The sequence below is a fragment of the Bacillus rossius genome, chromosome 1 (genome assembly GCF_032445375.1).
Source record: "Bacillus rossius redtenbacheri isolate Brsri chromosome 1, Brsri_v3, whole genome shotgun sequence".
In the NCBI taxonomy this organism is placed as follows: Eukaryota; Metazoa; Arthropoda; class Insecta; order Phasmatodea; family Bacillidae; genus Bacillus; species Bacillus rossius.
In genome coordinates, this window is record NC_086330.1 from 53,872,891 (window position 1) to 53,944,979 (window position 72,089).

A 72,089-nucleotide genomic window follows, 5' to 3' on the forward strand; every position below is an offset into this window, starting at 1 on the left:
ACAATTAAAAAAAAAATTCTTACAAATATAAATGTATTACATTTAGTTTCTTGATTCATTCCAGAAGAGAGTTTTGTTGTTACCGAACAAATTTTAACATATAATTCACAGTATGTTGTTATAATACAAACATAATGATTAATTTCTTCCTGTCCTATTATACTTATTTTCAGTTTAGTGAGAAGTATATAGTTCATCAGTTACTGTTTTGATGGTTAAATGTAAACATCATTTTCGTCCGGCGCGGCGATTAAAGGCTATCTACTGTACTATCTACTGCCGTACCAACTACATTCCGACCTTTGTAATCAAAATACGGTTTTGAAGTGAATTTTATGCGTAAAAATAAGAAAACTATTTTCTTTAATAAATTATACTTGCACTAGGTATAGTGTTTCAAGAAATTATAAACTTATTGTGTTTCTTGATGGACGGGTATATTTTCTTGTATGCGGAAAGATGAGGTAAAATTATATTTACGGCGTTCTTAAAAAATGGTGTTTATGAGTTGTAATGGAATGCACAAGTTATGAAAAAGTAAATTTTCAGGGAACTGCAGACCTGCATTCTACACTTATGTTTGCAATATGGTTATATTTTTCTTTTCTAACACTGTCCAAAACTAAGACGGTGTGGGTTTTTACACTATTTAAATTAGTTCTGATGGTTAATTTAAAGATAATACACACAACAGTGAAATAAAAAAGTACATTGTAAGAACACAATATATATGGATTACTGTACACGAAGATAACCAGATAAATAATGGTTTTTATTATAGTTTACGCTAAATCTATAAAAATAAACATTTTTTTTAAAAATTAACTCAACTTGTAGGAATTTTATGGTTTAAATTTTGGGCACGAGGAATATTTTGCAGCCATAGTTATTTTACCATCTTGGTTTTTAGTAATCCCGAATACCTGAACTCTTGGTGCGTAATCATAATTTCCGTTACACCCCGTGACGGAACAGCGACAGGCGTGTTCAGTAAGGAATCACGACAAAAGCTGACGTCTGGCAAGATACAGAAGGAAAGAAACACGTGTGCGCTTAGCACGACCATTGCCGGCCGGGGGAGGTTGGGAACACTCCTGCTGACGTCACACGCCTCCCTCCGTGTAGAAATCAGGCCTTGTTTGTCCAGAGGGTGTGGTGTTGACACCTTCTTTAACACCACAATCAAAATACAGGAAACACAAGTCAAGAAAAAAAAAATGTGTGTTGCTCATTTGGAAGAAAGTAGTCTACCGGAAAAATATTATTATTATTTATTTTTTTAAATATTACTGTGTTAATAATTGATGAGGTGACGATGGTAAAATATCGGCTACAGCATGCGGAGTTGTCCACTACTAGCTCCTGGAAACCACTTAAGGTCGTCTAGCTTTGAGGTTATGTTCGTCCAGGTTTGGCCCGTCGAAATCTATGGCCACTCTACTTGCCGCGTTGCAAACCCAATATCGTATCAGCGAGCCGATTATTATATATGTTGAGAAGTAACGCAAGACTTTTATCTCCAAGGAAAATATTTAAATAGTTAACGCAGGCAGACGATACGGACATTTCTTTACAGTTACACATTATATTTTTACTGTAGTCGACAGTTTGGATTGCTGAAGGTAATAATGCTTGATTGTCAATAAAATAAGAAATTACTCACGCTCGGTTACAATGAAAAAAAATCTCTTTCAGCCCAAACTATGTGCTGCTAAACTCACACCACATTAATAGTCTTGCCCATGGCCCGAATATGGCACAAAAACAGTATGCGCGTGTCATAAATTTTCCACTATAGCTAATCAAGCGGTACTCGTTGAAGTTCCTGGGTTGCCAGTAGATAGCTCTTCACATTTATAGATATTTTTACAGATTATTTTGGCGTGTTTTGGGGAAAGTATCAGTGGCGAGATAAACTCGAGTTTGAAGTTTTGGAGCATTTTAAACCTGCCCGGTGGAACTAAGATCTGGCAGAATTTTGAAATTGAAGTATAATATTCTTTAGACAATTTACCTGTTGGGTATAATGTGCATGTACGTATGTACATAATTTAAACTGGTTTATAGTCACACACTTCGCGCCCCGCCGTCGTTTCCAATGATTCGAACAAAGTGACGGGGTCATAATATTTATATTGGCAACCACATAGCGAGTTATGGGAACATAATAGTTCCTGGTATCGCTGTCACACGCTCCCGGCCGAGCATATGAGGAAACTGCTATTTCTCCTGCGTCTGTAGGCTGCACTAAAAGTGATAATTAATTTTTTTACGTTCTGCATACCGTGTGTGTGCCAAGGTAGAATGCGTCACTCTCAGTAGTGTTTTTTGTCTCGAAGTTGGTAGACATTGTTTTTGTCTTGGCCGTGTGAGGGGAGTCACAGGAAGATCGCGGGAGCCCTAGCTCACTCAGGCGGCCGTCTCCCGAGAGCGAGAGAGATGGAGATGGACTTATGTTCCTGCGGGCTGTGACAGATGGCGCCCGGAGCGCATGGCGGATGGAAGACGTGTGCGAGGGAGGGATGCTCAGCGCGCTGAAAGGACCAGAACAGACTGCGGAAGCGAGCGGAACTACGACACGAGGGGCCGTGATGGTTTACACCGGAAGGGAAAGGGGGCGGTTGTGTGTTTGCGGTGCTGACGTGTGCACAGTGGAGAGGGGGCGGGGGTAAGCTTTATCGAGGCTCCGGCTGCTAGCATCCGATTTGATGGATCGACGTGGGCAGGGCTCAGCCAGGGCGGCTCTGAATAACGCATGGCGCAGCGCAGGGCGTCTGTGCGTGCCGGGATCCGCCGTGGACATGGGATACGACTCCCTGGCTGTCCTGCCCTTGCGTGCCGGAAGGAATCAGCTCTAAAACTGATAGCCAGTACACGGCATGGTCTATGGTGAAATGAACATATATTTACATCAAAATCTAGTCGCCTCCATCATAATAATTGTCAAAAATAGGAACCACCTGAAGCTGACAAGATCGAAGACTATGATGAGAAATATAAGGCTTAACACGATCAAAGACTGTGATGAAGCGCTGAGACCTAAATGATGGAAACGTCACATTAAAATAAATGATTATGAAGATTGTGATGATCACTGGGCCGATGAGTATAGTGACCTTGAGGCTGTGAGTTAAAAAATGAAAACTTCAGGTATCTCTCATATATATATATATATATATAATAAACACGCAAGGAAGATGGCAGCAGCAGAATAAATTGATTGCGCGTCATGGGAAGATCCTAATATTTTTGTCAATTGTCTGAGACTACTGATAGTATCGATTAGTGCAGGAAACTATTCGCACATTAACGAAGTAGCCTTCACACTCAAAGAACTGAGGGAAACTGGCTACATACAATAATGACTTGTTTTACTTGCATGTTTATAAAATTATAAAAAAAATTGTAATTTGGATTTAAAAATTAATTATTTTATTTCTCGAAATCTGATTTCTAACTAAGACTGAGTTCTATTAATAAAACTTCTAACTGAAACAGATAAAAAATCATTAAAAATCTAACAAAATGAAGAGCAATAAAGTAATTCCAGCAACCGGCACAAGTTTCATCAAAATACAATTAAAATAATTTGGTGCAATTGGAAATTTAGATCACTTGGATTGGATCTCTAGAGCACTTGGCGCATTTAAAGCTTTGGAGCTTTGGATCAATAGAATATTTGGAGCGTTTTTTTTTTTTTAGTTTTGGAGCATTTGTAACATATTTAACTTTGGAACAGTTGTAGCTTCAGAGCTTTGGAACACTTTTAGCTGTTGGAGAATTGGGAGCTTTAGAACACTTGGAACTGTTGGAGCATTGAAGCACTTGGAGCATTGGAGCAATTGGGCAGTAGGCAAACTTGGAGCATTGGAGCATTGAATCTGTTGGAGCACGTCCGTCTTTTTCGTTGATTGTGCATCGTCATGTCTGTAGTTAGGTCATGTTTGGCCTCGTGGTTCGAAGACGTCTTGTTTATACGTTTGGCAACTTATATGACCTGTTTACATTGATGGTCGGGTATTGATGAAAAATACCTTTTGGTTCGCATGACTATGTACATGAACTGTTAAAAATCTTTGCCGAATATCGACGAAAATACCTCTTGGCTACCGACTGGATGGTGTTGACTACCCAATGGTCGTGTACGCCTGACCAAGCGGTTTGTCGGCTGGTCGGGTCTGGTCATCTAACTGGAAGTGCATTGTTGCTGACTGGACGTTCCTGGTTAATCGATTGTCATTTATAACTGCTTTGAAAACACATGCAAATGACTCGCTTTGCCTTTTAAGAAGACTATAGCAATCGAGACACACTAGTACCTAGTTTTCTATTTATTTAACTTGTGTATGTTACGTAATACATTTTTATTTGCAAAAAAATTGAGGTTTATATTTCTTGAACTTATCACTGTTCATACATATTAACTTGATGCGAACAAAGTAATTAATTAATCTTTTTTTTTTGCATCAGTCAAGGATCGAAACAAGAACGAAAATCTGTCAAGTAAATTTTATATTAATAGACGATTTTTTGATGATTTAGAAATTTTTCCGAATTTATAGGACAATAATTACTGCTTTTAAATATGGTGGCCGAGACGGCCTACAAGAAGGCTGGTGCCACGGTAATAAAAAAAATTACCGCAACTCTAGCAGGTAAAAATTAAACTAATATAGCGACAACACTCTCTAGCAGACGAAAAGGATATGTCAAATCCAAAATGGCAATAGGGCTCTGTAGCCGATGAAAACAAGATGGCCGCAATGACGTTAAACTGGCTGACGTAATATCCGCAATGGCATTGGTGTGGGTGGCTTCCGTGGAGGAAGGAGACATCGCCATTTTTAATCGAATGACCTCAACTTGTACGTTTTTATTAAAATTTTATTAAACGATTTTTATTAATTTTATAATTTTACCCATTTCCTCCCTATATGACTATGCAATTATTGACATTTTCATTGACGTAGACGCTTTAGTGGCCAAATTGGACAATTACAAACTTACTTACACCCATGCCCTAACCAGGACTCGAATCAAGAAACACTCGCACTGAAGGCCAGCTTGCGTCCGACTGTGTACGGAGGTTGGCCCAATATAAGTATTTTGGAGAATACTGGTGTATTAAAATTGTAATGCTAGGATTATATCGTATTTTAAAACAGTAAATTATTTATTTTTGTGACTGTTAAAGTGAAGGTATAAAGTGTATTCCAAAATAGTTTTGCTAACAGAAAGATTTATGTCACACCGATAATCTTCGTACGTCCCCCCATGTTCACGAAAGCGAATATACACAGGTTAATGCCGCCACATGCAGATGGTTGCATGGAGGAGTTCTGCTCGTGGGTATAGCAGAAACGCGCATGCGCACTAGACTTCGACCTTGGTGCGCGCACACGTCCTCGCATTTCCATTGCATATTACAATTTCACCCTGAAAGCGCCTTAAGAGGTATAGCTTCAAAAATTCTGTTCACATCTTCCTGTCTCGTATTGTTTTAAAAAATTGTATACATTAAAAAAAACACAGCTTTGCAAAACCTCGGTAGATTCTCGTTTTTTGAAGACTTTGCGTGACTGGAAAAAAAATTTATTTAGTAACAATGGTTTTATTTGTTTAACTTTATTGAACCATAAAATTAGCATAATAAACGATAGAGTGTTAATCGTTAAAACTGTTGAATAACTAGCGAAAAAAAATTATAAAGAATGTTTTATTTATAAATTTAAAAAATTAAATTAACTACGATGAGTGACCGAACGATAATGATTGATTTTGATGTAGTTCAGTTTTTTGCCGTATTATTATAGGAATAAACTTCTGCAAGGTATGGCTTTTCGATATAAATATCTGTTATTTTTTTCGAACCACCGTAGCTTGACTTGATGTAAGCTTTTGGACATACGCCATTGCTAAGCACATGTATGTCTGTAGAAGAAAACTACAAAAAACCCAAAAGACAAAAACACAAATTAAGCAACAAATTGCTGTTGTCAACAACACGTCGCTTGTTTCTGTTTTGGAAAACTATTGTGTTTGTTTCGTCTTTTCGTTTTGTCGTGTTTTTGTCTCGTTTCAACGGTTGTGTTTTTTATGGGTTCAATATTTTTGTGCTGTCATAATTTGTGGTTTTTTTTTGTTCTGTTAGTCCATTTTTCTTTGTTTTTCTTTGTTTGTTGACCATATTACTGTTATGGATTATTATGTGGTGTTTATATCCTGTTGACAACAGCAATATGTTGCTTAATTTGTGTTTTTGTCTTTTGGTTTTTTTTTGGTAGTTTTCTTCTACAGAAAAAGTGCTTAGCAATGGCGTATGTCCAAAAGCTTACATCAAGTCATGCACTCCCATTGCCCAAATCTTTCAAAGATAATACTGTAGCTTGTTTGCACGGGAGGGCCCGCGCTGTGCCTGGGAGAGGGCCGGGAACTCTCGGCAGCACACGTCAGCACGGGACCGAGACGGGAACTGCGAAACACCCGAGTTGCGGATTGTTAATGGGTCGCGCTGGCCACTTGCCCTAGAAAAACAAAACAAAAAAAAAACACGGAAGCGCGACACAGTTGGAAACACTTGCATTTCTTAGCGCAAATCGAGACAAACGAGGGCACGTCGGACAGAGGAATTTATCTCTCCGCGAAAGAAAGCTCGCCCCCCTTAATTTTTTTATTTCGAAACGTTTTATCTTCAGTCATGATTTCGTTCTTGCTCTCCGAAACTTTCATAATCGTGTTGCATGACTGAATCCAAGCGAGCGTAATGCACAAGTGTTCATTCACATATAGCTTCGTGCCTTTCAACTTTTATTACTAGCTGTGGTCCTACTTTGTCGTAGGCGCCTTCGGTTTCCGTTTCGTCGCTGTATCACTCATAATTTATGTATGTGGCTAAGAAATCAACTTATACATATAGTAGTAGACAAAATACATTACATTTATCTATTTTTATTGACATGTTTAAAATGATGATAGTGCCAAATAAATTTTATTTTCGTTAAACATGGAGAGTAGGTTTTAATCGTTATTGTTGCCTATGTTACAGGGCATTTATCTTTGTAAATATATTTGAATGGCTATTCCCTAAGGAACTGTGCTTTAAACTGTATGAAAAATATACTTTTTTTTAAAGAAAATCATAAAAGGGCTTCATGTGCTCCTAAAATAATAAAAATCGTTTCATTGGTAAATACTGCATTCATTTATGATCATTTAGACAAAAAAAATTCACACTATAGTAAAATTACTCAACGTAAGCCAATAAAACAGTTTTTTATCTGGTTTGAAGTTACCTTAAACTTTTCGGAAAGATTTAAGTTATTTAAAGGTTAAAACTTACCATCGACGTTTGGGAATAATTTGGCTTGAAAACAGAAATATTTGAGTTTACTGCTTTCAAATTAAACTAACTCACTGTTTTTATAATATAAGTGTTTATATACGCTAGTTACATTTCTGGAACGTAATTTACAAAATATAGTTTTTTCCTATTTAGTTCAGATCTAGAAAAAAATAATTATAATTCACTAACAGGATTTATATACTTAAAACAATCCTCTTTAAAACCTACTTACAAAAAGAAAGACTTATGGGCTTAACTATTTACATGTATTATTTGCGTGTCTTCGAGTGCATGTTCGACTTACGCTTTCATAATAAACATGCTTTCACTCAACAGGTTTTGATGTTATTTCATTTTAAAAGTATTTTAGTATCCGGTTTATATTTTTATATATGTTGTCACTTCAGCCCGGAATTGCATAATTTGTTCACATTATTAAAGCATGTATATCATGGAAAAATTTCAGTAAGTTAAAGGTTGATATCCGCAAACCTCTAAAAGATTTAAACCGTAGGCTACAACTATATTTTATTAAATATTTTGTTTAATTTTGCATAACTGGTTTCCTGGGTTAGAGTTTTTATTCCACTTTTCTGTATTTAAAAATATAAACTTAATAATAGGTACTATCTCTTTACTTAACGGATAAATTAAAAAAGATCATTATATTTTCACAATCTTTTAACGGTTAGGGGCTACGTTTATTTTCTAACCAGACTGGTATTAATAAATATTTTAAATTTATTTAGCATTTTGATTTTTTGAAAACTTGGTGTGTGAGGATTGGTAGTCCGGAGAATTATAAATATTTATTTCTCTATTGAGAATATTAATGGTTGGCAATGGTCAAATCTATGTAATTACCTCACAAGTTATATCAGAGTGAATTATAATTCGACCAACTAACTTCTGTTGTATATTAAAAACGAAAAAAAAAAACTTCACAATCTATTATAAAACTTGTGGTATGAGTCCTTCCCAATACTGGTACACGCTTTTGAAGTTACGGCTGAAATTTTTTTCAATGCAAATGAAATCCAAATTTCAGTTGGAACACCGAACTTCTGGATAAGGTTTAATTGAACAAAGTCAAACAACAACTGCGAAACTTGACGCTGTCTTAAACGATTTCTTTGAAATAATCTTGAAATAATTTTAAGACTGTGACAAATTTTATAGAGGTCGAGTAACTCTCCGTTCTTTGAATGATTCTTGCAGTGGGGAATATTCATTTGAAACATTTTTTTTTTTAACGGACATACGCCACTGCTGGTTTTCACTGTATGCCATATAGTACCCGCAAGAATGGACAAGAAAAAAAGCCAAAATCTGCCGATGTCAAATGTTCTTTGTTCTTAAAAATATTTCTGTTTTATTTTACAGTAAACCCGTATTAAGTATCATATTTTTGTGATGAACCTGCCGTCGAGGTTCGCGACATCCACCAGAAGGCCAGTCGAGGGGAGGTAGCGTCCAAGCGGGTTGCTGCGTTGTTAGAAGGCGGCAGGTCTAGTGGCGGACCTGGAGAGTTGTGGCGTCAGGGGAAGCCAGCGGAGATGATAGCGAGAAGCGTAATTGCGGGCCGGGGCCGTTTGCGTCTTTTTTATTGTCCGGCGCCGCGCGCGCGCTGCAATAAGCCTTTACGCGAGCGCGCGCGCAATCGGATATCGCCGTTTGCGAGCGCACCGCACCCCCCCCCCCCCCCCAACGCCCCTCTCGACAACCCATAACCGTCGCCCCGCAGGGAGGCTGGGCGTTACTCACGGTTTGCGCGCGGAACAGTTGCTGGCGCCCGGCCGCCAGGGAGGTCCCGTGCGCTAACGATGAGATAGAACACGGCTGCAGAAAACAGAAAAAGGAATTGCTTCAACACTGAACGGGCTATTCGTCAGTGTAACTGCCAAAAACGCGTCCCGTTGTGGACGAAGTCTCGCATCACTTTTTTTCGCCTTAGTTTCGACGTTGTGTGTGATTAAGTTTTTGTGAATTTTCTTTAAATACGTACTAAGAAAAAAAATCTATAAGCGTTGGGCAGTTGTAACAAATACGGTATTGGAGTATCTACTATTTGTAACTAAAAGAACGTGTCTATTTTTTATCGACCGAGCGAAGCGAGTCTCTTTAACCATAGAAAAAGGAGGGGGGGGGGGGATAGAAGTACGACTCTTACAGTGAAAACTGAAACTATGGTTTACGTTACCTGTGGTGCTATCTGTTTGGTAAGCCCATAATTACAGAGCAAAAATTCACGAACGGTGAGGTAAAAATCAAAAGTGTTAGCTTTAAAATGCTAATTTAACTACTTGACAACTAATTGCTTAGTCGAAGCCAATTACCGAGCAAAAAAAACTATTTAACGCCGCGCTGGTTTGTAATAAAAAAGCTTTTTGTATACAAATAAGTAGGAGATGTATTTCTGGTATGCCACATCACAAAATATGTGGCTACCAAAATTAAACTAATTTTCACTGGTTTGTTTTCACGATCATAGCTGATGCATTATTTCTTCCAATACATGTATCTATGTTGGTGATATATTATGCTATATACTATTTAGCGGATGGGCCCAAAACTACTTCATAAACTAGGACTCCATCTTAGCAATTAGAGTTTCACCCCATGCCCCTAACAACTGGAGCGATTGACTTTTGTTTGTATATATGTGTGTATGTGTACTCGCCAGGCGACTCGTCCACCCCGCTGAGCGGACTAACAGACTCGTCCACTCGCTGGGATGTTCTGGTCGTCATCCCGACCAGTACTCGCTGGGCGAGTGCGGACTCGTCGCCCGAGCTGCCAGGTGTTCCGTCACTCGCCTCTGGGACATCCTGACATACCACATTCTTGGCACGTGGCGCCGCCGGTGTCAACCACAAACTTGTGTTATTCGAGCGTGCCGCTAACACGCTGACTCGCCGAGATAGAGGCATTCGCTGGTAGTGGACTCCAACCCGCGACCCACCGCAGCCTCTCGTTGCTGAGATCTCCGGCGACTCATCCGCCAGTTGCCTCTACATGTCATGCTTCTTGCACGTCGCCGACTCTCTGGGCTCCAACCGAGAGGTTCCTCCTACTTGCTCCGATCGGTTAAGGCTTGGGTCTGCAAGGTCGATTGTTGTACTGTGTTCTCTCTTCCGACTCCATTCCGGGGTCTTATATAACCCACAGGCGCCATCTTTCATTTTGTTGTGGAATGTATTATACACTTCCACTAGTTACGAGGCGTTTTTCCCCGAGTTCTCTGCCCCCCAGATTGAATTTAATGTGGTCACCCGTTCACTCTCGCTTGTTTCTGGTCTGATCACCCAGTTTAAAAGGCGCGGAATGAATTCGTAACTGAAGTACGCCCCGTCACCCACTGGTCCGCCATACTCAAGTCCACCGTGCCGCTGATCTAATCCCCGCACACGAAGCCCGTCACTCGTCATCCACTATCGCTCGCCAACGGGTCACTCACCATTTTAACTTCACTCCCAGCCCGAAATTCGGGCTCCTTTTTAATACTTACCTATTATTCATGCCCTGGAAAAGTTTCGTAAATCACCAAAGTGTCGCGTCATCAAAATCCCCCGACTCAACACTCGAAGCTCCGAGAACAATGGCGATCTAGTTGCACCACTTCGCGCAACGGGGCTCTGAGAACTTGCCAAACCCTCTAGAGAAACATAGAACCACCCGGTCTCCATTGGAAGGCGCTGGGTGATGTAGGAGGAGGAAGGGGGATTGTGAAAGATCCCGAAGTTGCTGGGCCTCGTCTCTGGCAACTTTGTATTATTTATATTCTCTGATTTTTGCAGTTTTGTTTGCACGTTAGACTTTCAATGTTAGGGGCACTCACAGAATACCATTGAATACACATTGTATATAATCAATGCTTATACTCAGCATAATATTCAACACAAATGTTAAACATTTAACCAAATATTTTGTGTTAATTATTTATTCATACTAGATAGACAATCATAAAGCATATATATTTTTTTAACTACACACATTAAAGTAATGCAGGTTTTCGTCCTAATATACATAATCCCTTGAGATATTAGCCATTTACTGGCAAAGGGTGGAGTAGAAACAGTAGTAAATTATATTAGGAAAAGTGGCAGACTGTCGGAAAAGAAACAGTTGTCTTTTGATTGCGAATGTTGTTTGTTCTCCGACTGTCAAATGCTCTGAGGTGTATATATATATATATAAAACAAATTTGTAGAAGTAATACTTCTTTAGGTGCGTTAGGAAAAAATGAGAGAGAAATTTTACGATGCGCGTGCAGCATACAATGAAAATTGGTAGGATGAGAAAAGGCTACATAAAATTAAATAACAACAAATTGGGTGCTCTTAATTCATATACTTCAGTAAAATACCTCCATAAACTAAGAATCAAAATTTGTTGGCTAAATCTCTTCCCGAGCAGCAAATAATTTGAATAAAGTTTGGTCACATTTCACCTACATTTAAAATTCGCCAGCTTTAGCGAAGCCATCAACCATTGCAGCATAAGTAGCGAGTTTAGTTTCGGAGGCGCGTGTAAATTTTCGTTTCATCTTTACTAGAAAACTGGAGTATGTGTATGTTACAAAAGTTTTCATAACAGAAAAATATAATTTTTCAGTGGTTCTAAGTTTGTAAAGCGGTTAGTAGAATGTAAAATGGTACACATGTAAAATATGCTTTATCGTATTGCTCAAAACTTATATCTGCAAACCTGCGGTATTTTTAACTTCCGCAGATGTTATAGGCATAAAAAAAAGTTATTAGCAGGTAACTATAGTATTCCAGAATTTTATTGTGTGGTGGACAATAAATGGCTGCCTCAGATGTTGTCAAATATAGTTTCCCAAATTAAGCTTAAAGGAATTAAAATATATATTTATTTTTTTTTAGGGAAAAAGGGCGACTGTTGGGATTATTAGTAGTTTGATTATTAATTACGTCTCAATGTTCTTGTATCAGAGTATCGTTTGTGTTTGCATGCAATACACACACACACACACAAATTCTGTTACGAGAGAGTAATAAAAACAGGAAAATTAAATATACATTTTTTTTGCCTCAGCAACACAATTGCAAACAGCCGGATCGTAAGAATGTAGAGATATTCACTGCTCCATGAGTGGGCCGAATGCTAATTAACTTACCATTAACGCATGTTCACCTGTTATATGATACGTGACGTCATTCAACCGGGAGAGGTGCGCAGCTATTCGGACTCGCCACCAATGAATTGTGGGAATTGTGAGGGGGGGGGGGGGGCGGCGAGTTTGCCGGTGAAAGAGAAATGAGGGGGGAGTTGTGTGTGTAAGTTTACCGGGGTTCGGTAGCGGGTAGGGGAGGTTTAACGCTAACAACCAGGGAGTGTAACAGCTACCGCCCCGTGCTCCCGCGCGGGCTAATTAAAACTCGCCGGGCTGGGAAAGGCTGCGATAATCTAATAAGCTCGGGGCGAGTGTTTTCCGACCGGCGTGACCGACAATCACACCGGAAGAAGAAGAAGGAGTGGAGGGGGGTGAGGAGGGGAGGCACCTGGCCACGCAATCGACTGCCGAGTGCGATTCAATGACTGCTCGCGGGTGGCTGGACGGAGCTACAGAATGCCGCGCGCACGCGCGCGTGTTTGCGGCCCACCTCTGACGGCGTGCCGCTAGCGAGGGCGGTACAATCACTCGCCGCCCGTCGATCGCGCGGCGGACCAGACCACAGACTTCGGCGTGACGGCGGGCTGTGCCCACAGACGGATTTTTGTTTGTTTTTGAAGTTATACTTCTTTAGGCGCGTCATGAGATAAAAAAAATTACGAGATTGAATTTTTACGATGCGCACGCATCATGAAACCAAATTCGACAGAAAGAAAAAAAAAAGTCTACACACAAATGCAAATTATATGTACTGTATGTGCTTTTAAATCATGTACTTAAGTGATTTATTTTTATCACTGGTCCATATAATTGAAAAACATTTATTTAGCGTAAATACTAGTGATATAAATTGTGTTTATAAACTTTTTCAATAACCTTTTATGTAAGGAAGGTCATGTTCCCGTATATATAAGAAAATGTCAAGTTGCTTGGTAGCTTCCAATGTCGCTGGCAGGGAGTGGCTGGGGAAAGTTTAATTGTCTCTTAGTTGTTTTCATGGGAGTGTTTGTTAGGTTTAGTTCACGTATGTATGATTTATTTGCATTATAATTTATTACTTTAATCATTTAATAAATAATTAACATTTATACCAATTATTTTTAAAATTAAATAATTAATTTTATACACATGTTTATATTAACATTTAATTCTGAGTAGGCCTATTTATTGCATTTTTTAAAAATTGATTGATTTTTTACTTTACCGACCGTATTTATAATATCACTTTAATATTTTTATTTTATTTCTATTAATTATTTGCATTCCAAATTAGAGTTGGTTTTTTTTATTACGCTAAGTAAGTATAACTTCTAACGTGCGTACATAATTACACGCACCCATTTTTGTTTTGTTTTGTTTTGTTTGTGTGTGTGGCAGGCGTGCTTGGACGGGTGAGACGAAGGACAATACCTCGTCAAAGTGTGTGCCGCGAATTAGTATTGTCATCATTGCGTCAGTGCACAGAGAAAAAAAAAATTGGTTTGTATAAATCAAAACAAATATTTTTTTATACATGGTGAAAAACTACTTATTAACTTGCTGTAACATAAGATTTTGTTGTCATAGCCAAATTTGGTGAATAAAAAATATTGATTGGGTTCATCTAACAAAATATACAGTTATGAAGAAAAAATAATTTATTGGGTAAAAAAAGAATATTTATTTCGCCATATATAAAACAAGTATTTTGTTGAAGTAAACATACTTTTCTCTCAGTCTAGGCCCCCCGAATGAAAGACCTTTCCAAAAACTAATTCTTGGTCTGGCCTGAGGCCCAATTGCCGTTGAAGATGAATGCAACAAGGGTTGCCGAAACGTTAGAAAAAAAAATTGTTTTCACGGTCACTGCTTCAACCCAGAAGCCAACGAATAGTTACACGGTAATTTTTTTTGTAAATGAAATATAAATATTCATGTAAAATAACAGACATTTGCGAATTTGTTCACTAACATGAAGCAACTGCATCGCTACAAAATAGTGTTCGCAGTAATACTGGGTTCAGATTCTTACCCGGGAATTTATGCTTTGTGTTGTTTCAGTACCTACAATAGTTAAAGTTACTTGTAAACCGTTCCATGAATAGCTTTACAGTATTAAGTGGACAAATTAATCAGAACACCTAATAAAAATAACTTAAGTCCAATTATTGAATATTCGATTATATTTACCATGAAATTATATATATATATATATATATATATATTCTTGCATGAAACTTAAATAAAAAAGTTTAATTATGCGCCAACTTTCGTCAGAAATACTCAGCATTATTTGGAAAAACGTATTTCATGTATAAAAAAGTACAAAGTGGCGATAAATTTACTTGTAGTATTTCAATCTTTTTCTTGGCGACTGGTTTCTAAATTATCTTATCTTTTAGTTTGGACTTTCAGTTGCGAATTTTTTTTACTGAAAAAGGAGGGCACCAATGTTCTACCTGCAAGCTCGTCATTGGTGAAGTCTGTCACTCCATGGTTCACGATCTCGCTCTACCAGCGCAGCCACGCAGAGGGTGCCTCTGAAAGGCCAGGGAAGTTTGTAATGGGAATGGAGGGAGGGGAAGTCGATAATGACGGGAAACTCGACCCGCACAGTCGATCTCTCGACGGTCCTGCGACCCGGCGGACTCGGGGTATTAATTCCTGGTTTGTTTCGAATGCCACGGGACGCCGAATGCTCACAGCTCCGAGCTTCCCGGAATGAATACCTCCGTCGACGTTTCGGTCCGTGGAAAACTGTCACACGCGCGATGAGATGGGTGCAAGACTCAGTAAAAAAAAAAGGACTTCATCAACCACGAGGAAGAATTCCATCAGCAAGTGCACTGAAAATAAAGTAGTCTGCAGTGACAACCAGACTGGATTTACCACATTCACCCTGTCAGTTTCTATTTTTATGAAAAAGTAGCATTTGGTTATTACGCTTAAAATTGAACGCAAGTTTTTTTAAATTTGTATTTCTTTCATTGTCTTGGAAAGCAGTAACTATTATTCAAAGTCATGATTCTAAGCAAATCTTTTTTTACACGAAAAATCAACATTAAACCCAAACACAAACATATTTTTAAATATTTTTCTAAATAACTAAGTGTATTCTTAACGACGGTAAAATTGTAATATTAAAGTCAAATTATTTTAATTTTGCGCAGGGGAATATAAATATAAGTGTGAAGCTTGACCCTGAGAAATCGGTCATCTCGCAGGATAATGCTTCGAGGTGAACTCACGCATTATAAACACATCTTATCAGCCCAAAATACGCGATAAGTAGAGACTCGGAAATTCCGCGGATTCTTTGTCGCCAGGCTAAGCTACACAGCCCTATGTCTATTCTATATTCTACCCACATTTTATATCCTATTGGCTGAATTAATACTGGAGAACGTCCTCTTCTTTGGAGTGATTCGATGTGGTTCGGCCTCTATACAGCCAGAATCGTAGAGGGGAGTGTCCATACAACTGTGATCCAATCATCAAGACAATAAATGTTTGTAATCTCGCCTTGCGGCCAAAAGAATCCACAAAATTTCTCTCTCTAGTGATAGGGGACAGTGTAAGGGAGAAAAACTATCGGTTATTTAAAAAAATATATTATTAGAAATCTCAGAGTATTTTAGACGTACAAGAGGGTAGCGAAGTTTCCGTTTTAGATTAACAAAACTTTCCTCTACTAGTAATTTTCTGCAAAGAACCAAACCAGTAAACCACCTCTGGAAAAAAATTGCGTCGCTTAAGATATTTGTTTGGACATTGGTTTTGTAAAATAAAAACTTATGGCAGACTTTACAAACAGGGTTTGTTCGTAAAGTAATAAGACTATGTCTGGTAAAAATAATTTATTGATACGATCGGTACATATTGTTAAAATTCTTCAAAAAATAGTCTCCTTGATTCCCACGCTGCAAAGGCTCCGTGGAAGTCAGCTGCCGAAAGCCTCTTTCAGAGACTCAGTGACAGCCCGTTGGATGGCGCGAACATCTTCGAAACTGTGACCTTCATGATTCTCTTGAGCTTTGGTAACAGGGAAAGGGATGTCGAGTTCACATTCGGTGGCTGCGACAAGGTTGCAAACCCTATCCGGGCCAGGTAGGCGCTCACAATGAAGGTGGTGTGGGCTGGAGCGTTGTCATGGTGGAGCTTCCAGCAATCTGCCATTTCCGGGCGTTTCCGTTTGGTGGTTCTGTGCAGGCGCGCAAGGAATTATTTGTAGGAAACGGCATTGACTGTTTGTCCCGGAGGTACAAATTCTTTATGGACCATCCCACGCTTGTCAAAAAAGACCACGAATGTTGTCTTTACCTTGGACTTCGACATTATCACTTTCTTGGGTCGCGGGGAGTTCGAGGTGTGCCACTCCGAACTTTGGCGCTTGGTTTCGGGGTCTTACTGGAACACCCATGATTTATCGCCTGTTGTTATGTTGTCGAGTCCGGTTCAGTTTTTAACTGCTTCAACATCTCACGGGAAATGTTAACTCCTCGTTGTTTTTGTTCATGACTCAACACTTTTGGCACCGATTTCGCACAAACCTTCCGCATGTTCAAATTTTCAGAAATAATTCTGTGAAAATTTTTTTCGCATGTTTAGGTCTTCGGCGATTAATCTTACACTGAAACGAAGATCGAAGTCCAGGAGATTTTTTTACCAAACCACTTGTTGAAGGGCGTCCAGATCGCTCCATGTACTTATTCATTATTGAACTCACTCAACCAATGGAAAACCTGGGCCCCTAACAGGACGTCATCTTTGTAAGCAACCGAGGCAAGCGTCTTGGGAGCGGTTTTGCCCAGGCGAAAGCAAAATTTAATCGCGAAGTGCTGCTCCAGCGAATGCTCCATTTTGGACGTTTTCTGCTGTGACAAAAACTCAAATACAGCTTGTGCGCCACGCGTGATCCTCACGACGTCAGAGCTCGGACGCGACTGCCACCAGGTCCGTGGCTTAGTTGAGACCCCCCACCACAGATCCTTCTGCCGGGGACCGCCCTCCATGCGACTGGAGCTCCGAGAAGCGGCAAGTATCATTAATTTACGGACAAAACGTGTATTTGAAGCTCAAAATGTAAAAACCAAGTGCACAGAATGTTTCTTTAAAAAAATGCTCGAGATCTGCAGTCGAACAAAATTAACCGAAATTTCTTCCTAACTCATCCATGCATTCAATATAGAGTCCACCAATATTATTTAACCTCGTGAATTTGGAAGTGCCATAACCAAAAAAATTAAATCTTAAATGAAAGAGGTGAGGAATGTAACGAACACTTATATACTAAAACAAATTGCTTGCGATAACTGTATGCCAAACGTATATCGGCTTGAAAACTACTAAACACTCGAATTGATTTCAGCCTCATCAAACTTATCTTAAAATGAGTTTTTCCAAGCGTTTTGTAAATATCCGGAGCTCTTTCGTCGCTCACGGCATCCACTTGAGAACATGGATCGAAAAGAGACTGCGTATCTTAAAAAAAAAGTATCTCTGTTAAATTACTTTATCGTAGCTGACCTAACACAACTGGAAATGAAAATCAGCCATAGTTTGTTTTATTTTTATCAATCTAAACTAAAACAAAAATACCACAAGAAATTAATTTATGGAAAAGCAGTGAGGTAACTAAATTTCGGGGATTATGTGAGTGAAAAAAAAGTACATTGTAGCATTTTAAAACTTGATAAAAAAATCTAAGAACTTATTCATCATTTGAAAGGTAACAAACTAGAATTTGGGAACTATTAATTCGCAGACTGTCACAAACACGAGCCACAGTTGAAGCGGGAGTGATGCGCGCCGACACAGCTCTTGTTTGTTCCCCGGGCAGCTGACGCGCTGCAGAGAACGGTAAGGGCGGGTACAGACTAGAACATTTCAACGGACAGAACATTGTTCGCGAACATGTTTGCAACCAATGTGGACGGGAAAACGAACATTTCCCCGTAACAAAAAATGTTCGGTTGTTTGTTCGGTTGCGATCCGATATTTGTCGGTTTTTGCCCGTCACATCAAAGGATGTTCGCCGTGGCTCGGATAACAGTCTGGACGTCGCTGCGAACACTTCCTGCGAACATTCAGTTGTCGACGTGGAGCGGTGTTGTCTTCACGGAGTTAGTAGCGGTGCGTGACTCTTTTGTTATATGAGAATGGAGTGGTCCAAGGAAGATCAAATAAAACTGATAGATTTGTATAAACAACAAACAGTGATATGGGACCCAAACAATGTTAATCATTTCAACAAAATTAGAAAACAAGACGCGTGGGAAGAAATCGGGGCCGAAATGGACAGAGATGTGGACGAATGTAAGAAGAAAATGGAGAGTTTGCTATCAGCATTAAGAAGGGAGAGGAAGAAAATGAAAGACACTGCTGGAACTGGAAAAGGTGGGTTCATTTCAGTTTTATTTTGTAAAGTGGATTCTTTTAAAACATTAGTACATTTTGATTACGTAAACAAAATTTTAAGTCGCACAAATTGTTCTACAAACAGTAATTTGTTACAGGAACTGACGACATGTACAGAAGTTCCTGGTTCGCTTTCGAAAGTCTACGTTTCTTGCTGGACAAAAATAAACCAAGAAAGACAATTTAGACGGTAAGTACAAGTTGCTTGGTACCAAACGTTCATACTAAGCATATTCATCTTGCCACGTTACTTTCCCTTCTCGTGTAAAATACTCCGCCAACTCTTCCCTTACGTCAAGTACCGCATTCTTTGATCTGCGGGGAACCCTTGTAACTGGCAACAACGAACCCATATCTGTACCATCATCCCTCCAACGCCCGTGTATTACGTCTCCCGCTTCTTCATTATCAAATGTTCCCGGGGGTGTGTAAACTGTAGCAGATTCTGGTCTTTTTCTCAAGAAATTGTGAAGCAAGGCAACAGTCATTACAACTCGCTCAGCATTTTGTGGTTCTAAGAGAAGAGGTTTCCTCAGCACGCGAAAAACTGAAGATGCAATGCCGAACACGTTTTCCACAACCCTGCGAGAACTGCACAACCTGTAGTTAAAAATCCGTTCCTTTGTCCCTTTACGATGATAACCAGCATATACCTTCATAAGGTTGCCCGACAAAGGAAATGCTTCATCCCCAATAAAAAAATATGGGATATCTGTGTTTCTGTTCCTCAATGGGGCGGCGGGAGGAAGATGCAATGAGTTCGATGCAATCCTTTTGCCCAGCTCAGAATTTGCAAATACGCCACCATCCGATATTCGGCCTTGGCATCCCACATCTACAAATAAGAAATTGTAATTGGCATCTACCAAAGCAAAAAGTACTATACTGAAAAATCCTTTGTAGTTTATGTACTCGCTTCCACTATTCATAGGTGACTGTAATACAACGTGTTTACCGTCGAGCGCGCCTACACAATGTGGGAAATGCCACTTGCTTTCAAATTCTCTTGCTACTGCCGCCCATTCTTCTTCAGTAGTAGGAATCTGTAACAGATATATTCAGAACCACATGTAACGACCGGTTGTTATAATTCTCCTTTGACATTTATCCCATTTATTTCATTTACATGTTTATGTTTCTGCCTAACTCAGTGGCAACTAGTCCAATGAAGGGGACGCAGAAACATTATTATACACACGTATTTGACTTGAAATTTTGCAAAATGCAAGAATTACTGTTGTGTGGTGTAATAACAATTTAAACGATGTAGCTATAAAACCAGTGAAACATTATTTGGCTCAAACGATAATTTATTTATAATTACTTATTATGACATTTTTCAGATGCGAGTAGAAAGCGAAGAGAGAGACGTAGAATGTGGTGCAGTTGGAGAATCAGCACAGGAAACTGTACCGAAAAAGAAGAAGCAGCGAGTCGAAGATGCACGTCTGGACAAAGCCTTTCATATATTGTCGTCCACCGCGAGTCAGCTTAACGATGAGTGCCAACATTTTGGAAATTTGGTCGCATCTAAGTTGAGACAGTACAACGTTGATACTAGATGTAGAATTGAAAATGACATTATGGGTATTTTCCTTCGCGCTAACAGGGGTTTCTACAATAACACTCAGAATTTTATACAACCACACTATCCATGTCATTTTCCATCGGACAACTCTGTCATGCAGTCAAACACTGTATTGTCCAACCCTACAACCCCGTGTCCTTCAGCAGGATCACCTACCTTGACGTCTGATGATGATGATTTCATTATTCACGATCTCTTATAAAATATTTTTGTTTTAATTACAGTGCTCCTAATGATTTGTAACACAGTGTAAACAACTTTGTCATTTCTTATAAATAAATGTAGAAAATTACGTTAATAAATCTTTCAATTACACAGTACCGTAGAATAAGTCAATACTTACCTTAATGTAATCCTCAAGTCCTTCGATGAGAGCAGAACACACTTCAGGAATAACTGTGCTGATAGTCTGTTTTGAAATTTTAAATACATACTGAAGGCTGGTATACGAATCACCAGTTGCTAAAAAACGTAATGTCAATGCCAGTCTTTCTGTAATTGGAATTGCTTTTCTGAACGACGTATCTCTCTTACCAATTTTCGCTCCTATCAAATTGATCAACCACTCAAAATCTGATGGGTGCATTCTTGTAAAGTTCTTGTAAAGACCACTGACTGACTGAAAACTTAAGTCTGCCAACAAGTTCGAGCCACTATATGTTGTCCTACTTTCATACAGTTTTGTAATCCACCAACGGCGAGATTTCCTTCGCTTTTTAACCGCATAGTGAATGTAAATATATACAGCTGCTGCTACTTGCGCCTGTGTACTCATCGTGCCACTGCTAAGTACGGAATGGGTCACAGGGAACACACCTCGAACAATGTTCGCAAACAATGTTCTTTCGAAATCTGAACACTGTTCGTAAAATGTGTCGAACACTGTTCGCTGTTCTGTTCGCTAAAATGTTCTAGTCTGTACCCGCCTTAACAGAGCCTCGTGGGGGTGCGCGTCATTTGACCTAAAAGTCATATCTCCTAAACGTCACTTGACCTAAAAGTCACTTGGCCTAAAAGTCACTTGGCCTAAAAGTCATTCGACCTAACAGGCATTCAGCCGAAAATCATTTTAGGTCGAATGACTTTTAGGGCAAGTGGAGTGTACTCCCTCGTGGGCCCACCACATCACCTGCAACACTGCGGGGAAGCGAAGCCAAGCGAAGCGTTGGAGCCGCAGCCCTCGCCACGGTGCGTCTCTCTCCCGGGAAGCGAGCTGCAGGCGGTCACGTGATAACAGCTGCACGCGCGCGATGCGTCTGGCGCCGACCTGCGCTGGGCAGTGGACTAGGGCGGTGACCAGTCAGGCGCGAATTGAGGCGCCACGTGACGCACGGGGACGCACACAGATACACGGTGACGCACAATGACGCAATAAGACGTACAGTGACGCAGAATGACGAGGGATGATGCAGGTTGACGCAGTATGACGCACATCGACATTTGATGGCGCACAGTGACGCAAGAAGACGCACAGTGAAACACGGTAACGCAGAGTGACGAAGGATTATGCAGGTTGACGCAGTATGACGCACATCGACATTTGATGGCGCACAGTGACGCAAGAAGACGCACAGTGAAACACGGTAACGCAGAGTGACGAAGGATTATGCAGGTTGACGCACGGTGTAACCCGCCTTCCGTCCAACATGGAAGGGTGGTTGCGTACCCGACACTCTCTGGGTAAATACTATTAAAAATATGGAATACCAAAAAAAAAAAAAATTAAAAGCTCAAAAAAATCAATCCCTCCATTTACCCAAGTGGTAGAGCCAAAAATGTTGGAAATCTTATCAAACAAATTAAAGGCTAGTCTTTGGCTAATAGTAATAAAAATGCAAAGTACAAATATGCAGAGTTTTACTGAATTATACATCATCACGATACTTCAGATGGTAATAATGACAGTTACTGGATTCTAGTATGAGCTTAACTATAAATTACAAAGATAATAAAATTTATACCCTTTTAAACGCCCGTATAAACAACCACACTGAACAATTATAAATCAGTGCTGATTAATATAAAAATACAATAATAACACCTAATGATATAAAACGATAAATTATATAAAATCCCAAAATATACATATATAAAGTTTATGTGTCCTACTGGGGCCGCATTTAATTGTCGCCACACGCAAATACGCGATTTCTCGCCTTCCAGGTATATGACGTGACGAACAGCTGTGTCCCTGACCTTCACCAAAATAACACTGTCCAGTAAAAAGCGCCGTGTGCCGCCACAGTAAATGCAGGGGGCCGAGACAAGAATATTCAGTTCCGTTGACAAACTTATTTCCAAAGACAAAGTTCAAATTTTAAAGATTCTTGACGTAGATTAACTTCGTACGAAATTGCGGGACAGCTTAACTTTTCTCAATGTAATTGTAAAGAGAATAGACACAGTTTTGTTTTGCATACAAAAGGAGTATCTTCTTATTAACACACGCACGTGAACTAAAAGTGCTTCATAGATGGAAGTTCGTTCAAACGTTTTGCACCAAACTTTTACTTATCATGAAAATTAGTTTTGTGCCAAATCCCAATTCTATGTGTCACCTCTTTACCTTATCGAAGTATTCTCTTGCGAGGCACTTCCTTTTGTACCTGCTCAAAGTACTGCCCCATTCATGCCAATCCAGGCACGGACTGCCTTGCGCTGTGTCGAAGCATTATACACCTCTGACCGCGGCGGAGTTCCCCCGCACGTCCGTCGCTGGCGACTCGCATCATCACACCACGAGGCTCACAGCTCACTCCCACACCCACGCTGTGGCGCTGGTGTAGTCAGACTTCAAAGCGACGATACCGCGCCCAGTAGCCAGCCATAGAACCAATATCGATATACAACATTAAAGAAAAAGAATCAAACCAAAAAAATGAATAATTAATAAAAGAACTATTCACAAAAAATTAAATAATTAAAAATACTGCGACTGACTTTTAAAGATTAAAACGGTAATTTAAAATAGAAATTATTCAGAAAAATCAGAATAGCCAAAATAAAATATATAAATGTGGTCTGGTGGCCAAAACGGTGACGCAGGATAATGCACTTCCATTTAAGATGACAAATATCATCACATGGTGACGCACAAGGACGCAAGATGACGCACAGTGACGTACTGTGACGCAGGGTGATGTAGAATGAAGCAGGGCGTTGCTTGTGAGTCAGAAAAGTTTTCGTGAACCACAGGAACGAAGTAGAACTGCACAATTTGAGTCATAGCGTATCTTGAACGTGCGAATTCTCTCAAGAAGTTTTTAACAGGAGTTCCTTGTGACAGATGCGTGGAAAAACAATGAAGAAATCCTTATCGATGGTCTTGCGTTAAAGAATAATACGGGTAGTTCAGACAATGCGAAAAGTAAATTAAAGGCACTGACGAAAACTGACTTTGCGGGGGAAAAAATTATATAATAATACGCGTGAAAGTTAGAATGTTTGCGTGTTTAGGTGTTCTTAATCAATCACGCCTTAAATACTAAACGGAATTGAAAAAAATTAAATTGAAACGCAGCTAGTCCGTGTAATTATTAAATTTCACCTCGAGAGAGTGAAAATGGGGTAAATTCCGATATTTGATAGAAAATAATAGATGGTAAGTCACAGGGAATCAATTTAAAACATACCAGCGGCATTCACGACCATATAGATAGGGTTGGCAACTTCCGTTATTATTCATAAGTTTGGTGAAGCTCGCGGCGGCTGGCGAAATAATGCTTTAGTAGTCCACATACACCTGGGATTAATATTGTTTTTTAATGAAGTTTCGTATACAGTAGAATCTTATTTGCAATTCGTACACGTTTTTAAAACATTGTCTACAGATTAAGATTTTCCATTCATTTAGGAGCTTCATAGGAGGAGTTTAATGCATAACAATGACTTGTAATTTTGACGTATTTGTCAATTAAAATTAAATTGGTGAAAATTTAGGACCCTAACAAACGAGTTTCTGTCATAAGAAAACTTGTACTAAATGTAAAGTGTTATTATAATAAAAAAGTGTACATTTTGATCTTCAAGCAAAGTTAGTCTTTGAAAATATAATATTTTGTGTGATCCAATAAAATTTTTTAATGCATCTAAACAAATGTTCGTTTTTTACAGTAATTACCTAAAAACAGATTTTAATAAATATATATTTTAAAGGGATTCTTTGACATTTGGTAGGGTTATAAGATCATAAAAATTAAAATTTTAAAAACTAAACTTTGCTTAAAGTTTGAAATGTTTAACATATGAACATTCTGGATTAAAATCGGATTTGACACCTAATAGGTACATGCTTCCTTATGGGGATTTTATGTTCGTTTGGGCTCTGCGTTTTCAAATTTAACTGGCATATGCGGTAGAATTACAAGTTGTAGTTATACACTAAACACATAAGAAATCTCCTAAATAAATGAAAAATCATAATATTTCAAATAAGTTTTAGACGTGACAAAACTAATAATAATATTGAATTATGTACGAAACGCCCATCCAACACAATGTTAAGAGTGTGCGTGTCGACTTCTAGGACCATTAGTTCGCTAGCCACCGCGACCTTCACTAAGAGGAAGGGTCTCACCAAGGAGAAGGATAAGAGAAAGTTACCAGACCTTAATATATGACCTGGCCATGTCATATACTATCAAACGAGTAAATTGCAAAATGTAAAAGATCAAATCTCCAGCCAGTTAACCTGATTTCAGATATCCCAAGAAGACAGTGGGCAGCTAGCTCCTTGTTTTTTTTTTCTCCAGGGCCATTTATGAAAACAGCTAACGTAATTTCTACGATAAAAATAATATGACGGAATTATTTACTTGCTCACTTCTGTTAGTCGACATTTCACAGGGATCAACGTCACACCCACAACCCGAACATTTACGAATTTTACTGAAGTAAAAGGTTACGTTAGGTTAGGTTCGGTAAGTGTAATAAATGATAGTTCTTAACTTTTTTTCAGGATCGTATGTAGTGCGAAGTAGTATGTTACTTAAATGCTAGAAGTTAATTTTTCCTATTAAAACACAATAAGAAAATATATGCTATAACAAACCACAATTTTGCACTACTCTCCCAAGACTGTTAATGTATGGGCAACTACATGATTGGCTAGAGGAAATATATAAATGCTTCGTAAACATATGCTGCTGTAAAAAAAATACTTAAATCTTATTCTGTTTAGTGAAAAAAATATTTAGCTATTTATTACTTGGCAAACCTGTATCAGAAATATTTACTTGTAATTTCTCTAATCTTCATATTTTTTCCCCAAAAGTTCATGACCATTTGAAAACCTCTTTGGTTTTGAGAAAATATCAACCACTAGACATTGGTACTTGTCGTTCACGATTAAAGATTCCCATTTCGTCGCAACTCTTTCTGATTCACGTTGCTCCGCGCACATCTCCTTTACTGTGAAATAAACTTACACGCACCGCAATATCGAGGAAAATTATTTAGTTATTTATATGAAACGACCATGGATATAGCGAAAATTCGTATTCGCATCGGCGAATACTCGCATGCTTATTTTCATTCGCATTCGCAAAATGCATGCGAATATTTGACAAAAATGAATATCAGAAAAAAATATTTTTTATACGAAAATAATATTGAATAAGACAAAAAAAATTAAATTCTTAGTATTTTTATTAGAAAAGTTTTATTCTTACTGCTTTTTTAAATTGAATTAAATTTTTTAACTAAGGTTACTTGCTATTAAATCTTTTATCAGTCTTTATTTTAAAATAAGGTAATAGGTAATAAATATCTTTAGACTTAGTATTATTAATTTAAAAAAATTTCATTATTTTAAACAAACAAAAACATATCCATCTCTTAAAATTTTGTGCCAATACTTTAACATTATTGTTACTTTTAGGGTTATAAATAATCAACTTCTTAAAAAAAACTATTTAAACGAACAGAAAATTTTTTCTTTTTCTTATGTTCTTAAATTTTCAACAAGAAGGTGATAATAAAACTGTAGTAGAGGAATATTAAACTTCAAAATTAAAAGCTTTGAACTGTTTTTTTTTCTCCTTTGAATGTATTTTGATGCAGTGTATAAAGAAGCCCAGCACCACTAAACATACGCTCACTGGCAACACTCGTTGGTCGTGTGATTAAATATTGCCTTGCTATAACAATAAAGAAGCCCGTACTTCTGCTTGTTCACTTTCCACCATGTTAGAGATCGATATAATTTGCCACGTGTTTTTCCGTTAAGTATTCTGAAACAGTTTTTGGAATTAAAACCTGAAGAGGATTTTGATACCCAGTTTCAAGATGTCTTTCATCTTCTCCTTCATTGTCACTGTCAAACAATCTATTTATTTCGGATCAGTTCGGAAAATCCCGGAATAAGATTCAAACGGTGATAGATGTGTGGTGGCATCACCGTTGGTAGTACCTACCGGCGAGTGACGCTAGGGCGAGCGTCAGTCGTACGAACAATTCGCACCAACCCATGGTTTGAAAACTGAATACTATTAGCATTTGAATTTGCGAATATCGGCGACAGATATTTTCATCCGCAACTGGCCATAAAATCGACATTCGTTACGTCACTAATAACGACTAACTTGGCGAAAGCTAAGAAAGCAGTCAACATAGTTGTTTTTCTTCTCTTGTTAGAAACGAAAAATGCCTTCACCTTTTAAAACAGTTAAAGAATTTTTTGAAATCCGTCCAGTGTCAGTAGCTACAGCTACTCATAAGTGTTTTACGCGCTGGATTTGACGGGTAAACGACTCTCTTTAGGACTGAGCTAAACACAACCGTCCGGGTCCCATAGAGCCAGTAGGAAATGGATACGCAGTTTCATCGCGACTTGCAGGTGTCCAGGTAGGAGTGGCTGAAGCGACGCATCCCAGCATCGTAGCCACCAATTAACCCATCCAGCGCAAATGTTTATAATATTAGCATAGTTTTGGAACGGGCATAAACTGATAGAACACGGAGAAAACAAATTTTTTGGGTTCGGTATTTTTGTGCTGTCATCATTTGTGTTTTTTTTTTAGTTCTGTTAGTCCATTTTTTCTTTCTTTTTATTTGTTTGTTGACCATATTCCTGTTGTGGAGTGTTGTGTGGCGTTAAATCCTGACAACAATTTTTTTGCTTAATTTGTGTTTTTGTAATTTGTGTTTTTTTGTAGTTTTCTTCTACAGACATACATGTGCTAAGCAATGGCGTATGTCCAAAAGCTTACATCAAGTCATGCACTCCCATTGCACAAATCCTTCAAAGATAATGAGAAAACAAAAGCCTGATCGCAGGAATTCCGCTAGTGCGAGCGTCGCCAGGCTACGGGACGGCGGAGCAGGGACACTACAGGAATGCGCTACCCGTCCCTCCACGTGGCCTGTCGGATGGCCGGGGCCGACGGAGACCCTTATCAGCGCCACAGAACTCCCAGCACCCGCTGCCGGAGGGCCCTTCTCGCCCGGTGCCCGGGATCTCTCGACGGCAGAGCGAGGGTCGTCGATACTGATTGCTCGGGCGAAAGTGTCGGGTAGAAGAGAGGGTGGTGGAGGTTTGCCCCCAGCCCCCCGCGGTGGCGCGGAACACGGAAATACTTTCAGGGCGAGTTCAACTCCAGCGCGACCGCTTCGTTTTCGTAAACCCCCGCGCGGAGCTCTCCCCCTCCCTCTCTCTCACACAGGCGCGAACCCGCGCCGGTCGCATCCACCCTCGCGTCTTCGCGCAACTCGCACCTGCGATGGCTCTAAGGGGGTGGCCGGCCGACCGGCGCTAAGGGTGACACCGACTCGCACATCGCACTCGTCTTCGTCCGAACGCGCCAACAGGAACGGAGCTGGCGTGCAGACTCGTCGTCGGTAACACTACGGGACTTCAAGCGATGACCCAAAATATTTACGGTGGACTACCCTGTAACACCTACACTATGTACTGTGTTCAGAATTGTCCATGCCTAAAAAACGTCCGTGAATACACTTGTTTCACTTGCCAAAGAGTAGGCCTACACGTTACAAACGAAATTCGCACAGGCGAGTGCAATGACTTTAAAATGCTTTCCGTAATCGGGCACTTGTGATAAATCTTCAGCGGTTTGTTTGTAAATGGGACATTCACTGACAGAAAACTTATTTTTCTTCGGCAGCTGTGACCTGATTACCACGGAGCTTTATTACAAATATTAATTGTTCTCGTTAAAAAAATTACATTTTTCTAAAGATAGAAAATATTAACGTTTATAGTTTATTTTAATAATATTTTAAGTTTAAATTTAACGTTCAGGAGCAAGCACAAAAATATTCGTGGAATCACTGACTTGGTACATAACTGATCATTCACCTACTTACTCCCAAGTTGGCGAAAACAATAATCTAAATAAAAAATAAAATACTTTAAAATCCACGGAATAATCTATGCTGTCTGATATTTAAAATTTTTTCATTAGCTGATTTAAACTGGTTACAGGAGGGGTTATTTTTCCATATTTATTTTGCGATCATGAAGTTTTTCGATGACAAATTAGGCCAAAATTTGTATTGGCTATGTCCAAAAAATTGTATTAAATTAAAATCCATAATGCCTCATGTACTTGAATGGAATACATCCATCAAAATGAAAAAAATAATCATTAGTTATTTTAAAGTTACAATAAAATATACGTGTTTATACTTATTATGATATTATTGGCATATAATTACAGTATTATCATATCCTCAAAGAGTTTGTAAATAAAAATAAAATAAATTCTAAATTAATCTTGGGAATACTTTCGAAAACATGTATAAGTTATAACTCACTAGCATAAGTAATATTAAAAATAATTTTGTAGTTACATAAAAATTCTTTTAACGTTGAATTTTGCAAAAGTACATAATTTACAAATAAAAAATAATTTTACGAAAATACTATATATATAGACATCTTAGAAGTATTAATCTGCCATAGAAGTAAACCAACAATACAATGTAACTAAACATATTTTCACAATAAATTTAACTTTTGGGTAACGTGAAACCGCTTACATGTTTTAAAACTAAATGAAAAAATGTTTAGAGTTAAAGAATGATAAAAAATATAACAAACAGTACTATACGAACTAAACAAACAAATTACTAGCAACACACAATAGTAACATATAATGCACAAGATACAATTTGATGTATTAAAAAATTAAAACTCATTCAAAAAACTACTGTCATATTTTTACACACTTTTATAAAATTAACATAGGTTAAACGTTTTAAAATTACGTAATACTTTGATGAAATAAAAATTTTTTGAAAGTAAATTAAATAAAAACTTACAAATATTTAAATATTCTAAATCTCAAACCATTCTTTAATAATCATTCACAAAAAATGCACACAAATTTTAAGCACATATTACTTATACCACTATTAAAACTAAAAATTGAAACTGAGATGTAAACTTGAGTTATATTGACCAGGCCTTAATAAATATACGAAAATCTTTACTGGACCTGTCACTGACAAACTTTATTTTCCAATACTTCCACTAAAGTTGATCGAATAGTGTCGAAGTGTTACAATCACACTGATAACGCCACTGATGCAGTCAGGTTTTTTCACCAAGTTGTATGACAGTATCCATAAAATATTTTTAATTAGGAGAGTTCTCAAATATGTTGGATGTTTGACGCACTCAACCAATGAGAATTGTGCCCAGCGAAAATGGTAATGGCTTGCGCAATTAATGTTGCAAAGGATCTTGAAAATCACAAAAAATTATGTGAACAGTAAAGGTAAAATAACCTGGATACTATTTATGTCAAATCAGCATGTAAAGTAATTTCTTTTAAACATCGTAGAGTATTTGTTTTATCATGCAACGAGAATTTATTGGACTTAAATTAACAGAAGATTTAAAACTAAAAAAAATAATTAAAATAATTAAAAAATAGTTACAAATTTCCATTTTGCATTGATTATTTTAATTTTTAATTTATATAAATAGTTATAAAAAATAATCTATATCAGTCCAATATTAAACGTTGTTTTTGGAGTTATATTTCTATAGGTGCGTTGTGAAAATATGATGAGAGTGAATTTTTACGATGCGCGCGCAACATGCAACGAAATTTTCACAGGATGAAAGAAAGGCTTCATACAAATAAAATTATATATGTGCTTTCAAATCATAGACTATAGTGATTGGTATTGAATCCTTGTCCATATAAATAAAATAATATTTATTTATTGTGAAAATTAGTGATATAAATAATGTTTATCAACGTTTAAAAGTATATATATAACTGAGTTTATGTCTCCGAATGTAAAATTTATTTGCATTATAAATTATATATTATTACTTTATTATTTAATATATAATTAAAATTAATAAATTAGAATAAATATACAGCATATTTAATGATTTTCATTATTAGTTAAAATATTTCTCGATTATTTTACTTAATAAAATAATTATTTTTTTTTCACGTGTTTACATAAATTTATATTAATGAGAATTTTTTTAAATTTGATTGAATTGAAACTTTTTCAAACAGATTAATACTATCACTCCAATCTCTTATTATTTTATTTATATTAAATATTTGCATGCTAAATTAAAGTTAGATTTTTCTTTTATCACGCCCAGTAAGTTTAACTTCTAACGCGCGCACATAAGTACACGCAAGCTTTTTTTTTGTGACAGGATTTAAACTATTTTTGAAGTTTTATGTCCAACTTTATTTGATTTGAAGAAATTTGAAGCCATACTTCGCCCAATAATGCCCTTCCAACTACGCTGTCAAATAAATTTGTGGACGGAAATTCGATAGCGCGAGCGGGGCTGTAGCACCTCGCAGGCAGAATTAGCTGGTCTCGGAACATAGGAACCGATGCTCGGGACCTTTGGAGGGTTGCGTACCCAGGGAACACTTTTAGTTACAGCTATCTGGATCCCTTGAAAGTTCCCCCCTTCCCCTCACCATCTCAAATTACATTACGCAGCTACGCCTGCAGGCCCCATCCTTCATGCTGAATCCCGCACTGTTTGAAATCACAGTAAATTGACGGAATTTTCAACTAAGATTTTACCTGAAATAAACTACGCGTTCTTCGTAGTTTTAGATAACTTGGTCTTCGTTAAATATACGCATTTTTGTTTTCTGACTGCCTTGTTGTGTGTTTCGTTATAAGCAAGTTAAACACACGCGTGGAAGAAAGAAGAGTGTTTTTGCTATGGAGTTAACAAGGTTTTGAATGATTTTGTTAGTAATATCAGAATCTTTTGGGTTCACGTTGAAAGCATGAAAACTCAGTACCCGTAGATTTACTAATATAACTGTATATTTACAAAATATATGGATAATTTGTAACCCAGCGTTCTTCGTCAATTATGATGCATCTCCAGGCTGCAGTGACCGCAGCTTCGCTAGGACAGATTCCGTTTCCTCGTCTTTAAAGAAACGAACTAGAGACGTTCCGAAAATGAGTTTCCTCTATTTTATTTTCCACAGGAAAGCTGTAACGCAGAGTGAGAAAACGCATTACCTTAGCAAAAGACGATGTTTTCCTGAAGAGCGGAGAGCACGAGACCGACTTACTCGAGCTCAGTCTAGTAGAAAACTAGTGTAGCAGAAAGACGTGTGCGGGAAAAGGGCTCACAAACGGAAGTGCGTGCTATCTTGCGCTATTAATGGGAGCGTGGGACTAGTGTTCCAGAAGAAGAAGTGCAAAAGGCCGCAAAGTACTTGCTGAAATCGCTGGGAAATTATTTAATTATCAGGAGTCCCTCTTATAATCGATTTCACGGTAGGTTGCAACTATGTAAAGAAAATAGCCAAACGAGTGTAGTTCGTTATAAAATGAATTTTTTTTTTTCTGTTTGTAATAAAGATTCTCTGAGAGAGTAGAACAAAAAATTACAAAACTCATTTCTGGAACGTCTCTTGTATTTGAACTATTTGATTTTTTCTATTTACATTTAATTAACGTGACTAAAACTGGTTAATGATATTTTTCGCATAAAATTGGCTTTAACTGGATTTCAAAGTATTGTTACGATTTTTATAATAATCGTCGTGGGAAGAACTGGATTCCAATATGGATAGCCAAAAAAATATTTTTTTTATTGCACAGTTTTATTGACTGCTAATATTTACAACACTAATACATAATCTTACTTAAAATGCCTATTTATAATTACTCGCACTCAGTATCTCAAGTCCTTACACACCGCACACCTAGCTGGGCCGCACCCCTCGCGCAACTCTCGCCGCAGCACCCCTCGTGGGTCTCCGTCACCGAACTCTCGTCGCACTCCGTCGCCGCCGCCGCACTTTCCTACACCGAGCCACCATCGCGGAGGCCGGCGTCCAGGCTTATATAGACCCTGGCGCCCTTCTAGAAGTGACGAGCGCGGCTAGGGGCCAGTCGTGTCATCCTATGCCGACCCGACGCCCGAAGCGTCGAGAAGGGCATCGGCAGCTCGCGCGAGGCAGGGTGCCGCAAGGTGAGCGGAGAGGAGTAGGGGTGGTAGCGACGACCCTTGTAATCCGGCCAGGCACGCGTGGCATGTCTTACGTCAATGGACAGCGCGTGACGTCAGTGGCCGTGCGGGGCCGCCAGCCAGCTCCGAACCTGGCATCGCGGTCTGGTCTCTCGCGTTAGTAACAGTGTATTCGTATTTTTTTTCTGTATACGATGTAAATGAAAATATAAAATTTTTTAACCACTTTATGTTCACAAAGTTTGAACACAACGAAAATTCAAACAAATATAATTACTAAATGATGTTGTAAGTACCAAATATTTATTACTTGTACAGTATCCAACGCATGATAGCTTTTTTTCGATTAGTAGCACTAAAACAATAATACTTATCTCTTAGCATTTTTTACTAGGTTCTCTTTTTAAACTCATTGGACACCAAAATTTCTGTAGATAATATATAAAAGTATCGCAACTGACACATCTCTTTTAATTTTACGAACTTATGTCCAAAAATGTGTAAATTTAAATAAGTGGAAGTAAATGCATATTCTTTATCGTAGGGAAGACTAAATTATTTATGCGATTTGAATAATTGCATAATATGGTGCCTTTATGAGACTGTTACTTTTCTTAAAATTTTACAATTGGTATCATCTTCACAAGAGAAAATAAAACTGCAAAATGAGCTCACGAATGGTGGAATCATCTTAGAAAGTATATTTATTAATTATGTAATGTATAAGTTTTTTTATGTTAAGTATATTACTTGAACTGTTTCGTAACATACGAAAAATAAACCTATTTATTAATATGGTTCCACTCAAACTATTATTTTTAAAATATTGCGCTTTTTTTCGAGACATACACAATAAATAATACTTTCTGATGTAAAATAAGTTACTCTTAATAAGTTAATTTCATGTCACTACCCAAACACATAACTGTACTTGAAAATTAAAATTCATACAAATTCTTAGAATAATAAACATAAAGAAAATATTTATGGTGATCAGTTACATTTATTGCAATAACTATCGCTGCATGTATTATTTATTATACTAGGGAGACTCTCGAAAACCTTTATGGCATATATAAACAATAAATCACATTCACAATAGGTATCTATAAGTACAAGTTTAAATAAGAATGCGCCGAACGGTAATTTGCTGGTATAATAATAATTTAAAAAGTTAAGTGATTATAATTAAATGCTTTGTGCGATGTCGTTAACCCGAACAACCACTTTAAGCCATATTTTTACTGGCATTAAAATACTATCCCGAAACGAAATTCGAGTCTGTGGCAACCTGATCACATTAGCGGCGCAAATTATTCCGTGAAGTAAAGGTAGACTTAGGGAATGAAACACAAGTATCTGGCTTCAAAATGATTTCTAAACCAGCCAAAACGTTTAATCTATCGTATTGAATTGTTTGAAACAAAAAAAAACTTAAAGAAATATATGTTGGCCTATTTTAAACAATTTATCAGTGAGGTTTTTTGTCGAATTAAGCTTCCCGCCCCCCTCCTAACCAAGCACACATATAACAGTGTGGAGAGCTTTAGAAGAAACCCCGAGATTTGAAAACTTTTCAAGATATCCGAGTGGTATCTGTTTTCATAAAAGTATTTATGAACACATTGATGGCGAATGGGTATTGCAAAATAAAAAATAATATTTTTAGTTTTATAAATTTGATTATATTTACCAAATAATTATATTATTACTTAATTACTTTAGGAAATAATATTTTTTTTAAATAAACCAAATCTTACTCCCTATTCACTCTTTTAAAAGATGAAATTTAAGAAACGAAAAAACCATGCAATACATAACTCTAAATAAAAGTTTTTTTTATAAGTTTCTTACTTCTGGTTCTAATTGAAATAGAAGTGTTAATTTTCGTATTAAAACACACTTAAGGTGTTAATTTTGCAAAATGGTGAAATTGCGTTTGGTAGATTTAGTATGTTAATTATTGATTATGGTTGATTAGTTCGGAGATATAATTATTTACTTTAAAACCATATTCCACCCCTTATAATTCGAATCACGCAAAGTGGTAAAATGGTAGTTGGTAGTTTTCGTTTGTTTATTATTGGTACCCAATTATATTTCCTTATGCTTGATTAGGTTCTGAGTTATAATATTTATCTTCAAGCCATATTGACACCTTTCTGACACCTTAGGGGTTTAATTTTTCAAAATGTGAAAATTGTGGTTGGTAGTTTTAGTATGTGTTTTTATTGGTACTCAATATCTATTATTATCTTAATTAAATTCGGAGATATTTTAAATCTTGTATCCATATTTACCCTTTTTCTTTACCCCTTAGGTGTTGAATGTGGCAAAATGGTAAAATTGTTGTTGGTAGTTTTCGTAGGTTTATTGTTAATACCCAATATCTTTTATTATGATAGATCAGTTTCAGAGATGTAATCAACTATCTTAAAACAATATTTACAACTTTTAAACCTCCTAAGGAGTGGAATTTGGAATGTTGTAATTATATAGAGCCTGGTTTTGAAGTTAGCCAAAAAACTTTCTTATAAAAAATTCCTCAAAAACCTTCAAATAGTTTTAGATTGATGCAGGAACATACAGATAAACATACAAAAATTTTAACAATTATATTTTTGAGTACTCAATAATATAAAAAAAATTCAAATACTTTTTTTCCCGTCATTTTATCCAATGTACAGGTGTTTTTTTTTTTACCTGAACGGTTTTATTATTATAATAGATTACTCGTGGTTGTATTAGAGGGGTCTTTAAAAGTATTTAGATGTGCAATAAGCTGTGTCAAACTGAAAATATATATTTATATATATATATATTTATAGATTTCAGTGAATAGCTTTTGTATGAATAAAAATTCTATTCTCAGTATTCACATAGACAAATTGTATGGTAAACTTGCACAAGCAAGTGGTCCTGTGTTCAGCCGCAAATGGTGGTTCTCAAACTAGAATAAGTAACCCACAAATCTTGGGAAGCTTAATGTTCATACGTGGGTAATTCGCAAGTCTAACGACCAGAACTGTGCCAAAATTACACCATTAAGTCGAGGCGCTGGCATGCGCGTTAATGGCCCTTCGGACTGGGCTATCTCTTTGGGAGTGCGTTCCTTGCTACACGGATTACATATTTCCAAAAATGTTTTCGATGAATAATCCAAGCCATGTTCTCGAGGAACATTGTAGAACACGCTCACTACCTTGGCAGTACAGCAAGTACCTGCTCAGAAGTGCAGTATAAATACGGCCCTATAAATGAATAATGCACCCAAAAATTAAAGAACAGTAATTACTAAATTCAAATAGTTAACTCTTTGTGAATAAACACTTATACCAGATTTCGACTTCAGTGTTCTTCCTTCCAGTGTGAACAGGGTAAATATGCATGAAACATTGTTTCTGTAGTTAAAATTACAGCATTAGGTAGATATTTTACTTGTTTGTAAAAATATTGATTTTTAAAATCCACTTTTAGTATAACTTACGTTTTATCATGTGTAGTATATTAGTTTATTAATTTTAATTTTTTTAATGCTTTATAGTGATTTGTTTACGCAGGTGGTTTTGTATTTGTAAGTTGTTTTCATTTTTGAGGCTATAGTCTTTTTTAAGGTTATCTTAGTTATATATGTTTTGTACTATGAATTTTCATGAACTTTATTTGTAAAAATTTTATGTGGTTACGTGTCAGTCAAGGCATAACCTCGCCTTAACTTGGCCTCACAAAATTAGTCAATTAAAAAATTGAGTGCTGATTGTTTTAAGGTTAAAAATTAAAAAAAGTATATTGTTATTACGACGTTATTATCTTAAGTTAATTTTCAAAGAATTTAAGCTTAGTTCCCGTGTAAATATTTTGAAGGCATCCGTCAAATTTACCTAAACCCCTGGATAATATGCAACCAGTGTTCCTCCTAAACTAAGATAAAACATTCATAAAAGTGCCGCGTTTCGCAAGGCAACTTTGGGTGTCACGTTTAAGGAGAAGGTAAAAGGAATGGAAAAAAAAAATAGGGGGGGGGGGACACGAATGCGTCCACCACTGTTCCGTTTTGTGCGAGGGCGTTTACTCAGCGCCGACGATATCCTGTCGGCCCTCCCGGGCGTGGCTTTCAGGGCGGATGGAAACATGGGTAAATTGTTTTTGTTCGCTGCTACAGTCACCGGATCCAGCGATCCATCTCTATCACTCAGAGTTCATTTCGCCCACGGTTTCAGACGACCACGAGCACATCAAAGAACACGCAGCAGGTACAGTGCGGTGATCTGCTGGCCGCAGTTGCTCACAATATCCGGGCGACAGCCACGGAAACTCCGTGAGCGACCAGCAGGACGTCCGGGGCTACGAGTGGTTATGAGTTCCTTACGAGTTTCATCAACCAAGTGCGCTGGAGCAGACAGTAAAAGTTCTCTTTCGTTACTGCCTGGAAAAAAAAAATCCGCAAACTTGGTTTGTTGATCGAATAGGTAATGAAATGTGAACATTTTGTACAGCAACGTTATCATCACTAACTGCTCTTCATGATTAGAGGTAATATTTCACGGTGAAATACAATTTAACCGAAATACGTAACAGTGAAAATAATATCAATACCCCATTATAACACCGAAATACAATTTAAACAATTATATTGCATCAAAATGCAACTCATAACATAAAGTTGATCAAAATATCAACAAAATATATTTCAGTTACCAAAAGGTAGTACTTACGTATATTTAAATACAATGAATGTATTTTATTTTGCATAAAGTTATTTTTATCAAAAAAAAACATAAAAATTGTCCCGAAAAAAATTAATAATTTTTTGGTTATGCATCTCATACTAAATTATTTTTACATAACTGAGGTTTATAAATTTCTCAATCTCATACATGCCTGCCGGTTTACTTTTATTGATTCGAGTAAATCTTTCCCAGACATGCTTGTTACAAATTATTTAATTTTCAAATGTATCTTGTATCAGAGCTAAATCGTCACAATTTTGTTAAGAGTATTGAAAAACATTTAACAGACACAGGTTTGAATAATACTCTATCTTTATGAATAAAGAATATAATATAAAAATAACACAGAAATACACTTTTTATAAAAATATTGGCTTCAAAATAAAACCATAAAATATTGTATTTTTTAATGAGTCGTATTAAATATGTTTTGAAATATTGTTATAATTTATATATCATATGAAAATATCTAACCCTTTGAATGGATTTACCTTTCAAATTTGGCACATTTACTATTCATTTGACTTTATCTTAAATAATATTATAACTATATTGGATTGTCGGAAATTTGCCATGTGATGGTAAAGGTAAATAATTCTGTTACTTGTTCAGGAACATTACAATTTTTTATAGTTACACTTCTTTGCTTAAATGTCCTATCAGTTTTCTGAAGTGGGCCAAAGTAGGCTATCTCTTAGCTAATAAACATAACACGAAAAAGTAGAAAGGTGCACATAATCATTTAAAAGTTAATGGTGAACCAACGAACATAATAAAAGTAATAATGTGCGAGATCATTTCAAGTTTTAACTTTTGATGTCACAACGTCTAATAAATCGATGAACTCCGGCTGCACGCACGAAAAAGTGTCCCGTTACGCACATTGTTCCGTTACGCTGTGTCCCGTTACGCTCATTGTACGCTTGGGCCGCATCTATCTCTCTTCCACTCGATTGGCCTATGCGTCCGAGGAGAAGAAAGACAGCGGCAACACACAACTTACATCTACATGTGAACTGTTTCGTCGACTGGTTATAAAGTGAAGTGAAAAGTTAATGTGGTTTTCATTGCTTATTGCAACAATTTCGGCAATAAAGGTTAATTATTCTTGCATTTTAAAAATCTGATTACTAGTATAATTTCAAGTATTTATTCTTTTATTATTAAAATAAAAATGATTCAATTTTATTCATAAAAGTATGCAATAATTTCATAATGTTTTGTTATGGCGTTGTCACGTTAAACTATCGTCCGTAAACCGACTTTACAGACAACCAATTTTTTTTATTGTGATCTTAAATTTCCTCTCATAATTTTTTAATGCCACTTCATTTCCCCAATTCGCAGTGAAATACATTGATATTCAGTTATAAAGATCTAAAATGAATGACAGGGCGCAACAATTCACCGACTTGAATGTGCAGTAAAGGGACTGAATTTTATACTTTGGAGGTTAACATGTTTCTGAAAGATAATGAAATGACGTCTCCGAACAAAAAACAGAGTAATTTTACGCATTTTGGCATACACATGTTACAGAAATCTAAAGCTGTTACAAATTTAAAATGAGTTTTTTATTTAAGTGCAACGTTTATGAGAATATAAGTAATATTTTTTATTGAAAAAAAAATCGTTTAAGAAAAATAAATATGAATAAAATAGGAGTTTAGTCTGGGACTGTGTCTTACATCATTGGAGTGGTGGTTGCTATCACGAATATAAAACGCCATCTAAGTCATTAAAATAAAACGTAAAAAATTGACTCCTGAGTAATTATGGATACTCAACAGCATAGCGTTTTTCTGACGAAAAGGAACCAACTAAGAATGACAAATAAAATGTTTACAAAACACAGAATAGCAGTAGATACAGTTAACTGCAATCATTAAACATTAATATCGTAGCAATAAAATATTGATTAGAACCACTTGTATTGAGAATGAAACCTGATTTATTGTCTACAGCATTTACATATAAAAACTACGTTATAAAAATTCCTTTAGCTTTAAAAGATTTTTTATTAAGACCGTATAAAAATAAATCATAAAAGCACGTTGTGCGGTAATTGTAGATAATCTTCAGAAATTTAATGCTTTTTTAAATCCTAACAAATTTTTCTGAGCTCTTTGTTAACAGAAAACTGGAATTTGTAGATTTCAAATGTTTCTGTATATTGTATATTACTTTAAAATTCACATTATTTTTACATTTAAACATTTTCAAATGTATAATGTGCAGTATTAGAAACAAACTTGAGTGCATAATTTTGCCTTTCCTTATACAAAAACCTTTTAGGCAGAAATACATTGAGCTAAAGTTTTGATAGAAGAAACTTTAAGGACAACATGCAATTAAGCTTGGCATTTAATTCTGTAAAACATTTTAATAAAACTTCAGTAACAACTACGCAGATCATACAGTTAAGTTAGATTTGTATGGTTCAGTTATCACTTTTAAATTTATAAACAAGAAGACTTAAGCTAAATGAAAGAAATAGTGTAAATAAAAATATATCCCTTTCGGCACAATCTACAGGCATAAGTAGATTTCAACTTATCTATTTCTTCTGGAAATGTTCGGAAATTGCTATAATTTTTTGGAACATTTGAAGAACTTAATGTACATGCCAGCCTTTATGTTCTCCAATATTAAAAAATGATCGATTACAAATTTTCTTATTTTCCATGCAACAAAAATATTTTAAGTGTTTTTAATTCAATGCATCCAGCATTGAACATCGTAGAACGAATTTCATGTTATGCCGACTAAGGTATTTATACAATTTTTTGACCTTCAAACATTTTTCATCCCTTGCACTAATAACGTAGTCGTATAAAATTTTGCTTTCCACCAAGGTTTTTTACATTATTAAAAGGTTTAAAATAACATTTGAACGAATTTGATATTAACGAAATATTGATTTTATTTTTAAATTTCAACCCCTCTTTTACGGTAATAATACTTTTCATCAAAAATTGTTTTAGACAAAGTTTACGATTTATACAATAAATTATAACTGATTTATTAGCGTATCTATTAAAAAGTAATTATTAATTTTACTTTTATTACTTCTTATTTCTACCCCTTGCGGTAATGGTTGGTTACATAAAAATATAATTTAACAAAGGTTTCAGACAATATTTAGAAAGTTAAACAAAAATAAGAAAGGATTCGATAGTTAACATGGTAGGGAAGTTATATTTATTTTCTTATTAAAATCCTAGGTAGTTTCAACCCCTTGAAATAATGGGTTGTGATATTAAAAATTGTTCCAGGCAAAAGTTTTAGATAAAACTTATAGGATTTATCAACAATTAAAACAAATTCAATGGTGTGTCTACGAAGGGAGATACGAATTTTTTGTCTTCGAATACTCGTTTTATTAATCCCTTGCAGTTATGTTTGGTCGTATGAAAATTTATTTAGACAGTTTTTTTGTTTTTATTCTAAAATAGTATAATACGTTCAAACGGATGTGATATTTTTTATATTATATGAGTGAGAGAAATTTTTCTGTTTTTCAAAAGACCTTTCTCATTTTTACCCTTTGGTCGGATATTACCCGCTAACGAACTCGACCGAGATTTTCTACTGGTATATTTAATGTATTAGTTTGGAAGTGTCCATAAAAATATTATATATATAATATTATTATATATATATAATAAACTTTTGAGTTGACGGTTTTGGGATCTGCGAACCATGAAACGAAAAATTAGTTCAAAATTTTCCGGACGTCCCACCATGCTAACGACCACAATAGGTAGCATTTCTTCGAAATCTAACTGAAAGAGATTGAAATTCACTCTCCATTTCCCCAGCATTTAAACATAGCTTCCATTACTTGCAAACTGAGTTGCTTAAACAAATCTACCAACGACTAAAAATATTAATTGCTTAAAGAAAACAAGTGAAAACTCTACATATGTAGACTGGAAAACCTCATAAATAATGACGTCTGTAGCAGACTTAAACTATTAGTAAAATTAATACTTAATGGACTTACTGTAATTTTAAAATGAAAAATGACACTAAGTATAAGAAGATATATTTTAAATATATCAAACTATAATTGTGAATGAAATAATTTTTTTTTTGTGAAATTAAATTTTCTCAGCTGTGTGAATGTAACAGCCTTAGTAATTTACAAGCCACGTCTTATTTATAACAGTAATACCAACTCTTACTTGGCGCCAGCTGTAACTGTATCCCGCCAAACAAACTACTAACTCAAGTCTCGCCGCCAAAGATCGATCACTAATTACTACTGATATGAAATTATCTCGTTTTTGTTCTATCAGAACATTTTGAAACAAACATGCAATGGCGTATAAAAATAACATTACCTTACGCTTTTTTAAAATACTTTTTTAGTCGTGGTACTAAGGAATCACGTTAGCGGAGATTTAAATATTTTTATGGCTTTGGATGTAACTTTGTTTCCTGTCTGTAAATTCTACGAGCTTTTTCATGTAAATTTTCCTGCGAGGATAATTTTTTTCTATCGCATTTTGTAAGTTAAAGTTTTTTTACTTTACCTTTTTTTTAATTCACTATGCAGATAAAAGTTTTTCTAAAAGTGAAACAAAACTTTCGTGGCAAATTTTAAATATTCCTCTGTGTCTCGTGGTAAAAACTCGGTGATTCGCGAACAAAATTATTTCTCTGAAGAGATTCACACGTTTGGTTTACAAATTTTACTTCAACGTTAACTCATTTCTAGTTATAGTTTTGTTTTCTACATTACGAGGAAATTAATAGGTATTCGACCTTTTCCAGTTATTTAATAAAACTTCTAAATATAAGGCCTAGCAACGATTAATTGCCTATTATACAAAAAAACTGCCTATTATACGTACTTTTACGTACGTTAAAACAATTTCAACATCCTATTTTTCACTGTCAGATAGTTTCTCTCATTAAAAATAATACTTCATTAAAACGAGGTGATTTGGTGCAGTGGTAAGACACTTCAATCGTATTACAGAGAACATGTGTTCGATCCCCAAACCAGCAGCATTGATTTCCGTTATCTGTAGCTTCACCGAAATCACTGCAGACAAATGCTGGGATGATATCTTTCAATAGGCCTTAGCACATTTATTTCTCAATAACACTGTATTGTATCTCCTGTCACCGTCTCAAATGACCTCGCTGTCACACAGATTTTCAAGCCCAAATGAAATAAAAAACGCTTAACTATGTTTGATGGCTCTTCGTAATTAAAGTTAGAATATGTTTCTATAACTACGTGAAAACTTAAAATGAAAAAAAAAAAATGACACACTACTGAAGTCAAGAAGTTGTGTGATACAAAATAAATGTTTTGATTGTGGCTTGTTATGAACGAATTTTCGCGAAGAAACCAAGCAAATATGATATTAAAATTAGGTTTTAAAATACACGGATAACGTAAGCTTCCATACAATTTATCAGTAGTTAAAACACACGAAATATTTGGATATGGATTGAAATTAATTGTGCTTATTATATATTTGGTATAAATTACACTCTCATAGCCAACTTTCAGACATGAGATAATATTTTAAAGCTTGAGTCTTCAATGGAATATTTTTCGTTCACATTATATCTACATTTAATGTTATTGAACTGTGTATTCATATATTTCTTTAGCACCGAAAAAGCTTCAACTTTTCTTTGTATAAGATCTTCTTTTTGTGAAGGTTTTTATCCCAGGCGTTGAGGGATCTCGAATGCAAATAACTTCCTCTACGTGACGAGAAGCTATTTGACGTTCAAGACTCAAGTAATGGTTCTTATCAGCCTTGCTCAACGCTGCAACTTCCCTGGGAAAACTTGTGGCAACTTTAGAGCACAAAAGTTTTGCATGGAACAGTTACAGTTGTGCGGAAAGATTAACAAAACGTTTCATTACTTGGTAATTTCCCTAAAGGAAACTTACAATAATGCCATTCAAATCATGATAATTTAAGAAAAAATTTTGTGCCAAATAAATTTATAATATGGTTCACCCAGAGTCCGGTGACGCTTTCAGTTGTCTTAATAAACATACATAAAATGAATATTTGTTGGTTTTCACAGGTGAATCGCTAAATCCTAAAAAAATATATTTGAAGATTTATAACCATTCTTTCCGGTTATATACACCATTGAAATAAGTCACCTTTTCTTTTTAAAAAATAACCGTAATATTATCCTATTTAACATTACGTTTATTGATATAAATATATAAATGTCCAAAAATTCCAATCGATTATTGGTGAACTAAATGTATTATTCGTATCGCGTAAAATATATTATTCAATTCAAAGCCACGTGTTGTTCGAATTTCAGTGTTATTTGTAATTTAAATTATTATCGTATGCTCTGGTTATCGTACAAATTAATGAAATTGTGCTTGATAAAATTTTGTTTTGAATTTTAGTTTTTTCTGCTTTCAGCATGATTACGTTTGGTCATAAATATGATGATATTTGTAAAATTCCATTAGCATAAAAGTTACCAATCCATATTTTTGGAGTGCTATTCTTCTTTGAACAGGTTTAAAGCAAAAAACTCGTTTTGCCATAAAAGGTTAATCGAACTAGATATAAATTTTTTGTAATATCACAGAAGGTTTACTTAATGAAATCACACATTTTATGTTTGTAGTTCTAAAAGGCCAATTCATCGCATTTTCTTGTTCAAGTGCAGTTTATTGTTTAAATATTCTAAAAGATCCAGTGTAACAATCAGTTAATTATTTCTTGTTGAAATGCCGATTATCTTTTCTTGATACAGTTGGTTAAAAAATTTGAATATTATTTTTCTTTTAAAAAAAATTGACAAAAAGGCCAAATATATATTTATTGTAAAAATAAGTTAAAATGCCAACTATAGCAAAAAAGACCCATTAACTGTTAAAATTGATAAAACACTCAATGTTATTTCTGTTAAAATAGGTAAAAAAAAAAATTACAGCAAGAACTGCACAAAATGGCACAAAGAAATTTCGTCGGTTTTTCATAACATTTCGTGTATATTCATTGATTTTAAAGAAAGTGAAACCATTTAGCAAAATCACATTTATTCTAACAAAAGTTATAACACTAATAAGAATTTTAAAAATTAAAAACGAAAAATTCAAAGCATAAAGCAGCACAAATTAAAGTAACGTAAAATTGAACAGATGTAAATCCAATAAAATTAAAACGCTAAACATTGAACTAAAAAAGATAAACTTTAAATTGAAACGATGAACGGTAAATTAAAATGCAGGAAATGAAATAAAAACACTAAATGTTAAGATAAATGCTAAACGTAAAAAAAATTTAACCGTTTAATTCCAGATCATGCACACATTTTTCCATTTTCCATTTTTTATACAATTTGTTACTAATAAATTAATATAAAAAAATGAAATACTGCAAGCAAGTTAAAAAAATCATATGAGTTCACTAAATTTCAAAAATCGATAAAAATATTCAGATTTTTAATTTACAAATGTTAATTGGTACTAACATAAGGTAAAATAAATAAACGTGGTCTTATTTGTAAGAATAAAATCACCCATTTTGCAATATGTTTGATAAATATATTTGAAATTCCATAAATAAAACAACCAATTTTTATAACAAATACAAGTTGAAAAAAAAAGACAGTTGGAAAATCCATGCATGATAAGGAATTTAACAATTAGCATTTTAATTTTACGTTTAGAATCTAAATTTCAAAGTTTAGGGATTTAATTTAACGTTTAGGGTTTTAATTTAACGTTTAGCGTTTTAATGTTTTAAGTTTATACAAATATTAATTTTTACCTTACTTTTATTTTGTTTGGTTTTAGAACTTTCAATTCAGTAATAATACAGCATTTCGGTTACATGTAGTAACCAAAGGGTATAAAACATACAATTATTACATCATTTCAAATCCCAAGGTTTGGTCCACCGTTTATTGGAGTCCATCGGTTACAAACACCTTAAGTCCAATGTTCGGATGTGAAAGGTTTGAAATATTTGCAGGGAAAATAAGTACAAAAATCCCCGCACTCTTTACTTTTATTTGTGCTGCTTTACGCTTCACATAAATTTTAAAATTTTTAAAAACTCTTGGTGTTTTAATTTTGTTGAATAAAATAAGATATTTCTTGATTTCATCCCTTTTTAAAAATTCAATTAAAGTATGCAATATTTATTGAAAAATCTACAAACTTTCTTTGGGTTACGTTGTACCACGTTTTATGGAATCAGTGTCGTAACAAATTTTAACAAAAAAATAGGACGTTAATAAATTTTTGATAGTGAATATGTAATTAAGTGATACAGTCAGCTTTTTAACCAATTTAAGTAAGAAAATATATTTGGCGTTTTATGTATTTGAAAAATAAACCGCTAACTGCTTCCTATAATGGGCCTTTCAGAAGATTTTTACAAGAAACTGCGCTACTGCGCTTGAATCAGACTTTTATAGCTTCTTTTGGGGATTATCACAAGGATATTAGTTCTTAATAAAAAAATTTTAATACCAGCGTCATAAATGAGACATTCCTATATCACCATGTTGATGAAATTAGTAACATTTAATTCACATTTTTGATTTTAGTAAAAAAATAAACTATCTAATATCATGAAATGTTCGTACGGCAAGAAATTGTTAACTATACTTGCTTGTAGTATTATTTATATATACTTAATAAAACATCACTTATACATTTTAAACTTCTTTAATGTGACGATATAAGAAAGCTTACAATTTAACAACAATTTAAAGTGTAACTTTATCCCCAATATTTAACTAGTAATATATTTTGATAATGCTGCTATTTTTGAATAAGATGTGTTTTAACATGATCACCTAAACCTATTTATTTTGCTGTAATCGTACAGTAAAAGGCACAATATACATTATGTATGACGAAGCATGTCGCAGGGCAGCAATCTCTTGAGAATAATTTTATTACAAGTAAACATTCATTGTGATTTAAACATTTTCCATTACTTATGGCAATGACATTAATACACTGTTAGTCCCTCACAAGTATACGTCCCAAAGGTAATAAGAAACCATCTCTATGGATGATATTACAAACTAGTTCGCAACCGGTATTTAAAATCATTTAGAATTTACCTCTCAAATTTCTCTTCACTTCGCACAAACGTGGTAACTCGCAAGCCACGTACATAGTTTAGTGTCATTAAACTTGTCTCAAATTCGAAATTTCTATAAAAAAAAAATCAAAATTAGTTTACGTATCCTTCTGCCACTGTCTTTGTAAAATTATCTTCATGTGATTGTCAAAGTTCGTAAAGGAAAATCGTGATTTCCTCTGCAAGTGACATTTAGAAAATGAGCTCCACTCGTACTACTTTTGAGAAATGTTGAACTAGAGACAGGCTACATGGCACAAACTATAAGTTTGTTACGGCCGTCGTAAATAAATACAGGAGCGTCGTCTCGGAAGTTCTCGCCGCTGGAATTCCTCCAAGAACCGAAGCCGGGGTGTGTCATCAGTGGGAGTGCCCGGAATTACCACAAATGTGACGGAGTTCCGCTTCTAGCTGCAAGGTGTCGCCTTGAAACACCCAACTGCACAGAAGAGAAGTCGCCGAGTGCATATCCCAAACACCTTTCAAACATCGGACCCATGGAGTGGGTCACCTTTATTTTAAGGTACTTCTTGACTTTCGGGTTGACACCTCATCCCATGAAATGATAATTGCCTGACTTTAAAAACGTAATTACATCGGACGTGGTCTCGAACACAGAAGCCAAGAAACAGTAACATATTTGGCCACGACAAGGACACGATAAAGGTATTTTCTAAAGTTGAAGAAACTCGTTTACCAATTGGTTAGTAAAAAAACCGGTAGGAAAAGATACACTTTAACTTGTTGGTAAAGTAGCTTTTACAAACCAGTATAGAAAATGTCTTAGGCATGTAGGTTTTAAACTACAAGCTAGGCATTTAACAATATTCCAGGTCAGAATAACTGCAATTATACCCTATTTTGAAATTCCATGTTTTACGATACGTCTTAGTTAAAAAAAATGTTGTATTGGTTTTAAATTTATACAATAACGCTGATAGGGATAGGTAATTCGTTACAATCTCAAAGTAGTTGCGTTGAAGTGTTTATTACTGCCCAAACTTCAAAAGCAAAGTAAATAATGTCTACAAAATACTATAAAACGAAAAATCACTAAGGTTAATATTATTATATAAGTTTGTTTAATAACTAAAAATTAACTTGCTAGAATAAAAGTAAAAGTCCAATTATTCTAGAGAGTATTGTTAAGGGGCCCACATAGTCAGGGGTGTATCTGTGTTAGTGAGGCGGATTCATAAGCGCGACGCTCGCTGGTGCTTCTTGCGCGACGTCTGCTCTCAACTGGCGCGCAGTCTTCTCGTCATGCATGGGACAACTATGATGTTTGAGCGGTAACCATAACATTATATAGAATATAAATGAAGATAAAAGTGTAATGCAAGACCCTTGTGAGTTTTCAAGAGTCTGTACATACTTTTCATGTCTTAAAAATTAGTCTGAAAACACGAGTTTTAGTCATTTTTACTCTTCCAAAAATTCATTTTTAAAACGAAGTACGGAAACAAAAATACTCACGGACCCAAGCGTATTCTTAAATGCTTTTCGTAAGCAGTTACACTTTTATATTTTTAGCAGTTTCCAAACCGCTCGGTTTCTTCTGAAGCTCTGCACACCGTATGTGTGCCCAGGTAGGCGGGGCCCTTCAAGATTTGAGTATCACATCAACAGGAATTAGCGTGAAACTTCATGAAAACAACAAAAAAATTTCTACCAGATTAGAAAGATAGGCGGGAGGTTATTCTCGTGTTACCTTCAATTATTTTTAACACAGTAAAGATTGCACATGCCTATTCCCTAACTTCTTGCCTCCATGGTCCGAACGCTTGGACAAAATGGGCATGATGCCCTATGCTGTTGGAAATTACAGTAAATTTAATAAAGACTGTCCATTAAAAGAATGTACCAATTTCAATGGAATATTATAGCAGTTTAATTTAGTCAAAAAATAAAACATAAATTCGAAGGTGAACTAACCTAGTTCTTTTAGAAATTTTTCAATATGTGCACCATTAGTTATACGGCACACATCTAACCTAACTACAATTCTTCCCACACTTTGCTTAACAAGTACGGAGAAATTGAAGCTATAGCCTCTTCAGTTCAGTATCTCAACTCTGACAAATCATTAGGTAGCGGCGGAACGCAGACACGATCTTTTATTAAGCCCCGAGGGAGAAAAAAAAAAACATCGCATTGCGATATGTCAGGTGAACGTGGAAGCCAGCGAAAAAGAGCTCTGTCGTCTCTACCATTACGACCAAACCAACGGTCAGGAACTTTGACGTTAATCCACTCTCGTTCAAAGAGACTCAAATTAGGGGGGCCTCTATTCTGTGGCTTAAATAAAGTTTACAGGTTCACCCTCTACTAATTTGGAGAAAGAGCCATTCTTTCGCGCTGCAAGCGAGAAAACAACAAAGTAGTATGCGTTTAAGTAAAACTGTTTGTTACTCTTTAGTTGTGACCTTGAACCAACACTCTACAAAGTTTACAGTAGATACTACTAAATATTATAACTGGAACATTCTTTTATGACCATGTTTTGAACTGGCCAAGAAGGCGTCCTTCAGTACGGGCGCTTCTGCTGTGGGCGGAGGACCTTGTGAAGGTCCTGGAAGCCCTCGGCCTCAGTGACAGCACTTTATTGAACATATCTTCAACTTAAGACAAACAGGATAATTTCAAACTACAAAACATCCCTACGAAACCCTTGATACCAAACATTAACTTTCGTAAATATTGGAATTAATAAAAAATAATAAAAAATAAATACTAAACACGATTAATATACTTTATATTGTAAGGATATTGGAAACACTTCCTTGAAATATATATTTTTTATTATATCTAAGATGAATAATATGATTTCGATGTCGGGAAGAAGTCAGAATCTGCTGAGCATACTTCTCATGACTTTTACATGTACTACCTATAATTTTTCTCACCTGTTAACAACAAAATACTTTTTCGTACTTCTGAAAGTTACCAACTTGTTTTTACAGTATCCCTACATTATTTTTGAAAAAAAATTAAAAATAAAATTTGCACAGGAATAACAAATTTTATCAGTACTGCATCCAAATTCCTTCTATACTGTAGTTACTTAAAAGGAAAAAAAGTAATTCCTTTTCACATCAGTAACGTGGTATATACCAACTATAATAGTGTTATGGGGGTAATAACCACATAAGCTGATAATTATCAGTATTAATTTGGGCGCTTAACACAGTAACAACACACACAAAATTACATATGGTTGCAGAATATACTTTACGTACTAACGTTTGGTAATAATGGTAAACAACAAAACGTTATTAATTATAGTTTTAAATATATATTTGTATAACTACATTAAAAATTAAAACGAAAATAAAATAGTTAATGACACCCTACTAAATTCAAGAAGTTGTGTGGTGCAAAATAAATGTTTGGATGGTGGCTTGTCATAATGCCGTGCTGGCAGGGTGGTCGTGCGGCCCGTCTGTGCTCGGGTTGCGACACGCGACGCGTGTCCGGCCTCGCCGCAGGTTACAAGAGTCTAGCGGCAGCACCGCTACTTCCTGATTTTTCTGGTTATCATTCATTCTCTACACGAGTTTTCATGACCAGCATGACACGGGATATTGCCATGTTTCTGTGATGAAGCCAAGAATTTATGTATTACTCTATGAATGAAACCTGCAGTTTAATGTTTACTAGCAGATTGCCTAACAAATGTTTAAGTAAAATACGCTTTCTTTTTTTATCTAGATAAGCATGAAAAAAAAAAAAACATTTTTTTTGTACAAAATTAAAATAGAAGGTTATTAGTAGGTATTTGTTATGTACAAATATTTACATTTGGTTTACAAATATAACAATGTAAATATTAAAGTAGTATAGGATAGCCGGACCGAGGACACGGGTTCTGGGTGTGGTGCCGGTGCCGGTGTCCGCCATCTTGGATTGTGACGTCACGGCGGCCATCTTGGATGGATGTGACCTTGACCTTTGACCTTGACCTTGAATTTGATCCTCAAAATGTGTCAAAATCCGCCAAAATTGGACAAAATTTGCCCAAAATTCCTCAAAATTTCCATTTCTGTGGAAAAACATTCCGCCAAAAAATCTCAAAAAATTCCACAATTCAAAAATTCCCGTTTTCGAGAGAAAAATTCCCGTTTCGAGGGAAAATTTCCCGTTTTTAGTCCTTAAAAATCCCAGCGGCTAGAAATGTCCATATGTAGGCTTAAGCATCCATGTCTACAGCCTACGATAAGCCTCTGACGTCATCATGGATTATGACGTCACCGTTGCAATTTCCGTTACGGCCGCCATCTTTAACTTTTTTATTTATTATCCGATTTTAATGAATTTTTTTTAAAAATTAATAAAAAATTTACTTAATAAAATTTTAATAAAATACTTATAAAAAAACAAACATTTACGACACGGAGTTCGAAGTCCTCGGTTCGAACCCGACGAGTGCAAAAAAAATTAAAAATGGCGACCGATCCTTCCCCCGTGGTGGGTGCTAGCAGACTGACTCCCACCACTTTTTTTCAAAGCATATATATCGTCACCTAGTATGACGTCATGTCCGCCATCTTGTCTTCGATGCTGGAAGCCATCATCAATGTATCGTCGGCTAGAGTGCGCCGATAACATGTTAGTTTAATTCGTATCCGCTAGAGTGCAGTAATCATTTATTACTGTGACACCCGCCATCTTGTCATTTGGCCGCCATCTTGAAAATCCGTAATTATTTAGCTAGAAATTCGGGAAAAGTTCCAAAATTCATTAAATAAATCACTCATTAATTTACATATTGATTCGATCGATTCCTGTCCTCGGTTCGATACCCGATCGATGCAAATAATCTTAATTTTTATGTAAAAATACCTAAAAAATGACAGGTTCGAAAATAAAAACACTGCAAGTTCTTTTACAAACATAATATTTATTACATAATTTCTATTTTACTACAGGATCACCTGCGAAGGTTAGCAATCTTACAAACATTTAGGTCCGCATAGGCGTGAAATGACTAATTCTTAGCTCCAATCGGTTTATACAAGACAGAGTCCAACCAGATCCTTTACAGACATAGTCCTCCTCTTCTTGACAGAGTTTCTGGATACCTTGTTTAACAGTTTGCTCGATATCGTTAGAACTGTAAATTACTGCAGCCGATGTCTTGAATGCACACTTCTTCACTTTGTCATCGAACGGATAAGGCTTTCCATATATACAGTCCAACCACAAGTTATATTTCAAAGGTCCGTTTGTTGCTACGTCATCAGTAAGCTGATTGATTATGTCCTGTCTGATATCATCAAGAAAATTACAAATGTCCTTTGACTCACTTAACGTACTTGGATAATAGTAGTCTTTCAATGTTCCACGAAATGCAGACTGCGCCAAGTAGAAGCCATTATCGTTCACTTGTAATGCTCCGATCACAGTCTTATGTTTATTTTCATGTTCAGATGCCACAGCAATCGGTTGCTGCACATCAGTTTTTTTACTTGTACGCTCACGAGTCACCAATCTAAACTCAAGAGTTGTAATTGCTGCAGGTAGTTCAGCAGTAGGCGCACGGACTTCACCTTTACAGTTTATCGAATGTTGGCGCAAATTATCAATTCGAGTAAACCATTTATGACACTCGTCACAGCGAAACTTCATGCGAGAAGGACTCTTCGTACATTTACTCCTCTCTTGTCTCCGTACATCATGTGCAAATGCAAACGTAATGTCGCAGTAGCCACAAGGATGCCTAGTTGAAGACAAACCCGAACCAGATGTCGCTGTTACTGCAACTGAATCATTTCCAGGCATACTCTTATGCACATCAATGCATCGTTGTTGTATAGAAACCTTTACTTTCTGCCGCACTGCAGGTCCTTTACATGTCTCCAAGTGATGCTTCAAATTAGCATTTCTTGTAAATTGCTTGCGACACTTAATACAACCAAACATTTTACGATAAGGGTTCTTGGCACATTCTCTCTTCTCGTGACGACGAGCATTGCTGATGTTTGAGAAAATCTTGTCACAGTAACGACATCGATGTTCGTTAGTTGACGATTCGCCATCCATTGAAGTCTCCATCGAGGGCGAAACAGCGTTCGTCGAGGTTTCCTGTACAGTCAGCACTACCGGCATTAAAGTCTCTTCTGCTGGTGGTATCACATCTGTTGAAATCCCCTCCAATGTTGACGTCATCGTTACCAACGGGATCTGCTCCTTCTCCGTCGTAGCTGTCGATAAGGTTCCCGTAGTCGATGGTACAACCTCCGAGTTCAACGTTAAAGACGGTAAAGATGCCATCGAGTTCGCAAGAACAGGTAATTACGCGATTTATGCACCAGATTAAACAATCTAGGTGATCCTTACACCGCCGTCGTCAGAAACAAACTGAGCGTTCTGCTGTCTAGGACTCGCTTATATACATGCACCGGATGGAATAATACGCTAGTCAAATCAAGAACAATTTATTATAATACTAGAGTCAAAACAACATTAAAAAAATAGAAGCACCATCAAAAAAATAAAGGAAGCACATTTGGAAGCACCGACAACGAAAAGGCAGCACATTTGGAAGCACCGACAACGAAAAAGGCAGCACCATCATCGAAAAGACCGCACATTTGTCATTGGCTCCAATATTCATTGGCTCCAATATTCATTGGTTCCATCAGTCTATTGATTCTATCAGTCTAGTGACTCCAACAGTTATTGACACCAACGGCCTTTTTCTTCATCAGCTCCAATGATATTTAGCTAGAATGCTACGAGTCTAAGAGACCATGAGGCTACAATTCTACGAGTGTACAAGACTCCTCCAACTACCTTCAAGTGTATAAAGCTCCAAATGCTCCAACAGCTCCAACACGCAATGTACGCGCAATACATGTAATTTACACACAATAAATGTAATGATTACACAGTACACACACACAGGAAACGGAACGTACACACAGTACACACAGGAAACGGAACGTACACACAGTACACACAGGAAACGGAACGTACACACAGTACACACAGGAAACGGAACGTACACACAGTACACACAGGGAACGGAACGTACACACAGTACACACAGGAAACGGAACGTACACACAGTACACACAGGGAACGGAATGTACACACAGTACACACAGGAAACGGAACGTACACACAGTACACACAGGAATCGGAACGTACACACAGTACACACAGGAAACGGAACGAACACGTAATATTCTCGCAATTGACACACAGTACACGCAGAGTACACGCAATTTACGCAAAGTACACCCAATGTACGCAATGTACGCAATATATATATGTAATGTACACACAATGACTACGCTTCGTTCGCGCAGGACAAACATTTAATGAAAACGAAGCACGTTTGGACGGAAATTCTATAAAACGAAAGCTCATTTAACGAAAAGGAGGCGCATTCTCTCGTTCATTCAACTTGGTAGGATACGATCTTCAATGATAAGTTAGGATATAATCTCTCCATCAGTCTATGAATCCAACAGTTTATATTTCCATTAGCCATCGACTCCAACAGTCATTGACTCCAACAGTCATTGGCTCCAACAGTCATTGGCTCCAACAGTCATTGCCTCCAACAGTCATTGTCTCCAACGTCCTTTTGGTTCATCAGCTCCAATGATATTTGGTTAGCATGCTACGACTCTAAGAGACTATGAGACTACAATTCTACGAGTGTACAAGACTCCTCCAACTACCTTCAAGCGTACAAAGCTCCAACTACTTCAGCAGCATTATGTTATAATAGTACAAGGCTACTTGACTACGAAGCTACAAGTCTACATGGCTCCAATTGCGGCATCTGTCTTCGTCTGAATTTTCTCTTTGACTCCAACTCCGCCCGCCAGCATCTCTTCGATCTGCACCTCGATTATGTTATAATAGTACAAGGCTACTTGACTACGAAGCTACAAGTCTACATGGCTCCAATTACGGCATCTGTCTTCGGCTGAATTTTCTCTTTGGCTCCAACTGCTACAGCAGCATTATGTTATAATAGTACAAGGCTACTTGACTACGAAGCTACACATCTACAAGGCTCCAATTATCACATCTGTCTTCGTCAGCATTTTCTCTTTTGCTCCCACTGCTCCAACAGCATTATGTTATATGATTCCATGGATACTTTGTTACGTAGCTACAGGTCTACGAGGTTCCAATGCATCATGTTTACGAAGCTTCCAGAACACAGGGTTACGAGACTGCGAGGCTACAGGACTACGAAGCTTCCAGGACACGAGGCTACATGGCTACGAGACTACATGACTCTAACTGATTACAATAGCACCACTCAGTGGTGAGAGTTAGGTTATGTCATGCAAAAGTACTTTATGCATGTATTTCTGCTTTTCAACAACAGATGTCGCCACATGTTGCTTGCAGGTAAATAATATTTAGTTCTTTTATGCGGGATGCGGGATGCTCACTAACGATCGCAAAAGAAGGATGGCTTCGCTAGACTCCAAGGAAAAGGAAGTTCGTCTTGCATGTTGGTGCTCCACAGATGTCTCATGGCGTAATATTAATTTGACTGAGTAATGATATTTGTCAATTCCACCTGATAAAAATATTGCAAGTTTTGATTTAGTAGCAGAAATTATCGAATTAAATGTAACTCCAATTAAAATGACATGTCTCAATAGACAAAAAAAAAATCCATGCAGAGAGTGGTTCCTCAGAATAGTCAGAAACACTTGAAGAAACCACAGGAATGATTGCAAGAACACGGGAAAAACCATCAAATTATTGACATTAATAATCAGGCGCACACGGAAAAAACCATCATAATATTGACAAGAATATTCAGGAGCACACGGAGAAAACCATCATAATATTGACCAGATTAATCAGAAGTACTCGGAGAAAACCACCACATGTTTTCCTTGATATCATAAAATTACAGGAAAAAAATATTTAAAAACAAAAATAAATTAATAAAAAAATAAAAAAATAAAAAAATTGCATAAACAGTTTCTGCTAGCTTGTAAACTTATCATTGTTGAGCAAAGATAGAGTTCTTGTACAAGCCAGAAATTTATGCAATTTTTTTATTTTTTTATTTTTTTATTAATTTATTTTTGTTTTTAAATATTTTTTTCCTGTAATTTTATGATATCAAGGAAAACATGTGGTGGTTTTCTCCGAGTACTTCTGATTAATCTGGTCAATATTATGATGGTTTTCTCCGTGTGCTCCTGAATATTCTTGTCAATATTATGATGGTTTTCTCCGTGTGCTCCTGATTATTAATGTCAATAATTTGATGGTTTTTCCCGTATTCTTGCAATCATTCCTGTGGTTTCTTCAAGTGTTTCTGACTATTCTGAGGAACCACTCTCTGCATGGATTTTTTTTTTGTCTATTGAGACATGTCATTTTAATTGGAGTTACATTTAATTCGATAATTTCTGCTACTAAATCAAAACTTGCAATATTTTTATCAGGTGGAATTGACAAATATCATTACTCAGTCAAATTAATATTACGCCATGAGTTATCTGTGGAGCACCAACATGCAAGACGAACTTCCTTTTCCTTGGAGTCTAGCGAAGCCATCCTTCTTTTGCGATCGTTAGTGAGCATCCCGCATCCCGCATAAAAGAACTAAATATTATTTACCTGCAAGCAACATGTGGCGACATCTGTTGTTGAAAAGCAGAACTACATGCATAAAGTACTTTTGCATGAGATAACCTAACTCTCACCACTGAGTGGTGCTATTGTAATCAGTTAGTCATGTAGTCTCGTAGCCATGTAGCCTCGTGTCCTGGAAGCTTCGTAGTCCTGTAGCCTCGCAGTCTCGTAACCCTGTGTTCTGGAAGCTTCGTAAACATGATGCATTGGAACCTCGTAGACCTGTAGCTACGTAACAAAGTATCCATGGAATCATATAACATAATGCTGTTGGAGCAGTGGGAGCAAAAGAGAAAATGCTGACGAAGACAGATGGGATAATTGGAGCCTTGTAGATGTGTAGCTTCGTAGTCAAGTAGCCTTGTACTATTATAACATAATGCTGCTGTAGCAGTTGGAGCCAAAGAGAAAATTCAGCCGAAGACAGATGCCGTAATTGGAGCCATGTAGACTTGTAGCTTCGTAGTCAAGTAGCCTTGTACTATTATAACATAATCGAGGTGCAGATCGAAGAGATGCTGGCGGGCGGAGTTGGAGTCAAAGAGAAAATTCAGACGAAGACAGATGCCGCAATTGGAGCCATGTAGACTTGTAGCTTCGTAGTCAAGTAGCCTTGTACTATTATAACATAATGCTGCTGAAGTAGTTGGAGCTTTGTACGCTTGAAGGTAGTTGGAGGAGTCTTGTACACTCGTAGAATTGTAGTCTCATAGTCTCTTAGAGTCGTAGCATTCTAACCAAATATCATTGGAGCTGATGAACCAAAAGGACGTTGGAGACAATGACTGTTGGAGGCAATGACTGTTGGAGCCAATGACTGTTGGAGTCAATGACTGTTGGAGTCGATGGCTAATGGAAATATAAACTGTTGGATTCATAGACTGATGGAGAGATTATATCCTAACTTATCATTGAAGATCGTATCCTACCAAGTTGAATGAACGAGAGAATGCGCCTCCTTTTCGTTAAATGAGCTTTCGTTTTATAGAATTTCCGTCCAAACGTGCTTCGTTTTCATTAAATGTTTGTCCTGCGCGAACGAAGCGTAGTCATTGTGTGTACATTACATATATATATTGCGTACATTGCGTACATTGGGTGTACTTTGCGTAAATTGCGTGTACTCTGCGTGTACTGTGTGTCAATTGCGAGAATATTACGTGTTCGTTCCGTTTCCTGTGTGTACTGTGTGTACGTTCCGATTCCTGTGTGTACTGTGTGTACGTTCCGTTTCCTGTGTGTACTGTGTGTACGTTCCGTTCCCTGTGTGTACTGTGTGTACGTTCCGTTTCCTGTGTGTACTGTGTGTACGTTCCGTTCCCTGTGTGTACTGTGTGTACGTTCCGTTCCCTGTGTGTACTGTGTGTACGTTCCGTTTCCTGTGTGTACTGTGTGTACGTTCCGTTTCCTGTGTGTACTGTGTGTACGTTCCGTTTCCTGTGTGTACGTTCCGTTTCCTGTGTGTGTGTACTGTGTAATCATTACATTTATTGTGTGTAAATTACATGTATTGCGCGTACATTGCGTGTTGGAGCTGTTGGAGCATTTGGAGCTTTATACACTTGAAGGTAGTTGGAGGAGTCTTGTACACTCGTAGAATTGTAGCCTCATGGTCTCTTAGACTCGTAGCATTCTAGCCAAATATCATTGGAGCTGATGAAGAAAAAGGCCGTTGGTGTCAATGACTGTTGGAGTCACTAGACTGATAGAATCAATAGACTGATGGAACCAATGAATATTGGAGCCAATGAATATTGGAGCCAATGACAAATGTGCGGTCTTTTCGATGATGGTGCTGCCTTTTTCGTTGTCGGTGCTTCCAAATGTGCTGCCTTTTCGTTGTCGGTGCTTCCAAGTGTGCTTCCTTTATTTTTTTGATGGTGCTTCTATTTTTTAATGTTGTTTTGACTCTAGTATTATAATAAATTGTTCTTGATTTGACTAGCGTATTATTCCATCCGGTGCATGTATATAAGCGAGTCCTAGACAGAAGGACGCTCAGTTTGTTTCTGACGACGGCGGTGTAAGGATCACCTAAATTGTTTAATCTGGTGCATAAATCGCGTAATTACCTGTTCTTGCGAACTCGATGGCATCTTTACCGTCTTTAACGTTGAACTCGGAGGTTGTACCATCGACTACGGGAACCTTATCGACAGCTACGACGGAGAAGGAGCAGATCCCGTTGGTAACGATGACGTCAACATTGGAGGGGATTTCAACAGATGTGATACCACCAGCAGAAGAGACTTTAATGCCGGTAGTGCTGACTGTACAGGAAACCTCGACGAACGCTGTTTCGCGCTCGATGGAGACTTCAATGGATGGCGAATCGTCAACTAACGAACATCGATGTCGTTACTGTGACAAGATTTTCTCAAACATCAGCAATGCTCGTCGTCACGAGAAGAGAGAATGTGCCAAGAACCCTTATCGTAAAATGTTTGGTTGTATTAAGTGTCGCAAGCAATTTACAAGAAATGCTAATTTGAAGCATCACTTGGAGACATGTAAAGGACCTGCAGTGCGGCAGAAAGTAAAGGTTTCTATACAACAACGATGCATTGATGTGCATAAGAGTATGCCTGGAAATGATTCAGTTGCAGTAACAGCGACATCTGGTTCGGGTTTGTCTTCAACTAGGCATCCTTGTGGCTACTGCGACATGACGTTTGCATTTGCACATGATGTACGGAGACAAGAGAGGAGTAAATGTACGAAGAGTCCTTCTCGCATGAAGTTTCGCTGTGACGAGTGTCATAAATGGTTTACTCGAATTGATAATTTGCGCCAACATTCGATAAACTGTAAAGGTGAAGTCCGTGCGCCTACTGCTGAACTACCTGCAGCAATTACGACTCTTGAGTTTAGATTGGTGACTCGTGAGCGTACAAGTAAAAAAACTGATGTGCAGCAACCGATTGCTGTGGCATCTGAACATGAAAATAAACATAAGACTGTGATCGGAGCATTACAAGTGAACGATAATGGCTTCTACTTGGCGCAGTCTGCATTTCGTGGAACATTGAAAGACTACTATTATCCAAGTACGTTAAGTGAGTCAAAGGACATTTGTAATTTTCTTGATGATATCAGACAGGACATAATCAATCAGCTTACTGATGACGTAGCAACAAACGGACCTTTGAAATATAACTTGTGGTTGGACTGTATATATGGAAAGCCTTATCCGTTCGATGACAAAGTGAAGAAGTGTGCATTCAAGACATCGGCTGCAGTAATTTACAGTTCTAACGATATCGAGCAAACTGTTAAACAAGGTATCCAGAAACTCTGTCAAGAAGAGGAGGACTATGTCTGTAAAGGATCTGGTTGGACTCTGTCTTGTATAAACCGATTGGAGCTAAGAATTAGTCATTTCACGCCTATGCGGACCTAAATGTTTGTAAGATTGCTAACCTTCGCAGGTGATCCTGTAGTAAAATAGAAATTATGTAATAAATATTATGTTTGTAAAAGAACTTGCAGTGTTTTTATTTTCGAACCTGTCATTTTTTAGGTATTTTTACATAAAAATTAAGATTATTTGCATCGATCGGGTATCGAACCGAGGACAGGAATCGATCGAATCAATATGTAAATTAATGAGTGATTTATTTAATGAATTTTGGAACTTTTCCCGAATTTCTAGCTAAATAATTACGGATTTTCAAGATGGCGGCCAAATGACAAGATGGCGGGTGTCACAGTAATAAATGATTACTGCACTCTAGTGGATACGAACTAAACTAACATGTTATCGGCGCACTCTAGCCGACGATACATTGATGATGGCTTCCAGCATCGAAGACAAGATGGCGGACATGACGTCATACTAGGTGACGATATATATGCTTTGAAAAAAAGTGGTGGGAGTCAGTCTGCTAGCACCCACCACGGGGGAGGATCGGTCGCCATTTTTAATTTTTTTGCACTCGTCAGGTTCGAACCGAGGACTTCGAACTCCGTGTCGTAAATGTTTGTTTTTTATAAGTATTTTATTAAAATTTTATTAAGTAAATTTTTTATTAATTTTTAAAAAAAATTCATTAAAATCGGATAATAAATAAAAAAGTTAAAAATGGCGGCCGTAACGGAAATTGCAACGGTGACGTCATAATCCATGATGACGTCAGAGGCTTATCGTAGGCTGTAGACATGGATGCTTAAGCCTACATATGGACATTTCTAGCCGCTGGGATTTTTAAGGACTAAAAACGGGAAATTTTCCCTCGAAACGGGAATTTTTCTCTCGAAAACGGGAATTTTTGAATTGTGGAATTTTTTGAGATTTTTTGGCGGAATGTTTTTCCACAGAAATGGAAATTTTGAGGAATTTTGGGCAAATTTTGTCCAATTTTGGCGGATTTTGACACATTTTGAGGATCAAATTCAAGGTCAAGGTCAAAGGTCAAGGTCACAACCATCCAAGATGGCCGCCGTGACGTCACGATCCAAGATGGCGGACACCGGCACCGGCACCACACCCAGAACCCGTGTCCTCGGTCCGGCTATCCTATACTACTTATTAAGTTTTAAAAATGTATTAGAAATGCAAATTTGATGCTAATTTCCCCAGCCCCTATGTATTATGCATTTTCTCAACTTGGAAGCCTACAACAGTATAATCTCCTTATGAAATCCCACTTAAAAAGTAGAAAATTTCTTCTGCTTCTGCAAAAAGAGATTTAAAAATTTCTCACTTGAACCATGAAAATATACAACCTTATTTTTAATAGGATTTCCTGTTTGTAATTTCCATGTACCTCGGTAAACTTCTTAAAAGTGTTAAACTGAAATTACAAAGTATTGATACTCATAACACTGTCATGTAAAAGTTTTCACCTCAAAAGGTGCTGAATGCATCTCTCTTTCAAACACAATCCCTCTAAAAATTAATTTAAAATAAAAACTAGTTTACTAGCAAATCACCTGCTTTTGCAGGAGCAACCAGTCATAGCTCTGCTGCTGCTGCTGCTGCTGCTGCTGCTGCTGCTGTTGCTTCCTGCAACTGGCTGCAAATGCCGAGCCTTTCCGAAGTTGGCCGATCGGGAGCGCCTACCCCTTGGATGTTTTAATTTTTTATTTTTTACGCGCGCCCTTTCTTTTTCTCCAGTATAAAAAAAGCCACATAGACTGTTTAGTGGATGGTTGGTTGTATTAGGTAACCGTTTACATGATTTCACAGTATCTTTAATGTAGCTATCCTAACCAAATCAACCGTCCACAATATTTTAAAGTATTTATAATGTAGCTAACCTAACCTAATTGACCATTAGTTATCATGTCCTTACCTGAAAATTACAAGTTGCGTAAAATTGCAAGGGAATATGGGGCGTCCCGAGAATATTTGTGGAAGACAAAGACTTCCTAGATTTTATACGGTATAAAAAATAAACAAATCCACGAAGTAAGTTTCTTCAATTAGGTATTTCCTCTAAAAACAATTACAAATAAATACCGTTGCCTTGTTTATGGTCTTTCCTTTTATCAACACCTCCATATTTATTTACAATGAACAAAAAAGAAAAAAAAACGAAAATGCACGATCGGACGTTTTGCTCTCTCGTCAGTGAAAAGGCTTCCCGTTGCGGGATCGCGCCGCCGGCCCCGGAACGAGCGTGAGCGCTGCGGCATTTGCAGCCAGTTGCAGGAAGTAGCGTTGCTGCCGCTAGACTCTTGTCGCATATTGGCCAGCAAGTCCTCGCGTGACGTCAGCACCCCAGCAGCCGGACAGCGTAAACACAATCTACACGGCGAACAAATATCAAAATAGAAACTAAAGTGTACAAGTAAATAATAAATACAAATTGAATTTATTTACAACGAATTAACATTAAAATAAATAAAAAACACATTTATTTTAAAAAGCTTTTTAAAAATGAACAAAGGCTTTACCGTAAAAAAAATTGTAACTGCCAGAGTTACCAACTGTAAAAAAAAATTCAAATACGGCTGGGTGGCCACACTCGCAGATGTTTCTAGTGTGGGGGTCGTCACTATGGGCGCAAGGCTCTGAACAGCCGCGCAGTTTTACGTAATTCACGGAGAAACTATGAGACTGATTGCTTGCAGTATAGTTGGTGGCAAATAAGTGAAGGCAAAATGAAAAAAAAAACTGCACCGAGAATTTCACGCATAAAAAGTTATTTCAAAACAACCAGTTTTTAATAATTTTCACTCTAAAAAACGTGAAGTTTTAAAAGGAAATCGATAAATTAAACATGACATATTTTTACATATACACACCAATTATATGTTCAGAACCACTTCTGGAGCACGTGGGTTTTCTGAAGCTGTGCACAGATTGTGTAGGTGTGTTTGTGCGTCTGTGTTGGTATGTGGGTGTGTGTCGGGTAGTTAGCACAACGAAAATTGTGAGTCCAGAGAAATTATGTTCGTTCACACGAATGTTGTGATTAAAATTAAGGTTAAGTGACTTTCAGGTATAACTTAAGGGTAACCGTAAGTATGTTGCCAGAGTTAAGACATTTTCCCAGCGATATAAATTTGCAACATCTAACCTTGGTAACGAGCAAATTCATGTGTTATCATTTTACTAACACACTTATAATATGCAACTAGGATACGGAATTTAACGTAGAATTCTTTAAAATAATTTTAATATTCGCAGATAGTGTTTTCATACACATTTCTGGACCCGAATCACATGCAGTTTCCACACCTGACGCTAGAATGTGCTGCCGTATCAGCTACGTTGACTACCGAAATCATTTGATTGGCAGGCAAAAAATTTTAAACTGTACAATGAAACGGCTCCGATAAAAGCGACGAAGTCTTGAAAAATTACTAAACTCCATTTGGACATGATTTTTTGACAAGGTATTTAATTAAACTGCTGCCCTTGGTCTTTGTGAAATTTGTTTCGCGTCATCCTCCACCGATCGCACACAATTATGTTTCTTTGAGTTACACCGCTTTCACCGAATTAATCCCACCAAATGCTTAAAATGGGGTGAAATAGAAATATTCTGTTTGAAGTGTCGCTGTATGAAATTCTTCACTTTTTAAATTTTATGTTTCGTAAGTTATGTAGTAATAGGATACATATGTTTCTATAGATATTTTACAGTGATTTGGATCAAAGAATTAGGGTATTTAAAGACTGCTTGAGCGGACTGTATTATATTCACCCCCGAGTGAAAGCACACCTTGCATGCTCTGCGGGAGTGCACAAGACGTTACCGGCGCGGAGGGGGCCCATCACGCAGGTGGTATCTGCAGCTGGCCCGGAGAGGAGGTGGTTGCAATCAGGCTCCGTGCCAATCACCGCGCCCTGTTGTCCCGCGGCGCCGCCGGCAGTTAGTGTTGCCCCGGGGTCCATTGTGACCCGTCGCTGCCGACCACACACCCCTCCTTCCCCCAACCAACTCCCCCTTTCGACCACCGGCGCCCACTAGCGCCCGCTGGCGGCTTCCCATTCCCCCGACGGACGCATGCGATTCAACCGATCTCCAAACAACCCCGGTTCGGAATAAATATAACATCATTTTGTGAGAGTCCTAAATAATATTTTTTTTTGGTATGTGGAACAGAAATATTCATGTATAAATAACAAATATTCGTAAATTTGTACATTTTTAATGAAACAAACTGTATCACTAAAAAAAAAATATTGTTCGCTGTAATACTGGGTTCAGATTCTTACCCGGTCGTTTACGCACTAAGTTGTCCCAGCTGTTTTTAAACCGTGTCCTGAATAGCTATCCAGTATTAACTGCACACAACATAAGCATAATTCCACAAAATAAGGTCTAATCGTTGAATATTCATATTATCTTTCTTAAGTTTGCAAAAAAAATATGCTTGAATGAAATTTAAATCAAAATACAAAATTTTGCGAAAATTTTCGTAAGAAATGCTCAGTATTATCTCGAAAAATGTATTTCATATGCAAAAATAACCGTAGCCATGTGTTGTAAAAATTTACAAAAAATCTTTTGTAGTATTACAAACTAATTCTTAACAACTGGTTTCCAAAGGTATATTTTGTAAAATTACAGAAAATGTTTTTCTGTGTAGTCATCTGCATGTTTTTAGAATATTTTAAATGTCTTGAACCTAACATTTTAGTTAAGATCACCTGGACGTGCGAAAAACTATTCTTCCCGGGAATAACGAACGAATTTTGGCAAGGATTTTATTTGTGTATCTGACTTAACCTTACCTAGCTTTTACTTTCACAACAGAAAACCAAATCCAAATATGTGGGGTCAGTGAATAGCAGGTTTGCTTGACGAGAAGTGTTCGCCCTTCTCGGAGGTCCTAAGGCGTGGCAGAACCAGCCATTTCCCAGTCCCTTAACAAAACCCTTCATACACTTTGGTATAAGCTAGGATACACCAACCTCGTTTGATTTGTAAGTTTTAGTTATTTGATGTTTACATACAACGATAAATAAAATATATATATATATTTGACTGTAAGAGTTAAATTGTCTGTATTGTTCAGCTGTGTGAACACGGAAAACGAATTTCTAGACTTAAAATGTATAATGCAGTAATCAGTCCAACAATAAGTGCTAATATTATTATATAATATTTGCCCGACTTTACGACTAGCAAATACAGTGTAGCTATAATTTAGTGACCAGGCTGACAACAAACCTAATATGCAACGCTAATATAGAGAAATGTAAGAAAAATTACTTAAATAAAACAAGCTACATCCTAATCCAATGTCCCCAACGATAAAATCAATTATTTATTTGTTTTCCTTACAACAATAGTATGATAGTAATATTATAAATGCGAAAGCGTGTTTGTCTTTTTATCCTTCTTTCACGCAGAAACGGAACAACGGATTGACATGACTTTTTTTTTGCATAAAGCTAGTTTATTGGTTGGAGAGTGAAATAAACTACATATAATTATGAGATTCCATATCTGAGGGAGTAAAAAGGGAATAAATTCTGGTTAATAATAGAAAATCACAGGAGGTAGATCATAGACTTACAGACAGTGAGTTTGGGTCATTTCTCTATGTCCGCCACACGGTCATATAGTAACGTCTGGCAACTTCATATCCATCTCCTTGGCGAGACCCGTCCGCTTAGTGAAACTCGCGGCTGCTGGCGAACTAAAGGCGCTAATAACAATTTAGTTTGGAACTTCGTCAATATATGGCGTTGCTTTGAATTTGTCACTCTCTATCGTTTGATGCGCCCGTCACGTCTTGCCTAGAGGTTATCTATCTTCCTGGCGTTCCGGTTTTGATGATGCGTAGCCACGATTCACCGAGATTGTGCAATCAATGCGACTTTAAAATTAAAATTTCCCGTTTTTCAAGCGTATGTCTTGGATACTTGAATTCGGCAGTGATGTTGTTCCTTATACTATGTTGTGCTCAGTTCGGGCAACGCCGGGTACTTTAGCTAGTTATAAATAATTAAAGATTAAAGTAACTTTACCGTTAGAAATTGCAGTAAATCAACGGAATTTACTACGAAGAGTCACCTGAAAGAAACATAGTTCCCCGTAATTTCAGACAACTGTATCATCGTGAAAATTAAGCTTGGTTTCCCGACTTCTGATTTCTGTGTTTGTTTGTAAACAAGGTCAACATAAAAGTAGGCTAGCAAAAAAAAAATGTTTTCGTTACAGACTCAACATGTTTTCGAATTTTTAATTCATATATTATGATTATTGATACTGATTTATTTTAAAGTCCGTGAACTCAGCACCCGTAAAATTATGAAAATGCCTGTATAATCTAAACCAGCATTCTTCGTAAATTTTAGGTGAAAATTTTAAACTTTGTGGATTCTACAAATAATCCCTGTGAAGTTATTGGCATTTAATATTTTATCTATTTTTCGGAGTTAACCACAAATGTAATAATGCGGTCCATATACATAATTTTATGACCTTTATAAACTTCTTAATGTTTATATAAAATTCAATTATAAAAATTAAACAATACAAAATTTTATGGCCCAGAACTGTTGACGCCAATTTGACGTATATTAATTTTAATCTCTCAACTTAAAGGGCGTAGGCAGCAGTTTGCTAGCTAAGCACGTGCCAACGTTTTAGTATAACACAACATACACAGGCACAATAAAACAAGGTCGATTCGGTGGGAATAACCCAAGTAAGGGACTGCCTGGCAGGGCCAGTGCCGGTGGTGATTATCACCCTAGTACACCCCACTGTTACAGTAACATGAAAAAACAAGTCACGTAATTTTTAAATGTTGGTTTTGCTAATCAGGAACGCCTATATACAATACAGGTCGGAGAAAGAACTATGGCAGCTCAGCCATGGTCTGTATTTGGAAACCATCCTACGATTTGCCTAAAGTATGTTAGGGAAAACATGGAAAACAATGTAAATCTGGATTCATAATGTATGGAGTGGGACTCAAACCCACCAATAGAAAGTTACACAATATCCTATAATTTAAATGTCACAAGAAAGTCAATATTTTAGAATTCGTAGATAAATTGACTTAGTCAAAAGTAATGGACGGATATTTTTTTCAGTCATAGTTTTGTGTGTTTAATTACGAAAACAATTTCTTTTAAAATGGTTTAATGCCATTTGTGGAAACGATATTTTAGAAAAAAAAAGTAGTCCAAATTTGCTGGTTGATGAATATCTGGAGCATAACTTTAATAATATCTTTAAACAAACTAATCGAAACGAATTGTACGGAAACATTTAATGTTTTCGCCCAGATTAAGTTATTATTTAAGTTAATTGATTGAGGTACTCTATGTAAATATTTTATTTATTTGAAAACTGTATTTAATTTAAAGTGTATATCTATGTAATTGTTCTATGGACTGAAATGAACGTTTGATATGAACAATTGCAGATACCCCTCTAAGGAGGTATTGGCTTTTAACGGTAAACGGTCAATTTGACGCCGTTTTTATTTAATGTAAAATTTTATTTCAATATTTGTTTATTTAAATTTAATGAGAGATTTTGTGTTCCGCGCTATTGTTGCACGCGGATTTTATAAGTTTGACTGTAATTAATGTAACAGTTTTTGGTTTTCAGCCAATCACGAGCCGTTGTTTGAAATACGTCACTCATTGTTAACTGACTTAATTTAAGAAGGTTGAAAAAGAATGTGACGGCTTGCTTAAGAGAGAACTCCTACAAGACGTCGGCGTAAAAATATCCTGCAAAATAGCTAGGAAAATATAGGCATCCGCAAATAAGGATGATAGATTTGCATTGTTAGGAAGTAAACAAGCATTTATAAGGCTTTATCTAAAAAGATAAAGTAATTAGGAGTGAATTATACGTGAGTAAAGAAATGTAAGAGTCTGTTACTCCATTTCTTTGTTAATCATCACGTCTCTCACCTACACATCGTCACATCGCGGCCTAAAAGTAAAATAAGCATTTGATAAACTGGACTGAATTAATATTAACTACGAGAATCTAATTTTGCTATATTTTATTTTTACACACAATTATCATCACTCAGTGGTCTGATGAGCGAGAGCCTCAGAGCTCTACCGACATAAGTAAATTTTATCTAGCCGAGGTAAAAACTTTTAAGAACCCTAATTTATGAACTGAAATTGTGTAAATATCTTCGAACCCGAACTAAAGACATTTGCTTAGTAAAGGAATGTGCGCATCGTCACTCCAGTCATTTGATAATTTTATTTGTTCTGCAGTGCCAACCAATGGTTAGGAAGTTTGAAAGTAATAAATAAGTATTAATATTAAGGATAAACTTGAGATATTTCTTTTAATAAATAATCAAAAATTGCTAGTGTGTTGCTATATGTTATTTATAATTCACCAATTACAAGTGTATCCATGCCTATGACTTTCAAGCCAATACCTAACTGTGGCCTAGTATTAATAACACATGTCAACTGATTTTTGTCTAAGCACAGTATTTTTACACAGAGAAAATAGTACCTACATAGTAAGCTATCACCTCAGAGTGGGACCTAATATATATGCACCTAAATCAAAGTGTTGCAAGGTATCCTCACATAGTTAACTGTCTAACCCAAAGTGGGACCACTTGTAGTACAGTAGTGTACGTACAGAATCCACAGAAATGAGAAGTTAGAAACGCAAACGTTGGCTACACTGGTGCTTTAAGCTGTCAGGAGTATCTGAACTAAAGCTGTATTACGAAACACACAACCATCCGCTGCATCAGGTTACGACGAGACTTAAAGAGGATAAGGCATTGTTCATTCAATGAAGCGTCATAAACCTTCCAAGTTCTTTTCTGCACCCTTAATACGATTCCACGTATATGGTCTCGGCACGATAACAGACTGTGCATGTTTGCTTATCTGCACCGTTCATTCCAAAAATGTAGTCTTTCGAAAGAACCACCCTAGTCCTAACATTTATTGCACTTGATATTAACATTCCGAAGTGCTAGAAAATCAAGTAAGTTATGGTGTCCATAAAACGGTATAGCGTGTATATATATATATATATATATATATATATATATATATAATATCCCTTAAAACCGTACACTAGACTAAAAAGAAATACTTTTCTAGTTAAACAAATCACGAGACATGGTCTTGTTTCTAGCAAGTATTGTGAGCGTAATCTGAAAACAATTTTTTTTTCATTTCTACTACAAAAACAGATATAAATTGAAACAAAATCTCTAAGTTACTATGTAATTAACAAGCTGCATCTGTAGGTATATTCATGGGGACATATTCATTTCGAGAGTAACTGCGTTAAAACACCGTGTTTCATGATTCATGGATATGCTATTATGTAAATGTCCACTTTTATTTCGTGCAAAAGCAATCGCTTCCTGAATGGCCTGGTCAAATGAGGCAATGGCTTATCTTGAAGACGGTTACCAATAAAACGGAAGGAACCACTTTCACGGGCATGCATACCTTATTGCGGTCTAATGAGCGTTCAGAGTTTTTCGCGAAAAATTCCTGCCTCTGTTTATTAAAAAATAACTTCCAGCCAGAGAGATTATGTTTACTCGGTAGAAGGATATTTTGGCTTGAATAAGCAACTAAGTCGTGCTCCAGAGTAAATTCAATAAAAAAGCGATAAAAACTTCTCAACAGTTGCGTAAGGTCGAAAGCTTCAGTGTCTCTGTTTCCTTGATTGCGATTCAAGTTCTGCCTCTGCTGCAACATCTGCCACAAGCCACATACTCTTCTGTAGTTGTATTTCCTGCCTAAAACTTCGAAATTAAACCAAGAATTTTTTTCTCCTGAGCGTCAGCCATTCGAATACTTCAAACTTCTGCTTTCTTACAACAGCTTAAATACATTCTTTATAAAATTATAAATTTCTTGTGAAGCTATCTGATTTGAGAATCACGGTGCTTTTACCATATTATTTGAATCTCATAGCAATATTATATTCGAATTGATGTGTTTCTTTGCGTTTTCTTGAAAAAATAAAAACTTATCTATTTTGTAAAAAAATGGTCGAAGAAGTTTGTTGCAAGATCGTTTTTAAATATTTACTTTTAGTTTCTGAAACTGTCTTCATAGTGGCCTCTAAAATACACGCCTGTTACGCAAAATTCCTGTTTTTATTGCACCTGATAAAGTTTTCATGTCGTAAATTGAATAAGTTGCAGTAATGCAAAATCATTATACACACTGAAAAAAATCAGGTTTTAAAATAATTATACTATAAACCGAAAACTTTACTCTCATTTGGACGATATCGGATCAATTTATAAGAATGTAAATGTAATATATATAATATGAATTTGGTATGTATGGATGTATGTATGTATGGCGTCAATAAACTCCGACACCGTTTGACCGATCGCCATGAAAGTTGGCACATCAAAGTGTTTTTCCATGGAAAAGATTTTGATGCTATCCAGCTTTTGTAATTGGCAGCTAAATAGGCGCTGCAGCGCATCAACTTCTATTCCGTCCAACCAATCTCTATGGATAAACAAAAAATCATAGGCCATAGACATACAAACAACAATTTCGTGTCATTGCTCTATGTACACCACACTGTCATATAGCGCTATCCATTTTGCTTTAACTCGCGGACAGTATAATACCCTCTGTTCAGCCCGGGCAACGCCGAGTAGCTGCAGCTAGTGTAATATAAATTTTCTTTGTTTTAAAAATCTACGTTTACATTTTCGTTTATGGATTCAGTCATCTCTTCAATTCAACCTCTTTGGATAGTTTGGAAGAGGCTTTTAAGTAAAATATAGTTAATAGACAGTTAAAAACGCCACACTTAGCCGGGACTTCCGCTAAGCGGGACTCAAACCCAGATACCTTCATACTAAAGTTGGCTGGGTCTTTAGACCAAATGCATCACTGAAAATTGAGAAGTATTACCTAGGTTGCCATCCGTAATCCATGATTTCACTTTGTACCATACCTTCATAAAACAACCCTGCAATGTATATTCCGTACTTTTTTTTCCAAGGTCATGTTCCTGTCATTTCAATGGGTTTTGTTTGAAAAACCGCGGAACCACGCCAAAAAAAATATGAACGTGTAAAACAATATTCTGGCACACAAAAGAGCTCACAACTGAATTCAAATAGTCACAATATCACTTCTAACATTTCTTAACTCATGTTTTTGACGTAAAAACGAATTATCTGAGAAACATTAATTTACAACCAGCCTTACTGACTTAAATCTGTGATGATTCAATCGGTAAATTAATGATTCAGAGCTACAACAAAAATTGCCAAAATCTTCCAAAGGCACGAACGATATTTTAACCTTCTAAAACCCCGGATTTCGTTCAGCTGAACTGTTTCGGCAGTTTATCACCATAGTACAGACATTTTCATGCAAATTACTCATAACGGACAGATGAAAAGTATGCACCGGCGTGCAAACGACTTGGCGCGAAAATGCAAATCGATTTATAAAACTAATTAGCTCCACCGCGGAACACTAATTGCGATGAATTGGAATTTAATTATAATCTTCTGGCTTGAGCTGGAATAAACGCGCCTTGGTTCTCCCAGACATCAAGACGAGTCTAATTAGTTAAAATCAAATCTGCCCCGATGTTCCAGTGTGGAAACACTTGGTCCGCTGGGACGAGAATCCTACGCGGAAAACCACGAGTCTGTGAAACACAGTGTCTCGGACATTCGGGGCTTGTTTAAAATAGCACACACTAGATGAATAAAAATATCCTCTTTCGGCACAGCCTACATTTCTTCTGGAAATATTTTTGAAATTCTATAAAACTCTGGAACATATTAAAGAACTTAATGTACATAACATTTATGTTCTCCCATACATATTACAAAATGTTAGGTTAAAGCTTTTCTCATTTTCCATGCAGTGAAGGTAGTATGTAAATATTTGTCCGGGGACAGGTAAGAGGTTGTGGATTGTGGATTGTCGGCGCCATCTTGGATTCTGAAGTCACAGTGGCCATATTGGATGACTTGGACCTTCACTTTTAACATTTACCTTTGACCTTGACATTACTCCGGCGACCATTTTGGATTCTGCTATTTTGAAGTTTAAAACACATTTTTAGAGATTTTTTTTTTTGCAGATATTAAGTTACCAACTACAAAGTTGCATATGGAACAAACTAAATCTATTACATTGTCTTTCTCACATCCCCATGATTTTATAGGACAAGTTTTAAATTGTTCAAGTAAAAAATTTTGTATTACAATTACAATACGGAAAACCCTATGAAATCTGCGTGGTGTTGAAAATCTCACACTAACTTCCATTAATACCAAAAGTCGCAA